Source organism: Rutilus rutilus (assembly GCF_951802725.1).
Source record: "Rutilus rutilus genome assembly, contig: SCAFFOLD_46, whole genome shotgun sequence".
NCBI lineage: Eukaryota > Metazoa > Chordata > Actinopteri > Cypriniformes > Leuciscidae > Rutilus > Rutilus rutilus.
The window spans coordinates 260,527-332,615 of record NW_028175479.1 but is presented as its reverse complement, the minus strand read 5'-3'; the positions used below and the strand labels follow the sequence as shown (position 1 = coordinate 332,615).

Sequence of the window (72,089 nt, the reverse complement as noted above, 5' to 3'; positions counted from 1 at the left end):
ACACACACAGACAGACACACACACACAGCATAGTTAACCATGATTTACCATGATTTACCACATTACTAGCAATTATTTGAAGTGTCAGTGCAAATAAAGTGATTAACACTGACAAAATATGATTGTGTTATAATAGTTATTGCTATATAAGTGATTTTTAGTGTGTATTCAAGTATAAATGCAAGCACATGTGGAAAAATTTAATTAATAAGTAGAATGGCCAGCAGAGGGCAGTAGAAGACCACTTATTGGCTCACTTTCACTTTAAACCTCATGATTTTGACCAGTTTTCTGCACTAAAGCAAACCAGTGTTTCCATGTTAACTCAATAATGCATACTTGCTACATATGCTACACACAATAATGCTACACACACACACACACACACACACACACACACACACACACACACACACACACACAAATGTTTCAGTGATATTGGTGTCACATTCACCTTCATCACATTCACCTTCTGTCTTCATCACATTCACCATCTGTCGTCATCACCTGCACCTGCTCCTCATCACCCTCCTCATCATCACCTGCTCCTCATCATCATAACCGTCACCTGTTGTCCTTGTCTTGATCTGTGTATTTAAGTTCCCCTCTCATCCATTATCATTGTCGGTTATTGTTTGTGCACTAGCACTCTGTTATGTTTGTTTTCATGTTGGAAAATAAAACCTTTGTTATATTTGTACCACACACACACACACACACACACACACACACACACACACACACACACACACACACACACACACACACACACCATCATTTATCATGATTTACCATGGCTGATACCAATACCAATATGAGAAAATGACTATTTTAAACAGCGGGGGGCAGTAAAATACCACTTATTGGCTTAACATGCCATTAATTCATATCATTTTCACCTTTTTAACTGTTATAGAGGCAAATTTTGTCCGATCTGTCTGAAAATTTTCATGCTTGTTCAGGGTGATATTTCACACGTTCTGACTTGTTTTTAAGAAGGTCTGAGCATTGATTAAAGAGATATAGGCTTTCGGGGACACTTGGTAAAGGCCAGATTTTGAAGTGAACCTATTATAGCTATCCAAATGAAGTAGTTCAACTTTTTCTGACAATTATTGATCTAGTGAGTCCAGAGAATTGTATTGCACTAGTTTTGAACATTATGATATGAAAATTATATGATCAGAGATGGAAAAGACCATTTACAGCCAATACAGGCAGTTTACCATAGGAAATATATGATTTTAAAGCTTTTTAACAGTTATAGCGCCACCTATCGTCCGATCTCCATAGAATTTTTCATGCTTGTTAATGATGTTATGTCACATATGCTGACCAATTTTTGTGAAGTTCTGAGTTTTTATTTAGGATTTATAGGCTTTTTAATGTATTTTGACACGCCCATTTTATAAATGACCCTATTAGAGCCATCCAAATGCAAAAGTTCAACTTTTTTTTGATAGTTTTTGATCTAGAGAGTCCAGAGAATTGTCCTAGACTGGTCTGGTTCCGATCGGGCAAAAAACCTAGGACTAGTTCGCAAAAGTAGGTTTTTAACATATTAATGAATAATTAATGAACAGTTTGATTGACAGCAATGGTTCTTGAGGCAAAGTTGTTCAGGATGAGGAGATCTATCAAATGATATGCATATTGTGTGGATATTTGTAACACCACGTAATTACAGATCCGTAAAACTCGTTAGCGCCAACTAGTGGCCGATTTCTTTCAAAATTCTTACAGACCTCTAGGGCCTTGAGTCGAACATGCCCATCGAGTTTCGTTCCGATCGGCCTCCGTTAACCTTGTCTAATAGGTGCTCAAATTTCATTGGCCGATGGCGGCCATGTTTTTTGAGATACGCCAATGTCCTCATACACATACATGGCACCTTGGACCAAGACACTGCATACCAATTTTCAAGTCAATCGGACTAACGGTCAGGTGGTTATAGCCTGTTTTATGTTTTTTTCATGTTATAGCGCCACCATGTGGCCAATCGCCGCGGTTTTTTTACTGTGACCTCAGATTGACCTCTTACACATGTGTACCAAGTTTGGTGAAGATACCTCATTTACTTCTGGAGTTATAGCCATTTTAGTAAAATAGGCCCTGCCCACGACGTACGTTTTGGCGCCCCTTAGCGTCCGTGAATCGAAATTTCAACTTTTTTTCGATAGTTTTTGATATTCAGACTGAAGAGAACATTTCTGCACTGGATTGGTTCCGATCGGGCGAAAAACCTAGGACTAGTTCGCAAAAGTAGGTTTTTGACAAAATTCAAAATGGCGGAAAATCTATCATGGCGGAAATGAAATCGGAGATATACGTTTTGTTCGTCAGGCGTCCAGCTTTCCAATGATATAAGACACTTGAGTCTACGACATACGGTCTAGTAGTTATGAGCAGTTTTGCGCTTTTGGTTGCTATAGCGCCACCTATGGGCCAATCGGGGTCATACTTTGATAGGTTCTCCCCAAATTGAGGACTACCATTTGGCCAAGTTTCAAGGTTCCAGCTCTTACGGTTTGGTCTGCACGATGCGTTTAAGGGGAAAATAATAATAATAATAATAATTAAAGCTGCAAGCAGCATTTATCGGGGTTCAAGCAATTAAGGCCTTTAAGGCCTTTAAGCATAAAAGCATCAAAAGTGATTAAGTTTTATTTAGCAAGCATGTAACTACTGACATAATAGATGGAAAAGACCATTTACAGGAAATACCATAGGAAATATATGGTTTTAAAGCTTTTTAGCAGTTATAGCGCCACCTATCGTCCGATCTCCATAAAAATTGGCATGCTTGTTAATGATGTTATGTCACATATGCTCACCAATTTTTGTGAAGTTCTGAGTTTTCATTTAGGATTTATAGGCTTTTTAGTGTTTTTTTGCCACGCCCATTTTATAAATGACCCTATTACAGCCATTCAAATGCAAAAGTTCAACTTTTTTTCGATAATTATTGATCTAGAGAGTCCAAAGAATTGTCCTAGACTGGTTTGGTTCCGATCGGGCGAAAAACCAGGGACTAGTTCGCAAAAGTAGGTTTTTAACATGTTCGCGAATATTTAATGAACGGTTTGATTGACAGCAATGGTTCTAGAGGCAAAGTTGTTCAGCATAAGCAGATCTATCAAATGATATGCATTTTGTGATGATAAGTGTAACACCACGTGATTACAGAGCCATAAAACTCATTAGCGCCAACTAGTGGCCGATTTCTTTCAAAATTCTCACAGACCTCTAGGGCTATGAGCCGAACATGCCCATTGAGTTTCGTTCCGATCGGCCTCCGTTAACCTTGTCTAATAGGTGCTCAAACTTCATTGGCCGATGGCGGCCATGTTTTTTGAGATACGCCAATGTCCTCATACACATACATGGCACCTTGGACCAAGACACTGCATACCAATTTTCAAGTCAATCGGACTAACGGTCAGGTGGTTATAGCCTGTTTTATGTTTTTTTCATTTTATAGCGCCACCATGAGGCCAATCGTCGCGATTTTTTTACTGTGACCCCAGATTGAATTCATACACATGTGTACCAAGTTTGGTGAAGATACCTCATTTACATCGGGAGTTATAGCCATTTTAGTAAAATAGGCCCCTCCCACAACGTACGTTTTGGCGCCCCTTAGCGACCGTGAATCGAAATTTCCACCTTTTTTCGATAATTATTGATATTCAGACTCCAGAGAACATTTCTGCACTGGTTTGGTTCCAATCGGGCAAAAAACCAGGGACTAGTTCGCAAAAGTAGGTTTTTGACAAAATTCAAAATGGCGGAAAATCTATCATGGCGGAAATGAAATCGGAGATATACGTTTTGTTCGTCAGGCATCCAGCTTTCCAATGATATAAGACACTTGAGTCTACGACATACGGTCTAGGAGTTATGAACAGTTTCGCGCTTTTGGTTGCTATAGCGCCACCTATGGGCCAATCGGGGTCATAATCTCTGAACCTTTCCTCGATTTTTGTACTACCATCTGTCAAAGTTTCAAAGTTCCAGCTCTTACGGTTTGGGCTGCACGATGCGTTTTACGGCGGAATAATAATAATAATAATAATAATAAAAATCAGCACAATTACAATAGGGTTTCAGCACTTCGTGCTTGAACCCCTAATTAAAGCTGCAAGCAGCATTTATCGGGGTTCAAGCAGTTAAGGCCTTTAAGGCATTTAAGCACAAAAGCATCAAAAGTTATTAAGAGTTATTAAGCAAGCATGTAACCACTGACATAGTAGATGGAAAAGACCATTTACTGCCAATACAGGCAATGTACCATAGGAAATATATGATTTTAAAGCTTTTTAACAGTTATAGCGCCACCTTTGGTCCGATCTCCATAAAATTTGGTACGCTTGTTAATGATGTTATGTCACATATGCGCACCAATTTTTGTCAAATTCTGAGTTTTCATTTATGATTTATAGGCTTTTTAGTGTATTTTGCCACGCCCATTTTATAAATTACCCTATTACAGCCACCAAAATTTAAAAAAGTTCAACTTTTTTTCGATAATTATTGATCTAGAGAGTCCAGAGAATTGTTCTAGACTGGTCTGGTTCCGATCGGGCAAAAAACCAGGGACTAGTTTGCAAAAGTAGGTTTTTAACATATTCATGAATATTTAATGAACGGTTTGATTGACAGCAATGGTTCTTGAGGCAAAGTTGTTCAGCATAAGCAGATCTATCAGATGATATGCATTTTGTGATGATAAGTGTAACACCACGTGATTACAGAGCCATAAAACTCGTTAGCGCCAACTAGTGGCCGATTTCTTTCAAAATTCTTACAGACCTCTAGGGGCTTGAGCCGAACATGCCCACCGAGTTTCGCTCCGATCGGACTTCGTCAACGGTACTCAAACCTCATTGGCCAATGGCGGCCATGTTTTTTTAGATACGCCATATTCCTTTTAGACATACATGGCCCCTTGGGCCAAGACACTGCATACCAAATTTCAAGTCAATCGGACTAACGGTCAGGTGTCTATACGTTTTTTTTGTTTTATAGCGCCACCATGTGGCCAATCGACGCAATTTTTTTACTGTGACCTCAGATTGACCTCTTACACACGTTTAGCAAGTTTGGTGAAGTTTACTGAATTACTTCTTGAGTTATAGCCATTTTAGTAAAATAGGCTCCTCCCACAACGTTAATTTTGCACCCCCTAGCGACCGTGAATCGAAATTTCAACTTTTTTTCGATAATTATTGATCTTCAGACTCCACAGAACAATTCTGCACTGGTTTGGTTCCGATCGGGCGAAAAACCAGGGACTAGTTCGCAAAAGTAGGTTTTCGACAAAATTCAAAATGGCGGAAAATCTATCATGGCGGAAATAAAATCGGAGATATACGTTTTGTTCGTCAGGCGTCCAGCTTTCCTCTGATATAAGACACTTGAGTCTATGACTTACGGTCTAGGAGTTATGAGCAGTTTCGCGCTTTTGGTTGCTATAGCGCCACCTATGGGCCAATCGGGGTCATAATTTGATAACCTCTCCTCGATTTTTGTACTACCATCTGGCAAAGTTTCAAGGTTCCAGCTCTTACGGTTTGGGCTGCACGATGCGTTTTACGGCAGAAGAAAAATAATAATAATTAAAGCTGCAAGCAGCATTTATCGGGGTTCAAGCATTTAAGGCCTTTAAGCACATAAGCATTTAAGACATTAAGTTTTATTTAGAAAGCTTTTAAACACTGAAATAATAGATGGAAAAGTCCATTTACAGCCAATACAGGCAATTTACCATAGGAAATATATAGTTTTCAAACCTTTTTAACAGTTATAGCGCCAGCTATGGTCCGATCAACATGAAATTTGGCATGCTTGTTTAGAATATTATGGCACATATGCTCACCAATTTTCGTGAAGTTCTGAGTTTTCGTTTAGAATTTATAAGCTTTTGAGTACATTTTGCCACACCCATTTTCATTATGACCCAATTATAGCCATACGAAAAATTCAAAAGTTCAACTTTTTTTCGATAATTATTGATCAGGAGAGTCCAGAGAATTTTCCTAGACTGGTCTGGTTCCGATCGGGCGAAAAACCAGGGACTAGTTCGCAAAAGTAGGTTTTTAACATATTCATGAATAATTAATGAACAGTTTGATTGACAGCAATGGTTCTTGAGGCAAAGTTGTTCAGGATGAGGAGATCTATCAAATGATATGCATATTGTGTGGATATTTGTAACACCACGTGATTACAGAGCCGTAAAACTCGTTAGCGCCAACTAGTGGCCGATTTCTTTCAAAATTCTTACAGACCTCTAGGGGCTTGAGCCGAACATGCCCACTGAGTTTCGTTCTGATTGGCCTCCGTTAACCTTGTCTAATAGGTGCTCAAACTTCATTGGCCGATGGCGGCCATGTTTTTTGAGATACACCAATGTCCTCATAGACATACATGGGGCCTTGGACCAAGACACTGCATACCAATTTTCAAGTCAATCGGACTAATGGTCAGGTGGTTATAGCCTGTTTTATCTTTTTTTCATGTTATAGCGCCACCATGTGGCCAATCGCCGCGATTTTTTTACTGTTACCTCAGATTGACCTCTTACATATACGTACCGAGTTTGGTGAAGATACCTCATTTACTTCTGGAGTTATAGCTGTTTTAGTACAATAGGCTCCTCCCACAACATACATTTTGGCGCCCCTTAGCGACCGTGAATCGAAATTTCTACTTTTTTTCGATAATTATTGATATTCAGTCTCCAGAGAACATTTCTGCACTGGTTTGGTTCCGATCGGACGAAAAACCTAGGACTAGTTCGCAAAAGTAGGTTTTTAACAAAATTCAAAATGGCGGAAAAATTTGCATACCGGAAATGAAATCGGAGATATACGTTTTGTTCTTCAAGTATCCAGCTTTCCAATGATATAAGACACTTGAGTCTACGATATACGGTCTAGGAGTTATGAACAGTTTCGCGCTTTTGGTTGCTATAGCGCCACCTATGGGCCAATCGGGGTCATACTCTCTGAACCTCTCCTCGATTTTTGTACTACCATCTGGCAAAGTTTCAAGGTTCCAGCTCTTACGGTTTGGGCTGCACGATGCGTTTTAGCGGAGAAGAAAAATAATAATAAAAATCAGTACAATTACAATAGGGTTTCAGCACTTCGTGCTTGAACCCCTAATAATAATAAAAATCAGTACAATTACAATAGGGTTTCAGCACTTCGTGCTTGAACCCCTAATTAAAGCTGCAAGCAGCATTTATCGGGGTTCAAGCATTTAAGGCCTTTAAGCACATAAGCATTTAAGACATTGAGTTTTATTTGGAAAGCTTTTAACCACTGAAATAATAGATGGAAAAGACCATTTACAGCCAAAACAGGCAATTTACCATAGGAAATATATGGTTTTCAAAGCTTTTTAACAGTTATAGCGCCACCTATCGTCCGATCTTCATGAAATTTTACGTGCTTGTTTAGAATGTTATGGCACATATGCTCACCAATTTTTGTGAAGTTCTGAGTTTTCGTTTAGGATTTATAGGCTTTTGAGTGCATTTTACCACGCCCATTTTCTTTATGACCCAATGTACCAATGCGAAAAATGCTAAAGTTCAACTTTTTTTTGATAATTATTTATCTAGAGAGTCCATAGAATTGTCCTAGACTTGTTTGGTTCCGATCGGGCGAAAAACCTAGGACTAGTTCGCAAAAGTAGGTTTTTAACATAATTACGAATATTTAATGAACGGTTTGATTGACAGCAATGGTTCTTGAGGCAAAGTTGTTCAGCATGAGCAGATCTATCAAATGATATGCATATTGTGTGGATGAGTGTAACACCACGTGATTACAGAGCCATTAAACTCGTTAGCGCCAACTAGTGGCCGATTTCTTTCAAAATTCTTACAGACCTCTAGGGGCTTGAGCCGAACATGCCCACTGAGTTTCGTTCTGATTGGCCTCCGTTAACCTTGTCTAATAGGTGCTCAAATTTCATTGGCCGATGGCGGCCATGTTTTTCGAGATACACCAATGTCCTCATAGACATACATGGCACCTTGGACCAAGACACTGCATACCAATTTTCAAGTCAATCGGACAAACGGTCAGGTGGTCATAGCCTGTTTTATGTTTTTTTAATGTTATAGCGCCACCATGTGGCTAATCACCGCGATTTCTTTACTGTGACCTTAGATTGACCTCTTACACATGTGTACCAAGTTTGGTGAAGATAACTCATTTACTTCTGGAGTTATAGCCATTTTAGTAAAACTAGCTCCGCCTCCTTCGAACGTTTTGGCGCCCCTTAGCGACCGTGAATCAAAATTTAAACTTTTTTTTAATAATTATTTATATTCAGACTCCAGAGAACATTTCTGCACTTGTTTGGTTCCGATCGGACAAAAAACCTAGGACTAGTTCGCAAAAGTAGGTTTTGGACAAAATCCAAAATGGCGGAAAATTTGCATACCGGAAAGGAAATCCTTGAGGCCTTTTTTGTTCGGCTTGAGCCAAGGATTCCAATGATATAAGACACTTGAGTCTGTGACAAAGGGTTGGTGAGATTTAAGCAAAAATATGCCATTTTTTTGGTTTTTGCACTGTAGCGCCACCTATTGGCCAATCTGGCTCATATTTTGATAACCTCTCCTCGATTTTTGTACTACCATATGGCAAAGTTTCAAGTCTCTAGCACTTACGGTTTGGGCTGCACGATGCGTTTTACGGCAGAAGAAAAATAATAATAATAAAAATCCTTACAATTACAATAGGGTTTCAGCACTTCGTGCTTGAACCCCTAAAAATCAGCACAATTACAATAGGGTTTCAGCACTTCGTGCTTGAACCCCTAATAAAAATCAGAGCAATTACAATAGGGTTTCAGCACTTCGTGCTTGAACCCCTAATTAAAGCTGCAAGCAGCATTTATCGGGGTTCAAGCAGTTAAGGCCTTTAAGGCATTTAAGCACAAAAGCATCAAAAGTTATTAAGATTTATTTAGCAAGCATGTAACCACTGACATAATAGATGGAAAAGACCATTTACAGCAAATACAGGCAATTTGCCATGGGATATATATGTTTTAAAGCTTTTTAACAGTTATAGCGCCACCTATGGTCCGATCTCCATAAAATTGTTTACTGTGACCTCAAATTGAACCCATACACATGTGTACTGAGTTTGGTGAAGATATCTCATTTACTTGAGATAGTGGGGTGGTGTGGCGCAATGGATAAGACACATGCCTTTGGTGTGAGAGACCCGGGTTCAAATCCACTGTGAGACACCAATGTGTCCCTGAGCAAGACACTTAACCCCTAGTTGCTCCAGAGGCGTGCGACCTCTGACATATATAGCAATTGTAAGTCGCTTTGGATAAAAGCGTCAGCTAAATGAATAAATGTAAATGTAAATGTAAATGTACTTCTTGAGTTATAGCCATTTGAGTAAAATAGGCTCCTCCCACAACGATTTGCCACATTCAAGAATTATTTAATATGATTCTAGCATGATTTACTATCATATACCATGTTCCAGAATGATTTATTAGGATTCTAGCATGATTTACCTTGATACACCTCATTTCAGTATTATTTACTTTGATTTACAATGTTTCTAGCATGATTAACCACATTACTAGCAATTATGTGAAGTGTCAGTGCAAATGAGGTGATGAACACTGACAAAATATTATTGTGTTATAATAGTTAGTTATATACGTGATTTTTAGTGTGTGTCCAAGTATGAATGCAAAAGCACATGTGAAATATTTCATTATTAAGTAGAATGGCCAGCAGAGGGCACTAGAAGACCACTTATTGGCTCACTTTCACTTTAAACCAGTTTTCTGCACTAAAGCAAACCAGTTTTTCCATGTTAACTCAATGCATTCTTACACACACACACACACACACACACACACACACACACACACACACACACACACACACACACACACAGCATAGTTAACCATGATTTACCATGATATACCACGTTCTAGTATTATTTACCAGGAGATAAACGACAATCTAGTATTATTTACTTTGATTTACCATGTTTCTAGCCTGATTTATCACATTACTAGCAATTATTTGAAGTGTCAGTGCAAATAAAGTGATTAACACTGACAAAATATGATTGTGTTATAATAGTTATTGCTATATAAGTGATTTTTTTAGTGTGTATTCAAGTATGAATGCAAGCACATGTTGAAATATTTCATTAATAAGTAGAATGGCCAGCAGAGGGCAGTAGAAGACCACTTATTGGCTCACTTTCACTTTAAACCAGTTTTCTGCACTAAAGCAAACCAGTTTATCCATGTTAACTCAATGCATACACACACACACACACACACACACACACACACACACACACACACACACACACACACAGCATAGTTAACCATGATTTACCATGATTTACCACATTACTAGCAATTATTTGAAGTGTCAGTGCAAATAAAGTGATTAACACTGACAAAATATGATTGTGTTATAATAGTTATTGCTATATAAGTGATTTTTAGTGTGTATTCAAGTATAAATGCAGGCACATGTGGAAAATTTTAATTAATAAGTAGAATGGCCAGCAGAGGGCAGTAGAAGACCACTTATTGGCTCACTTTCACTTTAAACCTCATGATTTTGACCAGTTTTCTGCACTAAAGCAAACCAGTGTTTCCATGTTAACTCAATAATACATACTTGCTACATATGCTACACACAATAATGCTACACACACACACACACACACACACAAATGTTTCAGTGATATTGGTGTCACATTCACCTTCATCACATTCACCATCTGTCTTCATCACATTCACCATCTGTCGTCATCACCTGCACCTGCTCCTCATCACCCTCCTCATCATCACCTGCTCCTCATCATCATAACCGTCACCTGTTGTCCTTGTCTTGATCTGTGTATTTAAGTTCCCCTCTCATCCATTATCATTGTCGGTTATTGTTTGTGCACTAGCACTCTGTTATGTTTGTTTTCATGTTGGAAAATAAAACCTTTGTTATATTTGTACCACACACACACACACACACACACACACACACACACACACACACACACACACACACACACACACACACACACACACACACACACACACACACACACACACACACACACACACCACACCATCATTTATCATGATTTACCATGGCTGATACCAATACCAATATGAGAAAATGACTATTTTAAACAGCAGGGGGCAGTAAAATACCACTTATTGGCTTAACATGCCATTAATTCATATCATTTTCACCTTTTTAACTGTTATAGAGGCAAATTTTGTCCGATCTGTCTGAAAATTTACATGCTTGTTCAGGGTGATATTTCACACGTTCTGACTTGTTTTTAAGAAGGTCTGAGCATTGATTAAAGAGATATAGGCTTTCGGGGACACTTGGTAAAGGCCAGATTTTGAAGTGAACCTATTATAGCTATCCAAATGAAGTAGTTCAACTTTTTCTGACAATTATTGATCTAGTGAGTCCAGAGAATTGTATTGCACTAGTTTTGAACATTATGATATGAAAATTATATGATCAGAGATGGAAAAGACCATTTACAGCCAATACAGGCAGTTTACCATAGGAAATATATGATTTTAAAGCTTTTTAACAGTTATAGCGCCACCTATCGTCCGATCTCCATAAAATTTGGCATGCTTGTTAATGATGTTATGTCACATATGCTCACCGATTTTTGTGAAGTTCTGAGTTTTCATTTAGGATTTATAGGATTTTTAATGTATTTTGCCACGCCCATTTTATAAATTACCCTATTACAGCCATCCAAATGCAAAATTTCAACTTTTTTTTGATAGTTTTTGATCTAGAGAGTCCAGAGAATTGTCCTAGACTGGTCTGGTTCCGATCGGGCGAAAAACCTAGGACTAGTTCGCAAAAGTAGGTTTTTAACATGTTTGCGAATATTTAATGAACGGTTTGATTGACAGCAATGGTTCTTGAGGCAAAGTTGTTCAGGATGAGGAGATCTATCAAATGATATGCATATTGTGTGGATATTTGTAACACCACGTGATTACAGAGCCGTAAAACTCGTTAGCGCCAACTAGTGGCCGATTTCTTTCAAAATTCTTACAGACCTCTAGGGCCTTGAGTCGAACATGCCCATCGAGTTTCGTTCCGATCGGCCTCCGTTAACCTTGTCTAATAGGTGCTCAAATTTCATTGGCCGATGGCGGCCATGTTTTTTGAGATATGCCAATGTCCTCATACACATACATGGCACCTTGGACCAAGACACTGCATACCAATTTTCAAGTCAATCAGACTAACGGTCAGGTGGTTATAGCCTGTTTTATGTTTTTTTCATGTTATAGCGCCACCATGTGGCCAATTGCCGCGGTTTTTTTACTGTGACCTCAGATTGACCTCTTACACATGTGTACCAAGTTTGGTGAAGATACCTCATTTACTTCTGGAGTTATAGCCATTTTAGTAAAATAGGCCCCACCCACAACGTACGTTTTAGCGCCCCTTAGCGTCCGTGAATCGAAATTTCAACTTTTTTTCGATAGTTTTTGATATTCAGACTCTAGAGAACATTTCTGCACTGGTTTGGTTCCGATCGGGCGAAAAACCTAGGACTAGTTCGCAAAAGTATGTTTTTGACAAAATTCAAAATGGCGGAAAATCTATCATGGCGGAAATGAAATCGGAGATATACGTTTTGTTCGTCAGGCGTCCAGCTTTCCAATGATATAAGACACTTGAGTCTACGTCATACGGTCTAGTAGTTATGAGCAGTTTTGCGCTTTTGGTTGCTATAGCGCCACCTATGGGCCAATCGGGGTCATACTTTTATAGGTTCTCCCCAAATTGAGGACTACCATTTGGCCAAGTTTCAAGGTTCCAGCTCTTACGGTTTGGTCTGCACAATGCGTTTTAGGGGAAAATAATAATAATAATAATAATAATAATTAAAGCTGCAAGCAGCATTTATCGGGGTTCAAGCATTTAAGGCCTTTAAGCACATAAGCATTTAAGACATTAAGTTTTATTTAGAAAGCTTTTAACCACTGAAATAATAGATGGAAAAGTCCATTTACAGCCAATACAGGCAATTTACCATAGGAAATATATGGTTTTCAAACCTTTTTAACAGTTATAGCGCCACCTATGGTCCGATCAACATGAAATTTGGCATGCTTGTTTAGAATATTATGGCACATATGCTCACCAATTTTCGTGAAGTTCTGAGTTTTTGTTTAGGATTTATAAGCTTTTGAGTGCATTTTGCCACGCCCATTTTCTTTATGACCCAATTATAGCCATACGAAAAATTCAAAAGTTCAACTTTTTTTCGATAATTATTGATCTAGAGAGTCCAGAGAATTGTCCTAGACTGGTCTGGTTCCGATCGGGCGAAAAACCAGGGACTAGTTCGCAAAAGTAGGTTTTTAACATATTCGCGAATAATTAATGAACGATTTGATTGACAGCTATGGTTCTTGAGGCAATGTTGTTTAGCATGAGCAGATCTATCAAATGATATGCATTTTGTGACAATAAGTGTAACACCACGTGATTACAGAGCCGTAAAACTCGTTAGCGCCAACTAGTGGCCGATTTCTTTCAAAATTCTTACAGACCTCTAGGGCTATGAGTTGAACATGCCCATCGAGTTTCGTTCCGATCGGCCTCCGTTAACCTTGTCTAATAGGTGCTCAAACTTCATTGGCCGATGGCGGCCATGTTTTTTGAGATACACCAATGTCCTCATAGACATACATGACACCTTGGGCCAAGACACTGCATACCAATTTTCAAGTCAATCGGACTAACGGTCAGGTGGTTAAAGCCTGTTTTATGTTTTATTCAAGTTATAGCGCCACCATGTGGCCAATCGCCGCGATTTTTTTACTGTGACCTCAGATTGACCTCTTACACATGTGTACCGAGTTTGGTGAAGATACCTCATTTACTTCTGGAGTTATAGCCATTTTAGTAAAATAGGCCCCTCCCACAACGTACGTTTTGGCGCCCCTTAGCGTCCGTGAATCGAAATTTCAACTTTTTTTCGATAATTATTGATCGTCAGACTCCAGAGAACATTTCTGTACTGGTTTGGTTCCGATCGGGCGAAAAACCTAGGACTAGTTCGCAAAAGTAGGTTTTTGGCAAAATTCAAAATGGCGGAAAATCTATCATGGCGGAAATGAAATCGGAGATATACGTTTTGTTCGTCAGGCATCCCGCTTCCCAATGATATAAGACACTTGAGTCTACGACATACGGTCTAGGAGTTCTGAGCAGTTTCGCGCTTTTGGTTGCTGTAGCGCCACCTATGGGCCGATTTGGCTAAGTCCGTGTATCTGAGTAGCGAGCAATACTACTACCATTTGACCAAGTATCACGTCTCTAGGCCTTACGGTTTTGGCTGCACGATGCGTTTTAGGGAAGAATAATAATAATAATTAAAGCTGCAAGCAGCATTTAGCGGGGTTCAAGCATTTAGGGTCTTTAAGCACATAAGGCAGTTTAGTGAGTTGTCTGAGTTTTTGTTTAGGATTTACAGGCTTTTGAGTGTTTTTTGCCATACCCATTTTCTAAATGATCCTGTTATGGCTACCCAATGGGTAAAGTTAAAGTTTTTTATATAATTAATAATCTAGAGCTTCCAGAGAATTGTACTGCACTGGTATATTTCCGATCGGGCGAAAAACCTAGGACTAGTTCGCAAAAGTAGGTTTTTAACATAATCGCAAGTATTTAATGAACAAATTGATTGACAGCAGTAGTTCTTGAGGCAAAGTTGTTCAGTATGAGGAGATCTATCAAATGATATGCATCACGTGATTACATAGCCGTAAAACCTGTTAGCGTCAACTAGTGGCTGATTTTTCAAAATTCTTACAGACCTCTAGGGCCACGAGTCGAAACATGCCCACCGAGTTTCGTTCTGATCGGCCTCCGTTAAGAGCAAACTAACAGCTTTGAATTAAAATGGTGAGGTATCCTGTTGTAAACATCAACCATGCCTGTTGACAGTTCTCTTTTGTTGGAAGGGAATGAAAAGTTCTCAAATCCGCAGCACAGCCTCAGACATAACATTTATATCCATGATCTGCCATTTTCACTATTGTCCTTGCTTGCTTCTTCACAATACCTGCAGATCTTCTGATGATTCGGCTGTGCAGGTCCACATTAACACTGCCTGGCCTAGAACATGGACTGGAAAATGCAAATTTGGGGGGTATAAATATTAATGATCCTGACTCCAACGTCACAGTCGGTGTTATGGTGGGATTCACTCATTTTTCAGCGGTCTTTTGCAAACAGGAGATTTACACATGAAGGAGGAAACAATGGTGTTTGAGGCTCACGGTATGTCAGTTCCATGTCCAGAACTCTTATCATTCAACTATGCCAAGATAAATACAGTTTTCAATTGTATGGCACCTTTAAAATAGATGATTAGTAATATAATGCTTACTTGGAGTCTGAAATGGCTTTAACAAAAGAAGAAAAATATTCTTAGATTTCTGTTCATTCTAATCATGTACAAATAAAGTAGCACAGTAAGATTACATTTATTTGAATGCATTAGTGAGTGTGTGATTGTGCTGTGTGTGCAGAGTGTCAATACTAAAAGTGAAGGTGTAGTTGATATCTTTGGTGATAATATCTGTAGTAATCATAAAAAAACAATTAAGAAATAAAGAATTAAAATTACAAATAATATTCTATTAAGATATGAGTTACAATAACATGATTTGCAATAGTAATAATATCAATAATATATGCACAATACACAGATTAGACTATCAGGTCTGTGTTTTACAAAAACATTAGTATTGCAGCCAATGTGAGTCTGTGGGATTTATAAACAGACAAAATATGATTTGAAATGTTATTTTAATGATTTTATTAAGTTTAAACAATATTTCAAATGGAAAAAAAATGAAAAATAATATTTTAGTGAGCAGAATGAACCAATGAGTGTTCTTCTTCTGGTGGTTAAAATGTAAATGAAAACAATAATACTTAATACACTAACCATGCTTGAACACACACATGCACACACATTTTGTTGTAGATGTAGATATTTAAAAGTGATAAACTTTGACAAAACATGACTGTGTTATAATAGGTGATTTTCATGCAAGTAATTTTATATAGTCCAAAAACTAATGCAAAAGCACAGATGAAAATATTTTATTAAGTAGAATGTCCTGCAGAGGGCAGGAGAAGACCACTAATTGACTCACTTTCATTTGAAAGACTTTTTTTATCCACCAGTAAAACAAAGCAGTTTCTCCATGTTCTTTCCATTAAGCATGCTTACACACACAGACACACACACAAACACAAACACATCCACACACACACACACACAGACAAATATGTTTTCAATGTTTTTAGGATGTGATATTGTGAAAATATCTTCATCTCCTCATCTTGAACGACTTTGCCTCAAGAATCACTAATGTCAATCAAACCGTTCATAATCATAATAAAAAAAATAAAAATATATACAAATATCATAATAAAAAAAAACATCATAATAAAAAAGATTGCTTCTTAAAGCATTTGTTTATTTCCAATACTGAAGCGAATTAAAAGATCATGCGTAATCCTGCTGCTCCCTCTAGTGGACAACAGTGGTATTATAGCTTACATTTTACAGTTGAAGTGTTTGAATGAATGGGAATTTGTTTTTTTACTTATATCTCAGGAACCAAAAGGCGAAAAATTCTGAAACTCAGAGCATAGATAGTGCTTGAGGAGCCCTGTTGAATGAGACCATCAATGTGTTTTTGGGCGATTGGGGCTGGGAGTTATGACTGTTATAAGGCATATCTGTTCGGGCTATTATCTCTGGAATGCCCAGGGCAAATAACACCACATTTGAATCGAAGCTAGCCAAGGACGCGCCCTTTCCAACGAGCTCTCACACAATGTTCGGGGTGGTCTGGGTCGGGAGCAATGGCCGTTCAAAATCGGGGGTCCCGCGGATTCGCGATGCGCGGGGGGCGCGCTCCCGAGGCCCGCGACGACACGTTTCGATCAAGAGCCCGGAGAGGTCCTCACCATCAAAATTTGAGCGCGCAACGACTTTCCGTTTTCGAGTTATGAATGGATTTGTATTCGGGGGCGTGGCTTAAATGCCGTTATACTTTCGTTTCATTTCATTCATTTACTTTCGTCCATTTCCATATCTCAGTGTAACACAATTGTCAATAGTAATACTCAATAGATGAGTTTTGACAAAATGTGATTGTAAATGTTAAAATAATGATTTTAAAAAGTCTAAATATGAATTTTATAACAATATTAGGGAGTAGTATGATGAAATGACAGCAGGGGGCAGTAAAATACCACTTATTGGCTTAATATGTCATTATATTCATATAAAATCACCTTTTGAAGAAGTTAAACTTTTTTTCTGATAATTATTGATCTAGAGAGTTCAGAGAATTGTGCTGCACTGGTTTTGAACATTATGATATGAACATTATATGATAAAAGATAGAAGACATCATTTACAGCAAATACAGGCAATTTACCATAGGAAATATATGGTTTTAAAGCGTTTTAACAGTTATAGCGCCAACTATCGTCCGATCTCCATAGAATTTTTCATGCTTGTTAATGATGTTATGTCACATATGCTGACCAATTTTTGTGAAGTTCTGAGTTTTTATTTAGGATTTATAGGCTTTTTAATGTATTTTGACACGCCCGTTTTATAAATTACCCTATTACAGCCATCCAAATGCAAAAGTTCAACTTTTTTTTGATAATTATTGATCTAGAGAGTCCAGAGAATTGTCCTACACTGGTCTGGTTCCGATCGGGCAAAAAACCTAGGACTAGTTCGCAAAAGTAGGTTTTTAACATATTAATGAATAATTAATGAACAGTTTGATTGACAGCAATGGTTCTTGAGGCAAAGTTGTTCAGGATGAGGAGATCTATCAAATGATATGCATATTGTGTGGATATTTGTAACACCACGTGATTACAGAGCCGTAAAACTCGTTAGCGCCAACTAGTGGCCGATTTCTTTCAAAATTCTTACAGACCTTTAGGGCCATGAGCCGAACATGCCCATTGAGTTTCGTTCCGATCGGCCTCCGTTAACCTTGTCTAATAGGTGCTCAAACTTTGTTGGCCGATGGCGGCCATGTTTTTTGAGATACGCCAATGTCCTCATACACATACATGGCACCTTGGACCAAGACACTGCATACCAATTTTCAAGTCAATCGGACTAACGGTCAGGTGGTTATAGCCTGTTTTATGTTTTTTTCATTTTATAGCGCCACCATGAGGCCAATCGTCGCGATTTTTTTACTGTGACCCCAGAGTAAGCTCATACACATGTGTACCAAGTTTGGTGAAGATACCTCATTTACATCGGGAGTTATAGCCATTTTAGTAAAATAGGCCCCTCCCACAACGTACGTTTTGGCGCCCCTTAGCGACCGTGAATCGAAATTTCCACTTTTTTTCGATAATTATTGATATTCAGTCTCCAGAGAACATTTCTGCACTAGTTTGGTTCCAATCGGGCAAAAAACCAGGGACTAGTTCGCAAAAGTAGATTTTTGACAAAATTCAAAATGGCGGAAAATCTATCATGGCGGAAATGAAATCGGAGATATACGTTTTGTTCGTCAGGCATCCAGCTTTCCAATGATATAAGACACTTGAGTCTACGACATACGGTCTAGGAGTTATGAGCAGTTTCGCGCTTTTGGTTGTTATAGCGCCACCTATGGGCCAATCGGGGTCATAATCTCTGAACCTTTCCTCGATTTTTGTACTACCATCTGTCAAAGTTTCAAAGTTCCAGCTCTTACGGTTTGGGCTGCACGATGCGTTTTACGGCAGAATAATAATAATAATAATAATAATAAAAATCAGCACAATTACAATAGGGTTTCAGCACTTCGTGCTTGAACCCCTAATAAAAATCAGTACAATTACAATAGGGTTTCAGCACTTCGTGCTTGAACCCCTAATAAGAAGAGACGTTTTGGACAGTTATAGCGCCACCTATTGTCCGATCTTCACGAAACTTGGCATGCTTCTTCACCATGTTCTGACACATATGCTCATCGATTTTTGTGAAGTTTGGGGTTTTCCCTTAGGTTGTATAGGCTTTTGAGTGTTTTTATGTCCCACCCCTTTCCTAAATGACCCTGTTACAGCCAGGCCAATGCAAAAGTTCAACTTTTTTTCAATAATTATTGATCTAGAGAGTCCAGAGAATTGTCCTAGACTGGTCTGGTTCCGATTGGGTCAAAAACCAGGGACTAGTTGGCCAAAGTAGGTTTTGGACAAATTTGCCCATAACAATTTTTTTTTTTGCTCGTAGGGGAATTTGGAGATAGCCATTTTGTCCGTCTGGAGCCAGGGATCACAGTGATGCTAAAATTGAGATTCTAGGACAAACTGTCTAGGAGTTATGAGCAATTTAGTAAATGTGGTCATTATAGCTCCACCTATGGGCCAATCTGGGCCATACTTTGATAGGTTCTCCCCAAATTGAGGACTACCATCTGGCAAAGTTTCAAGGTTCCAGGTCTTACGGTTTGGGCTGCACGATGCGTTTTAGCGGAGAAGAAAAATAATAATAAAAATCAGTACAATTACAATAGGGTTTCAGCACTTCGTGCTTGAACCCCTAATAAGAAGAGACGTTTTGGACAGTTATAGCGCCACCTATTGTCCGATCTTCACGAAACTTGGCATGCTTCTTCACCATGTTCTGACACATATGCTCATCGATTTTTGTGAAGTTTGGGGTTTTCCCTTAGGTTGTATAGGCTTTTGAGTGTTTTTATGTCCCACCCCTTTCCTAAATGACCCTGTTACAGCCAGGCCAATGCAAAAGTTCAACTTTTTTTCAATAATTATTGATCTAGAGAGTCCAGAGAATTGTCCTAGACTGGTCTGGTTCCGATTGGGTCAAAAACCAGGGACTAGTTGGCCAAAGTAGGTTTTGGACAAATTTGCCCATAACAATTTTTTTTTTTGCTCGTAGGGGAATTTGGAGATAGCCATTTTGTCCGTCTGGAGCCAGGGATCACAGTGATGCTAAAATTGAGATTCTAGGACAAACTGTCTAGGAGTTATGAGCAATTTAGTAAATGTGGTCATTATAGCTCCACCTATGGGCCAATCTGGGCCATACTTTGATAGGTTCTCCCCAAATTGAGGACTACCATCTGGCAAAGTTTCAAGGTTCCAGGTCTTACGGTTTGGGCTGCACGGTGCGTTTTAGCGGAGAAGAAAAATAATAATAAAAATCAGTACAATTACAATAGGGTTTCAGCACTTCGTGCTTGAACCCCTAATAAAAATCAGGGCAATTACAATAGGGTTTCAGCACTTCGTGCTTGAACCCCTAATAAAAATCCTTACAATAACAATAGGGTTTCAGCACTTCGTGCTTGAACCCCTAATTAAAGCTGCAAGCAGCATTTATCGGGGTTCAAGCAGTTAAGGCCTTTAAGCACAAAAGCATCAAAAGTGATTAAGTTTTATTTACCAAGAATGTAACTACTGACATAATAGATGAAAAAGACCATTTACAGGAAATACCATAGGAAATATATGGTTTTAAAGCTTTTTAGCAGTTATAGCGCCACCTATCGTCCGATCTCCATGAAAATTGGCATGCTTGTTAATGATGTTATGTCACATATGCTCACCAATTTTTGTGAAGTTCTGAGTTTTCATTTAGGATTTATAGGCTTTTTAATGTTTTTTTTGCCACGCCCATTTTCTAAATGACCCTATTACAGCCATCTGCATGCAAAAGTTCAACTTTTTTTTGATAATTATTCATCTAGAGTGTCCAGAGAATTGTCCTAGACTGGTCTGGTTTCGATCGGGCGAAAAACCTAGGACTAGTTTGCAAAAGTAGGTTTATAACATAATTACGAATATTTAATAACCGGTTTAATTGACAGCATTAGTTCTTGAGGCAAAGTTGTTCAGCATGAGCAGATCTATCAGATGATATGCATTTTGTGACGATAAGTGTAACACCACGTGATTACAGAGCCATAAAACTCGTTAGCGCCAACTAGTGGCCGATTTCTTTCAAAACTCTTACAGACCTCTAGGGCCATGAGTCGAACATGCCCATCGAGTTTCGTTCCGATCGGCCTCCGTTAACCTTGTCTAATAGGTGCTCAAATTTCATTGGTCGATGGCGGCCATGTTTTTCGAGATACGCCAATGTCCTCATAGACATACATGGCACCTTGGACCAAGACACTGCATACCAATTTTCAAGTCAATCGGACTAACGGTCACGTTGTCATAGCCGTTTTCATGTTTTTTTCATGTTATAGCGCCAACTAGTGTTCAATCGTCGCGATTTTTTTTACTGTGACCCCAGATTGAACTCATACACATGTGCACCAAGTTTGGTGAAGATATCTAATTTCCTTCTCGAGTTATAGCCATTTTAGTAAAATAGGCTCCTCCCACAACATTAATTTATCACCCCCTGGCGATCAGAAATCGAAATTTCGACTTTTTTTCGATAATTATTGATATTCAGACTCCAGAGAACATTTCTGCACTGGTTTGGATCCAATTGGACAAAAAACCTAGGACTAGTTCGCAAAAGTAGGTTTTTAACAAAATTCAAAATGGCGGACAATTTGCATACAGGAAATGAAATCGGAGATATACGTTTTGACCATCAGGTTTCCAGCTTTCCAGTGATATAAGACACTTGAGTGTACGTCATACGGTCTAGGAGTTATGAGCAGTTTCGCGCTTTTGGTTGCTATAGCGCCACCTATGGGCCAATTGGGGTCATATTCTCTGAACCTCTCCTCGATTTTTGTACTACCATCTGGCAAAGTTTCAAGGTTCCAGCTCTTACGGTTTGGGCTGCACGATGCGTTTTACGGCAGAATAATAATAATAATTAAAGCTGCAAGCAGCATTTATCGGGGTTCAAGCATTTAAGGCCTTTAAGCACATAAGCATTTAAGACATTAAGATTTATTTAGAAAGCTTTTAACCACTGAAATAATAGATGGAAAAGTCCATTTACAGCCAATACAGGCAAGCTTTTTAACAGTTATAGCGCCACCTATAGTCCGATCTCCATGATATTTTGCATGCTTGTTAATGATGTTGTGGCACATATGCTCACCAATTTTCGTGAAGTTCTGAGTTTTCGTTTAGGATTTATAGGCTTTTGAGTGCATTTTGCCACGCCCATTTTCTTTATGACCCAATATACCCGTGCGAAAAATGCAAAAGTTCAACTTTTTTTTGATAATTATTGATCTAGAGAGTCCATAGAATTGTCCTAGACTCGTTTGGTTCTGATCGGGCGAAAAACCTAGGACTAGTTCGCAAAAGTAGGTTTTTAACATAATTACAAATATTTAATGAACGGTTTAATTGACAGCAATGGTTCTTGAGGCAAAGTTGTTCAACAAGAGGAGATCTATCAAATGGTATGCATTTTGTGACAATAAGTGTAACACCACGTGATTACAGAGCCATAAAACTCGTTAGCGCCAACTAGTGGCCGATTTCTTTTAAAATTCGTACAGACCTCTAGGGCCATGAGTCGAACATGCCCACCGAGTTTCGTTCCGATCGACCTCCGTTAACCTTGTCTAATAGGTGCTCAAACTTCATTGGCCGATGGCGGCCATGTTTTTTGAGATACGCCAATGTCCTCATAGACATACATGACACCTTGGACCAAGACACTGCATACCAATTTTCAAGTCAATCAGACTAACGGTCAGGTGGTTATAGCCTGTTTTATGTTTTTTTCATGTTATAGCGCCACCTAGTGTTCAATCGTCGCGACTTTGTTACCGTGACCCCAAATTGAACTCATACAGATATGTACCAAGTTTGGTGAAGATATCTAATTTACTTCTCGAGTTATAGCCGTTTTAGTAAAATAGGCTCTTTCCACAAAAATCAATTAGCGCCCCCTAGAAACCATGAATCGAAATTTCAATTTTTTTTCGATAATTATTGGTAACCAGACTCCAGAGAACATTTCTGCACTGGTTTGGTTCCAATCGGACAAAAAACCAGGGACTAGTTCGCAAAAGTAGGTTTTTGACAAAATTCAAAATTGTGGAAAAATTTGCATACCGGAAATGAAATCGGAGATATACATTTTGTTTGCCATGAGGTCTTGATTACATGGATATAAGACACTTGAGTCTACGACATACAGTCTAGGAGTTATGAGCAGTTTCGCGCTTTTGGTCGCTGTAGCGCCACCTATGGGCCGATTTGGCTAAGTCCGTGTATCTGAGTAGCGAGCAATACTACTACCATTTGACCAAGTATCACGTCTCTAGGCCTTACGGTTTTGGCTGCACGATGCGTTTTAGGGAAGAATAATAATAATTAAAGCTGCAAGCAGCATTTATCGGGGTTCAAGCAGTTAAGGCCTTTAAGGCCTTTAAGCACACAAGCATTAAAAGACATTAAGTTTTATTTAGCAGGCATTTAACAATTGACATAATAGACGGAAAAGACCATTTACAGCCAATACAGGCAGTTTACCATGGGAAATATATGGTTTTAAAGCTTTTTAACAGTTATAGCGCCACCTTTGGTCCGATCTCCATAAAATTTGGCATGCTTGTTAATGATGTTATGTCACATATGCTCACCAATTTTTGTGAAGTTCTGAGTTTTCATTTATGATTTATAGGCATTTTAGTGTATTTTGCCACGCCCCTTTTGTAAATTACCCTGTTACAGCCAGGCAAATGCAAAAGTTCAACTTTTTTTCGATAATTATTTATCTAGAGAGTCCAGAGAATTGTCCTAGACTGGTCTGGTTCCGATCGGGCGAAAAACCAGGGACTAGTTCGCAAAAGTAGGTTTTTAACATATTCATGAATATTTAATGAACGGTTTGATTGACAGCAATGGTTCTTGAGGCAAAGTTGTTCAGCATGAGGAGATCTATCAAATGATATGCATTTTGTGACAATAAGTGTAACACCACGTGATTACAGAGCCATAAAACTCGTTAGCGCCAACTAGTGTCCGATTTCTTTCAAAATTCTTACAGACCTCTAGGGCCATGAGTCGAACATGCCCATCGAGTTTCGTTCCGATCGGCCTCCGTTAACCTTGTCTAATAGGTGCTCAAATCTCATTGGCCAATGGCGGCCATGTTTTTCGAGATACGCCAATATCCTTTTAGACACACATGGCCCCTTGGGCCAAGACACTGCGTACCAAATTTCAAGTCAATCGGACTAACGGTCAGGCGTCTATATGTTTTTTTTGTTTTATAGCGCCACCATGTGGCCAATCGACGCAATTTTTTTACTGTGACCTCAGATTGATCTCCTACACATGTGTACCAAGTTTGGTGAAGTTTACTAAATTACTTCTTGAGTTATAGCCGTTTTAGTAAAATAGGCTCCTCCCACAACGTTAATTTTGCACCCCCTAGCGACCGTGAATCGAAATTTCAACATTTTTTCGATAATTATTGATCTTCAGACACCAGAGAACAATTCTGCACTGGTTTGGTTCCGATCGGGCGAAAAACCAGGGACTAGTTCGCAAAAGTAGGTTTTCAACAAAATTCAAAATGGCGGAAAATCTATCATGGCGGAAATAAAATCGGAGATATACGTTTTTTTCGTCAGGCGTCCAGCTTTCCAATGATATAAGACACTTGAGTCTATGACTTACGGTCTAGGAGTTATGAGCAGTTTCGCGCTTTTGGTTGCTATAGCGCCACCTATGGGCCAATCGGGGTCATAATTTGATAACCTCTCCTCGATTTTTGTACTACCATCTGGCAAAGTTTCAAAGCTCCAGCTCTTACGGTTTGGGCTGCACGATGCGTTTTACGGCAGAAGAAAAATAATAATAATTAAAGCTGCAAGCAGCATTTATCGGGGTTCAAGCAATTAAGGCCTTTAAGGCCTTTAAGCATAAAAGCATCAAAAGTTATTAAGATTTATTTAGCAAGCATGTAACTACTGACATAATAGATGAAAAAGACCATTTACCATAGGAAATATATGGTTTTAAAGCTTTTTAACAGTTATAGTGCCACCTTTGGTCCAATCTCCATAAAATTTTGCATGCTTGTTAAGGATGGTATGTCACATATGCTCACCAATTTTTGTGAAGTTCTGAGTTTTTGTTTAGGATTTATAGGCTTTTGATTGTATTTTGCCACGCCCATTTTATAAATGACCCTATTACAGCAATCCAAATGCAAAAGTTCAACTTTTTTTTGATAATTATTGATCTAGAGAGTCCAGAGAATTGTCCTAGACTGGTCTGGTTCCGATCGGGCGAAAAACCTAGGACTAGTTCGCAAAAGTAGGTTTTTAACATATTCATGAATATTTAATGAACTGTTTGATTGACAGCAATGGTTCTAGAGGCAAAGTTGTTCAGCATGAGCAGATCTATCATATGATATGCATTTTGTGACGATAAGTGTAACACCACGTGATTACAGAGCCATAAAACTCGTTAGCGCCAACTAGTGGCCGATTTCTTTCAAAGTTCTTACAGACCTCTAGGGGCTTGAGCCGAACATGCCCACTGAGTTTCATTCTGATCGGCCTCCGTTAACCTTGTCTAATAGGTGCTCAAACTTCATTGGCCGATAGCGGCCATGTTTTTTGAGATACACCAATGTCCTCATAGACATACATGGCACCTTGGACCAAGACACTGCATACCAATTTTCAAGTCAATCGGACTAACGGTCAGGTGGTTATAGCCTGTTTTATGTTTTTTTCATATTATAGCGCCACCATGAGGCCAATCACCGCGATTTTTTTACTGTGACCTCAACTTGAGCTCTTACATATGTGTACCGAGTTTGGTGAAAATATCTCATTTCGTTCACGAGTTATAGCCATTTTTGTATAATTAGCTCCGCCTCCTGCAAACGTTTTGATACTCCTTAGCAACCGTGGATCGAAATTTTACATTTTTTTCGATAATTATTGATCTTCAGACTCCTGTGAATATTTCTGCACTGGTTTGGTTCCGATCGGGCGAAAAACCAGGGACTAGTTCGCAAAAGTAGGTTTTGGACAAAATCCAAAATGGCGGGAAAATTTGCATACCGGAAATGAAATCCTTGAGGCCTTTTTTGTTCAGCTTGACCCAAGGATTCCAAAGATATAAGACACTTGAGTCTGTGACAAAGGGTTGATGAGATTTAAGCAAAAATATGCCATTTTTTTGTTTTTTGCACTGTAGCGCCACCTATTGGCCAATCTAGCTCATATTCTCTGAACCTCTCCTCGATTTTTGTACTACCTTCTGGCCAAGTTTCAAGTCTCTAGCACTTACGGTTTAGGCTGCACGATGCGTTTTACGGCAGAATAATAATAATAATAATAAAAATCAGCACAATTACAATAGGGTTTCAGCATTTCATGCTTGAACCCCTAATAATAATTAAAGCTGCAAGCAGCATTTATCGGGGTTCAAGCAATTAAGGCCTTTAAGGCCTTTAAGCATAAAAGCATCAAAAGTTATTAAGATTTATTTAGCAAGCATGTAACTACTGACATAATAGATGAAAAAGACCACTTACCATAGGAAATATATGGTTTTAAAGCTTTTTAACAGTTATAGCGCCACCTTTGGTCCAATCTCCATAAAATTTTGAATGCTTGTTAATGATGGTATGTCACATATGCTCACCAATTTTTGTGAAGTTCTGAGTTTTTGTTTAGGATTTATAGGCTTTTGATTGCATTTTGCCACGCCCATTTTATAAATGACCCTATTACAGCAATCCAAATGCAAAAGTTCAACTTTTTTTTGATAATTATTGATCTAGAGAGTCCAGAGAATTGTCCTAGACTGGTCTGGTTCCGATCGGGCGAAAAACCTAGGACTAGTTCGCAAAAGTAGGTTTTTAACATATTCATGAATATTTAATGAACTGTTTGATTGACAGCAATGGTTCTAGAGGCAAAGTTGTTCAGCATGAGCAGATCTATCATATGATATGCATTTTGTGACGATAAGTGTAACACCACGTGATTACAGAGCCACAAAACTCGTTAGCGCCAACTAGTGGCCGATTTCTTTCAAAATTCTTACAGACCTCTAGGGGCTTGAGCCGAACATGCCCACTGAGTTTTGTTCCAATCGGCCTCTGTTAACCTTGTCTAATAGGTGCTCAAAGTTCATTGGCCGATAGCGGCCATGTTTTTCGAGATACACCAATGTCCTCATAGACATACATGGCACCTTGGACCAAGACACTGCATACCAATTTTCAAGTCAATCGGACTAACGGTCAGGTGGTTATAGCCTGTTTTATGTTTTTTTCATATTATAGCGCCACCATGAGGCCAATCACCGCGATTTTTTTACTGTGACCTCAACTTGAGCTCATACATATGTGTACCGAGTTTGGTGAAAATATCTCATTTCGTTCACGAGTTATAGCCATTTTCGCATAATTAGCTCCGCCTCCTGCGAACATTTTGATGCCCCTTAGCAACCGTGGATCGAAATTTTAACTTTTTTTCGATAATTATTGATATTCAGACTCCTGTGAATATTTCTGCACTGGTTTGGTTCCGATCGGGCGAAAAACCAGGGACTAGTTCGTAAAAGTAGCTTTTGGACAAAATCCAAAATGGCGGAAAAATTTGCATACCGGAAATGAAATCCTTGAGGCCTTTTTTGTTCGGCTTGACCCAAGGATTCCAAAGATATAAGACACTTGAGTCTGTGACAAAGGGTTGATGAGATTTAAGCAAAAATATGCAATTTTTTTGTTTTTTGCACTGTAGCGCCACCTATTGGCCAATCTAGCTCATATTCTCTGAACCTCTCCTCGATTTTTGTACTACCTTCTGGCCAAGTTTCAAGTCTCTAGCACTTACGGTTTAGGCTGCACGATGCGTTTTACGGCAGAATAATAATAATAATTAAAGCTGCAAGCAGCATTTATCGGGGTTCAAGCATTTAAGGCCTTTAAGCACATAAGCATTTAAGACATTAAGTTTTATTTAGAAAGCTTTTAACCACTGAAATAATAGATGGAAAAGTCCATTTACAGCCAATACAGGCAATTTACCATAGGAAATATATGGTTTTCAAACCTTTTTAACAGTTATAGCGCCACCTATGGTCCGATCAACATGAAATTTGGCATGCTTGTTTAGAATATTATGGCACATATGCTCACCAATTTTCGTGAAGTTCTGAGTTTTCGTTTAGGATTTATAAGCTTTTGAGTGCATTTTGCCACGCCCATTTTCTTTATGACCCAATTATAGCCATACGAAAAATTCAAAAGTTCAACTTTTTTTCGATAATTATTGATCTAGAGAGTCCAGAGAATTGTCCTAGACTGGTCTGGTTCCGATCGGGCGAAAAACCAGGGACTAGTTCGCAAAAGTAGGTTTTTAACATATTCGCGAATAATTAATGAACGATTTGATTGACAGCTATGGTTCTTGAGGCAATGTTGTTCAGCATGAGCAGATCTATCAGATGATATGCATTTTGTGACGATAAGTGTAACACCACGTGATTACAGAGCCATAAAACTCGTTAGCACCAACTAGTGGCCGATTTCTTTCAAAACTCTTACAGACCTCTAGGGCTATGAGTTGAACATGCCCATCGAGTTTCGTTCCGATCGGCCTCCGTTAACCTTGTCTAATAGGTGCTCAAATTTCATTGGTCGATGGCGGCCATGTTTTTCGAGATACGCCAATGTCCTCATAGACATACATGGCACCTTGGACCAAGACACTGCATACCAATTTTCAAGTCAATCGGACTAACGGTCACGTGGTCATAGCCTGTTTTATGTTTTTTTCAAGTTATAGCGCCACCTAGTGATCAATCGTCGCGATTTTTTTACTGTGACCCCAGATTGAACTCATACACATGTGCACCAATTTTGGTGAAGATATCTAATTTCATTCTCGAGTTATAGCCATTTTAGTAAAATAGGCTCCTCCCACAACATTAATTTATCACCCCCTGGCGATCAGGAATCGAAATTTCGACTTTTTTTCAATAATTATTGATACTCAGACTCCAGAGAACATTTCTGCACTGTTTTGGATCCAATTGGACAAAAAACCTAGGACTAGTTCGCAAAAGTAGGTTTTTAACTAAATTCAAAATGGCGGACAATTTGCATACAGGAAATGAAATCGGAGATATACGTTTTGACCTTCAGGTTTCCAGCTTTCCAGTGATATAAGACACTTGAGTCTACGTCATACGGTCTAGGAGTTATGAGCAGTTTCGCGCTTTTGGTTGCTATAGCGCCACCTATGGGCCAATTGGGGTCATATTCTCTGAACCTCTCCTCGATTTTTGTACTACCATCTGGCAAAGTTTCAAAGCTCCAGCTCTTACGGTTTGGGCTGTACGATGAGTTTTACGGCAGAAGAAAAATAATAATAATAATAATAATAATAATTAAAGCTGCAAGCAGCATTTATCGGGGTTCAAGCATTTAAGGCCTTTAAGCACATAAGCATTTAAGACATTAAGATTTAGCTCCATTGTTGGCAACGCTGTAAATTGCTTCAGAAAGCAGAATAAGTGTACGGGCAGTGGACGAGTTGCGTTTTTGCAAGACAATAACGAAATGGACTTAAACGTGACAAATTCAGTCATTAGCCGTTACCTGGAGAAAGAAGGCATGAGACATTTGCTCATCGAAGGGCAAAATGTGGAAGAGCATCTGTTGACTGTTGATACTTGGAAAGTCCAAATCCAACGTGATGTCGTTGTGAAGATTGAAAAAGTGGCGGAAACAGCTCAAAGTGAGAAGCCAGAAGACAAAGAGATCGCAGGAGCAATGGCTGCTCTGGAGAGTGAAGAGATGTAGGTGTGTTGGACAACTCAAATAACTTGTACCAGAAGGAAAGCGGAATGTGAGATTTTATGCGTGTGTTTAGATTTTATTTATGTAGAGCAACAAATGCACAAATGTTAGTTTTAGATTACTTGATGGTTATTAAAATGAGAGTTGTTATTTTATTGTAAAAAAAAATTTTTTCTGCAAGTGTAAAATATGCTAAACGTGGTAAAAGAGCTCTAAGAACAGAGATTTATTTTATTTTTTTGTATTTATTTATTTTTGGTGCAATTGTTTAAGTTTGAATTTGCATAAAGTGCAAAATAAGGTTTCATTTTGTAATTTAGTTTATTATATGTTTATTGCATTTATCAGGTGTTGTGAAAATAAAGTTTCTTAAAGTAGTTTGGGACAGTTGTTTTTTATTCATTTGAAAATGTTTGATGGCATAATACTGCTATTTTAAAAAAAGTTTATGTAGTATAAGTTTATTTAAAGAAAGTTATTGAAGTCATTTATTATTAGGTACTTAGGGTTTTGTTATGCTTGAGTTGAAATGGTCATTTTAATAGTCTTATAGTTTGTCGACATAAAAGACTAATTGTGTATTAACAGTTTAATTATGTTTGTACGCAAGATAATCTATTTTATTCATTTTGATTTTGGCAGAGCATGCGTAGTTGTGTATATTGTAAGAGTTAGCGCCGTGCCGAAAGTGTTTATGGGATTTGTAGCGTAATCGGCGAAGACGAGGAACCAAGAAGCAATATGTCAAGTCCAGCAAAAAAGCTGAAAACGGACGTTTTCGAAGATGAAAGTTGCATCTCAGGTTTCATTCATAATGTGAGTGCCGCAAGAGTCGGTGTTCGTAATGGCGCAAAGTATTTCAATGCGTTGTTACAAGTTAGTAGAGAGGAATTTAGACACGTCGTAGTTTTCGCTATGGAGAAAAGGACAGCTTTCATCCAGGCCGAAAAAAATAAGAGTCCTGTGAAGCTGACGAGGATTAAGAGACGCGTTAGTAAGTATCTGTTTTATGTTTACGTAAAGCAGTAAATAGTTATCGAGATTGTGTAAATATTAACTAAGTTTATGTTGTTAAGGTAATGACGGAGGCAAGTTTGACGTTCAATGCGGCAAGTCAACAGAGCTGCTTGTGGTGACCGAGGTTGGTTTCAGCTTTAGAGAGTGTCCACAGAGTGCCAAAAAAACGATGTCCGAGGTTAAAGCTATGGCAGCACGGCAGCAGGTAACTATAAATGGGATGTAATTGCATTTTGTCAGTGTAAAGGTAATAATATGTGAAATTTCTTTAATTGACGAATGTGGGTGGGGGGAGAGCGATATAGAGTGGACATATTGGGCTACTTGTAAAATTATCTTTGGTTAGTATGTTGTCTTGACATGAAAGAAAAGTTTTGTAAATTGTGTGTCTGTAGGACTGTTATATCGCGCTTTCTTTTGTTATGCCGTGTTTCAATGGTTTAATAGTATTTGTATGTATGAGCGCGTGTTGTTATACATGATGTAGGCTACCAGTACCATAGTGATGGTAACGTTAACGTATGCGATTCATTTTTGTGCCGTATAATACATTGAAATATCAGTGCAATTAGGTTGAATGTAGAATTAATTTTTCCGTAATCCTTTATGCACATTTACCTATATGATCTCTCAATCGTGTAAACCCTTATAACGTATTGAAGTGCGACAAGATTTAAGAGAAGGCGCTGTTTGTGAATGTCGTGTTATGTTACACACACACACACACACACACACACACACACACACAAGATGCAGAGAAATATTAGTCAATTTTTATGCGCAGAAAGATAGCACGCTGGAGTCTGTTCTGTTGTCTTTTGAACTTGAACTAACTTAGACACATAATTATGTTGATATGCCCGCGTTTTATAGTATTATCATTTACAGAGTTTTTAATGAGTTAAACAATGTGTTAAATTATCTAGAGAGTTGGTCGAAAATGAGATGTCAGTGGCAGCGCGTTAGATTCATGGCATGTGTTGGAGCGACAGATTTTAAAGGGACAGTACGTGAATAAAATAGTTGCGGTGATGCTTGTTATTCATGGTAATAAATGAACGAAGGTAATGGGGAAAATTGTTGGTTTAATAAGAATTAACTTATGTTAAGTTCATTATATATGCAGTTAAGACTGCAAAGTGTCTGATAACTTTATTCAATTTGTCTGTCTATATGTATGTGTGTATGATAAGGCAACTGATTAATATTTGACATCATAATAGGTTTATCTAAAGATTGTGTTAAGGTCACTTAAATTAAAAGTTATTTTTTTAAAGTTTAATAAATGTTGAAAGCAATATACTTTCCAATTAGGCTATATATTAACAGAGGTTATTTGCATAAATAGATAGCTCTGGTTTTGTAAATTGTCATAAATTATATATATATATATATTGGAAGATTTGTTTTTTTTGTTCAGTAAAGGCAGATAACACTCAACAGTTGTGTTTGGCAAAAGCACATAAGTGAACATTTCATGTTTCAGAATTAAATACAATCTAGTAATTGCTTTGTAACTGTATTTATAACAAAATCAAATACATGTGCACATACACACACAGCAACAGATGAGTGCACACAGTAGGCTTATGTGACTTTATGCAGTGTTGCACAATTTAATTGGTGGCTGACATCAAGCAATGCGTGCTACTTAGAAATATCGTCTGTTTTGTGACAGTGCTGTTGTTACGTGTTTGAGGTGTCTGCTTTTAAAGCACTAAGAGAGCAATTAGGAGCAGTTTGTGGAGTCATTTTGTGCAGATTTTTCAGAGTGGTTGCTTGAGTTTATATGATGACACTATTGTTTTATGATTGGTTAGGTTGACCGCACAACATCGATCACAGGTGTGTGGTTTTCATTCTAGATACAGGACTGGTTTAGTTAAAAGCTCTAGGTTCAGTAATGAACATAAATGTGTATTTTTATAACAATAAAGGCTGTTTCATGTAGGTGCGATTATTATAGTATTATGTGTATCAAAATAAAAATGATGGAAAAAAAATAGATCCCAGTTGAAGGGTATTGATGTTGAGCTTAGATATACGTTTAGAAATTATGGTTTTGTTAATGTTGTGTTGTTGTTTTCGTGTGATATGATGTTTTGTTACATAACTGTTTATGTGTTTTTCTGTTAGGTTGGCATAATAGAGGTCAAAATATGCCATGTTGAAGTAGCTTCGGAGATGGTGGAGATCATGGGTGTGAAGGTGGAAACTCAGACGTGCTACGTGCAAGATGGAACTGGACAGGTCAAACTGCAGTTGTGGGCGGGACAGATAGGGCAGGTGTTGTGCGGTCACTCATATAGGATGCGCAATTTGAGCACAAGAGAATACCTGGGATCTGTATTCCTGACCACAACTCGCAACACAGAAATTGTGGAAACCAAGGAAGTAGCTGGGGCAAGTTCTTTTGTACAGTTTGAAGCTGACGAAGAGCAGGTGACCACGTACATTGGAAGCATTGTACGTGCCGAAATTGCAGTGTCAAAGAAGTGCACCAAATGCCAGGCGTGGCAGCTTGAATTCAACAGTGCTGTAAAGTTCCATCGATGCCAACGCTGTAAATTGCTTCAGAAAGCAGAATACTATCAGTGCACGGCCAGTGGACGAGTTGCGTTTTTGCAAGACAATAACGAAATGGACTTAAACGTGACAAATTCAGTCATTAGCCGTTACCTTGAGAAAGAAGGCATGAGACATTTGCTCATTGAAGGGCAAAATGTGGAAGAGCATCTGTTGACTGTTGATACTTGGAAAGTCCAAATCCAACGTGATGTCGTTGTGAAGATTGAAAAAGTGGCGGAAACAGCTCAAAGTGAGAAGCCAGAAGACAAAGAGATCGCAGGAGCAATGGCTGCTCTGGAGAGTGAAGAGATGTAGGTGTGTTGGACAACACAAATAACTTGTACCAGAAGGAAAGCGGAATGTGAGATTTTATGCGTGTGTTTAGGTTTTATTTATGTAGAGTAACAAATGCACAAATGTTAGTCTTAGATAACTTGATGGTTATTAAAATGAGAGTTGTTATTTTATTGTAAAAAAAAAAAATTGTGCAAGTGTAAAATATGCTAAACGTGGTAAAAGAGCTCTAAGAACAGAGATTTATTTTATTTTTTTGTATTTATTTATTTTTGGTGCAATTGTTTAAGTTTGAATTTGCATAAAGTGCAAAATAAGGTTTCATTTTGTAATTTAGTTTATTATATGTTTATTGCATTTATCAGGTGTTGTGAAAATAAAGTTTCTTAAAGTAGTTTGGGACAGTTGTTTTTTATTCATTTGAAAATGTTTGATGGCATAATACTGCTATTTTAAAAAAAGTTTATGTAGTATAAGTTTATTTAAAGAAAGTTATTGAAGTCATTTATTATTAGGTACTTAGGGTTTTGTTATGCTTGAGTTGAAATGGTCATTTTAATAGTCTTATAGTTTGTCGACATAAAGACTAATTATGTATTAACAGTTTAATTATGTTTGTACGCAAGATAATTAATTTTATTCATTTTGATTTTGGTCGAGCATGCGTAGTTGTGTATATTGTAAGAGTTAGCGCCGTGCCGAAAGTGTTTATGGGATTTGTAGCGTAATCGGCGAAGACGAGGAACCAAGAAGCAATATGTCAAGTCCAGCAAAAAAGCTGAAAACGGACGTTTTCGAAGATGAAAGTTGCATCTCAGGTTTCATTCATAATGTGAGTGCCGTAAGAGTCGGTGTTCGTAATGGCGCAAAGTATTTCAATGCGTTGTTACAAGTTAGTAGAGAGGAATTTAGACACGTCGTAGTTTTCGCTATGGAGAAGAGGACAGCTTTCATCCAGGCCGAAAAAAATAAGAGTCCTGTGAAGCTGACGAGGATTAAGAGACGCGTTAGTAAGTATCTGTTTTATGTTTACGTAAAGCAGTAAATAGTTATCGAGATTGTGTAAATATTAACTAAGTTTATGTTGTTAAGGTAATGATGGAGGCAAGTTTGACGTTCAATGCGGCAAGTCAACAGAGCTGCTTGTGGTGACCGAGGTTGGTTTCAGCTTTAGAGAGTGTCCACAGAGTGCCAAAAAAACGATGTCCGAGGTTAAAGCTATGGCAGCACGGCAGCAGGTAACTATAAATGGGATGTAATTGCATTTTGTCAGTGTAAAGGTAATAATATGTGAAGTTTCTTCAATTGACGAATGTGGGTGGGGGGAGGGGATATAAAGTGGACATATTGGGCTACTTGTAAAATTATCTTTGGTTAGTATGTTGTCTTGACATGCATAGGAAAGAAAAGTTTTGTAAATTGTGTCTGCAGGATTGTTATATCGCGCTTTCTTTTGTTATGCCGTGTTTCAATGGTTTAATAGTATGAGCGCGTGTTGTTATACATGATGTACCATGGTACCATAGTGATGGTAATGTTAACGTATGCGATTCATTTTTGTGCCGTATAATACATTGAAATATCAGTGCAATTAGGTTGAATGTAGAATTAATTTTTCCGTAATCCTTTATGCACATTTACCTATATTATCTCTCAATCGTGTAAACCCTTATAACGTATTGAAGTGCGACAAGATTTAAGAGAAGGCGCTGTTTGTGAATGTCGTGTAATGTTACACACACACACACACACACATACACACACACACAAGATGCAGAGAAATATTAGTCAATTTTTATGCGCAGAAAGATAGCACGCTGGAGTCTGTTTTGTTGTCTTTTGAACTTGAACTAACTTAGACACATAATTATGTTGATATGCCCGCGTTTTATAGTATTATCATTTACAGAGTTTTTAATGAGTTAAACAATGTGTTAAATTATCTAGAGAGTTGGTCGAAAATGAGATGTCAGTGGCAGCGCGTTAGTTTCATGGCATGTGTTGGAGCGACAGATTTTAAAGGGACAGTACGTGAATAAAATAGTTGCGGTGATGCTTGTTATTCATGGTAATAAATGAACGAAGGTAATGGGGAAAATTGTTGGTTTAATAAGAATTAACTTATGTTAAGTTCATTATATATGCAATTAAGACTGCAAAGTGTCTGATAACTTTATTCAATTTGTCTGTCTATATGTATGTGTGTATGATAAGGCAACTGATTAATAGTTGACATCATAATAGGTTTATCTAAAGATTGTGTTAAGGTCACTTAAATTAAAAGTTATTTTTTAAAGTTTAATAAAAATTGAAAGCAATATTCATTCCAATTATACTGTAATGCTGTATGTGTATATATATATATATATATATATATATATATATATATATATATATATATATATATATTAACTGAGGTTATTTGCATAAATAGATAGCTCTGGTTTTTGTAAATTGTCATAAATTATATATATATATATTAGAAGATTTGTTTTTTTCTTCAGCAAAGGCAGATAACACCAAGAGTTGTGTTTGGCAAAAGCACATAAGTGAACATTTAACGTTTTAGAATTAAATACAATCTAGTAATTGCTTTGTAACTGCATTTATAACAAAATCATATACATGTGCATATACACACACAGCAACAGATGAGTGCACACACTAGGCTTGTGTGAGTTTATGTTGTGTTGCACAATTTAATTGGTGGCTGATATCAAGCAATGCATGCCACTTAGAAATATCGTCTGTTTTGTGACAGTGCTGCCATTACATGTTTGAGGTGTCTGCTTTCAAAGCATTAAGAGAGCAATTAGAAAGCAGTTTGCTGAGTTATTTTGTGCACATTCTCCAGAGCGGTTGCATGAGTTTATATGATGACACAGTTGTTCCATGATTGGTTAGGTTGACCGCACGACAACGATCAGACGTGTGTGTTTTTTTTTCCAGATACAGGACTGGTTTAGTTAAAACCTCCAGGTTCAGTAATGTACAAAAATGTGTATTTTTATAACAATAAAGGCTGTTTCATGTAGGTGCGATTATTATAGTATCATGTGTATAAAAATAAAAATGATGGAAAAAAATATAGTTCCGTGATGAAGGGTATTGATGTTGAGCGTAGATATACGTTTAGAAATTATGGTTTTGTTAATGTTGTGTTGTTGTTTTTGTGTGATATGATGTTTTGTTACATAACTGTTTATGTGTTTTTCTGTTAGGTTGGCACAATAGAGGTCAAAATATGCCATGTTGAAGTAGCTTCGGAGATGGTGGAGATCATGGGTGCGAAGGTAGAAACTCAGACGTGCTACGTGCAAGATGGAACTGGACAGGTCAAACTGCAGTTGTGGGCGGGACAGATAGGGCAGGTGTTGTGCGGTCACTCATATAGGATGCGCAATTTGAGCACAAGAGAGTATCTGGGATCTGTATTCCTGACCACAACTCGCAACACAGAAATTGTGGAAACCAAGGAAGTAGCTGGGGCAAGTTCCTTTGTACAGTTTGAAGTTGAAGAGGAGCAGGTGACAACATACATTGGAAGCATTGTACGTGCCGAAATTGCAGTGTCAAAGAAGTGCACCAAATGCCAGGCGTGGCAGCTTGAATTCAACAGTGCTGTAAAGTTCCATCGATGCCAACGCTGTAAATTGCTTCAGAAAGCGGAATACTATCAGTGCACGGCCAGTGGACGAGTTGCGTTCTTGCAAGACAATAATGAAATGGACTTAACCGTGACAAATTCAGTCATTAGCTGTTACCTGGAGAAAGAAGGCATGAGACATTTGCTCATTGAAGGGCAAAATGTGGAAGAGCATCTGTTGACTGTTGATACTTGGAAAGTCCAAATCCAACGTGATGTCGTTGTGAAGATTGAAAAAGTGGCGGAAACAGCTCAAAGTGAGAAGCCAGAAGACAAAGAGATCGCAGGAGCAATGGCTGCTCTGGAGAGTGAAGAGATGTAGGTGTGTTGGACAACACAAATTACTTGTACCAGAAGGAAAGCGGAATGTGAGATTTTATGCGTGTGTTAATGTAAACGTGGTTGAACAGTTTAAGTTTTATGTAGAGTAACAAACGCACAAATGTTAGTCTTAGATTACTTGATAGTTATTAAAATGAGACTTGTTATTTTATTGTAAAAAATTTTTTTGTGCAAGTGTAAAATATGCTAAACGTGGTAAAAGAGCTCTAAGAACAGAGATTTATTTTATGTTATTGTATTTTATTTATTTATTTTTGGTGCAATTGTTTAACTTTGAAATTGCATAAAGTGCAAAACAATGTTTAAGTTTGATTTAATTTTATTTTTTTATTTTTTTTTGTGGTTTTTTTTATATATAATAGGTAATCTGGCAAAATGATAGTTATTTAAGGCATTTTTGTTGTACATTTATATTGTGTTCATACATTTTTTGTCCAAATGTTTATATGCAAATATTTTCCGTATGTTTATTGTATTGATCAGGTGTTGTGTAAATAAAGTTTGTTATAGTAATTTGAAACACTTGTTTTTTTTTTAATTAATTTGAAAATTTTTGATGGAATTATACTATTATTAAGTTTTAATATTCAGATAAGTATATAATTAGTATTAAAAGAAATTTGTGGTACTTTAAGATTTGATCATTTAGTTTGGTGGTCATTTTATTTGCACATATTTTATGTTGATATGTTATTGGGGGCATCTTCAAATGAGGAGGTATGTATATTTATTTAATTAATGTGTGTGTAATTTTATGTGATAGTATTCAAATTATACTTTTTATTGGTTAAAATGAATGTTAATTATCTAGTGCAGTGGTTCTCAAACTTTTTACACCAAGTACCACCTCAGAAAATATTTGGCTCTCCAAGTACCACCATAATGATCAATATGAAAATACAGTAGCGTAGTAGGCCTAACTATTCAGCTACAGTTATGCACAGCTCAAAAATGAGGCAGCTTAATTTCTAATAAGAATATTTATCATTGTTAGCCACTTTAAACATTGTAAAAACACAGTTTGAACATTAACAGTGCATTCTGCTGCTTACATACAGATAAAGGTAAACAAATTTTTTTATAATGATTCAATTCAAATGTATTGCACCTAAAAGTGAGATAAAAACCTTATTGTGCAGTATGTGTCAGTGTAACAATTAACAATTTCTTAATCTTTTTGTTTTAAGTGATCAAAAATTTGGGAGGCCTATATGTTAATGAGGGGACTTCAGCTTCTCTTGATTCCTCATGGTTATGTCATTGACACAGACTCGTAGTCATCACATCACATTACCTTATGATTGAAATAATGTAGGTCAAAGTAAATAATAGACAGATATAGCTACCAAGTGACATACACAGTCAAACAGACATTTTCTTGTACATACATGTTTGTAATAAAAGATAAAATGTAGATTTCATTTATTGTTTTTATAATTATTTTGAGGTTTCTTTGTAATTATTATGTTTTTGTATAATTCCATCCAGTAGGGGGTGTGTGTTATATTGTCAGATGAAAGGCATTTCCGCTTTGTAGCCATTTTATCTGCTGCATTTGAGGTAAGCTGTATAATATCATTACTCTGTTTGTAATCTTAATTATCTGTTAATAATATTACTCAAAATATATATTTTAGCAACTGCAAGATGTTTTTTGTTTGTTTAAATGTTTTGTGGTTGTATTTTGTAAATGTATAAACGCATTTCGTTTTCAATACTACATTCGTAGGCTACAATTCATCCGGACATCATTATGACATGAAATAAGCTAAAAATATGTTTTGTGTTGTGACAATACAGTGCTTGATGTTAAAAGAAGTTATTATCGTCGGAAGAAGTCAATATAGCTACTACGTGTTCGCAATGATCATCATTAGCGTTTGATTCTAAACCTATTGGCAACTTGTTAAACTTGAAGGTCAAATTCAAAAACATTTCTGTCAATATATATATATATATATATATATATATATAAAGTGTTTTGTCGTAATTAAGTGATCTAGGCTAATGGTTGAGAATGCATAGCCTGTAGCTACATTGGCCTAGCCACATGTAGCTTACATGGACACGTTATTCTTTTAATTATTACATTCAGACTGATGAACTTTACGGTATATAAAATGATTAGTTTGATGCGTGTTTATGTCACAATTGGCTTTTGGTTTAAAATTTAAATAGCTACTTGAATTAAATGTAGCCTATGTATTTCGGGTCTTTAATCGACGACTTGAACAATTGTCATGCTGTCTGTCAAGCAATAAAAACTTCCCTTCCAGACCAGTGCTTATAACTGTTGTCTGTGGAATGCAAGTAAAAAACAATGATTGGTGGGATGTTGTCCTGGTTCAGCTCACAAGTGATGAGTAGAAAGTTAGTTTAGAATTAGAGGACTTTAGCCTACTCGACTGACAGAACAGCTCGTTTTGCTGGTCACGCTATGTCAGTGTGCGTCGCAAATGTCGGTTTTCAAGTCGATCAAGTGTTAAATATGTTCTGTCGATCGAACTAAAAGGTACAAATTATCATTCACAAACTGAATGAAATTTGAATCAGATCTGGCTAATTCATTTAGACTGATATGCGATTTTTTTATTTTTTTATTAGGAGTGTAGGCTACTACTATCTCGATTACAATGGGATTATCAGGGTCCATAAATAAACGCAGTTATAGTCTAGTGGGTGGACCTTGGTCTCTTCCGTGGTAATTTTAATTGCGAGTTGTAATTTTAGTAGGCTACTAATAACATAATATTATTGCTATAGTAAATGCATTGTAAAATAAGTGAATTGAGAATAAATTAAATGTAGACAAACGAAAGCAAAAGAAAAACCCGTAAACTTTTATTTTGACCAAATGCAGTCGAGCTTTTAATTTGGCAGAAAACAAATTTACAAACGTGTTTCTTTACAAATTTAAAGAAAAGCTGGAATCCTCTATTCAAATGTAGAAATAATGTGTATACACGTCACGCTAAATTACGCAGATGTAGTTCATTGTATGCTGTGAACTGAGACGCTGAGGTGATTGCTGAACGCCTGAGTGAAGTGCGCACTTGTTGTCGCTCGCAATGCAACAAACAGTCTATTGATAATGGAAGGACCCAAAGTATGATCGCGTTTTTGATCATAGTTTGTTTGATACTATTGTTATAAAAGACGTCATTGCCAACTTTTTATGATTTTCTGGGAATTTTAAATATATTTTTTGGCCACTATTGTGTAAAAGTAACTTAATATTTTGTTATATTGGTTTTACTTAACTTTTATTGTTTTTAATTTCGTGTTTTTATAGGCTATATATATATATATATATATATACACTGACTGATATTATTTCTTATTATTTCTTTTGGTCTTATTGTGAAATAAGATTTATTTTAGGTTTTATGTAAAATGTTATCGTTAAGTTTTCTTTTTTAATTGTACAGATGCATACCGCATAGTAGGCTAAATAGTAAAAGTCTGCTGGTCGCGACCAGCGCATAACTTATTTTATTACTTCTAATTTCAATGAATGAAATGTGTGAACCAAGCAGGGTAGAGTGACTGTTTTCAATTTATTATATTATGGACGTAGAGTTTGAACATGTTTGTGTATGAGCGTAAAGTTTGTCTTTCAGAATTGTAAATAGTTGCTTTGTTTTATGTTACTGGACATGTATGACATAGTCAGTCGTCATGTGTTTGGTGTGAACGTTGTCATTCATTCACAGTGATTAAACAAAAGTTGTTCATACTGCACTGACATTTGAGATGTTAAAGTGTATTAAAATAAAGACTTTCGTTAAGCTTTGAAAGTACAATCATTATATTGTAACGTAAACTGCATTTATGTTGCTAGGGATCTAGATAGAGCAGTTTTCATGTACATGTAGGCTATAGTATAAAGCAGCTTTACAAACTCTCTTTGCAGGGACACATTATTGTTATTTATGTATTACAAACATTTAAATATTAAACACAATGTATTGCAACAAAACTTTATAGTTTGGGTATAAACATGGTATTGTTTAAATAAAGAGTTGTTATTTCATCTTTTCACACTATTTTAACTCTTTTATGTATTGTAATTCTTATTGTTACATCTGAAGGTGGTGACAAGTCTTTAAAAAGAACTTTGCCATTGAATCATTTATTTTTTAAAGATGTATTCACAAATTTTTTTATCAAAGTGTGTATCCTATAATGAAAAAAGTGCTGATGAATGAGACATTGACTTTTTTCAAGTTATTTAATATTTTGGTCAAATTGATATACGTTTTAAATAGACTAAAGAAATTACTTTTTTTTTTGTCAGAACCTCCAGTTCCCCCAGAGTCTTGCGGATATAAATAATACATTTGTATCGAACTACTGCAAGTGCTGAATTACTACTCAAACTGGTAAGTTTATTAGACGAATGAAACTTGTGAGGTAACTCAGCGCTGTTTCACTTGGTCTACATTATCACACTAAACTGCAATTGAATGTGTTATAATGTTATGTGTTAGTTTGTTGGCGGTATGAGAATAGCAGTGAGCTAGATCAACATTAGAATAACTGATCATATTCTGACATTTCATCATGTTGAGGTATATAACATTAATTAGTTTTATGTACATTTGCTCGCCTGTCTAATAAAGCACATGTAGGAGTGGACTGTCTGTCAAGTCAAAGTTAGATTTATTTTGTGTCTTGCCTAGAATGGGCAGTTTGTAACTTTGTGAGATAAACAACAGAGTAGCACTGGTATTACAAGACATTCAGTGCCAATCAAGTAGATGTGACACAAATAACATGTTTGAAAAAATATAATTGACTTAAATGCATATAATTTATATTTAAAATATCAGAAAATTAGACTATTTATTTAGGATTTTGTGTTAGAATTATGTCAATATAGCTGCTCAATTCATCTGTCAGTCACTATTGACGGTGTTACAACATACAGTGACATGTTCCATGATAAAGTCAGTGACGTATGTCATTATCCAAATGGCTCAACTTATTGTTTTACATGTCTTGCCATGTCAGATGTTTTGCATGTGTTCTTTAATTAGTGATATTGGTTTAATTGGTGGGCGTCCTTTTACAGTTAGATCTTTGATGAAAATATTACAAATTCCTTCAAGTTTTTGCATTTTGCATTAATGTTTGTCTGCATTAATCTTCAAATAATCTTCACTGAACCGTCATCAGCTAAACTAGTTAAATTTATGTTTAAAAGTCAACATGTAGGCTAATTCAAGTGTTTTATGAGAGTATAAACTGTAAAGATATAATAGACGATATATTTCTTATATATTTTTTTTCTTAGCTTTCAATTGATATGTTTGTTTGAAAGACTATATAGGGCAGGATGTCGCATATTGGTTTTTGTGTTTATAAAATGAAAATCGGGAAAATGTATTTCAAATTTAAATAAGGGAAGAGAAATCAGTCTTCATTGTTATAAATATAAAATAAAACACCATATTTTTACCACTAGATGTCAGTATAACCAAGTAAAGCAGGGTTGAGCCATCTGTAGTTGGTTTGAGAAGTGTTTTCAGATGTACAGTTTTTTGGGGGGATTCAGAGCATGATGCATTGCTGACTGTCTTAGGTTTTTAGTGCACTTCCATTGTTATTTATAATACAGTGTTTATTTTAAAGCATTCATGTGTGTATTAATTACATTTTTGTATATAATATAATCATTTTATGTATAAAAAAAATACAGAATATAATGTAAATGATCATTTAATTAGTTTGTTTTAATGTGATTTTAAGTTTTTGTTATATTGTTTATTTAGTAGTATGCAGTAATATGTAAGCTAATTTGTGTTTTTGTGTGTACAGATGCCACGCACAAAGCAAGCCCGGCGCTCTGAGGCAGCCAAAAAGAGGATGGCGGACCGGATGGCTGCTGATCCTGAAGAGGCTCTGCCACCTCTTAAAAAATTGGCAGAATTAACTGAACGTTGTGTACATCACAACGGGCCTAAACAAAAGTCTGAACAAAAGTCTGAACAAAAGTCTGAACAAAAGTCTGAACAAAAGTCTGAACAAAAGTCTGAACAAAAGTCTGAACAAAAGTCTGAACAAAAGTCTGAACAAAAGTCTGATAAGTCCTCTCAAAACAAAACTTCAAAAATTCAACCTGAATCTCCCTCTATATCTATAACTGCCACAAAAAATACTAACATGACTATGAAAGCTGTTTCTGATTTGTGTCCACAGAAATCTTACATCAGAGGGTCTTTCCATCAGGGTGCTAATTGTTTTGGCTACAATAGCGGAAGGCAATGTGCTTCAAACAGTTTAACTGCAATTTTGATGTGTAAGGTGAAAAATGTGTTGCGATGGACCTCGAGTGACCTGAATAATGTTCTCATGCTTGGAAATGACCTGTACAGTACCATGAGAGATGCTGGGAAAATCAACGATCCTGTGAATGGCTACATAGAAGTTGCTGAGCTGCCTGACACACACACATTGAATAATTGTTGTTTTTCAATAAACTATTCTTTGACATATACTGGGTTGTTTGGAATTAATCGATACGATGAAGGTCTGCAAGGTGTTGTTATGTCCCTCGATCAAGCATTAAATCAAGCGTTCCAGAGGTTTGATGCGTGTTTGGTAAACATCAGGCAAACCATATGTGCAGCTGTCAGACAAGGTTCGTGGTATGCAGTGATTGATCCACATGCACGACTGAGTGATGGAACAGTTTCAGCTCATGGTAAGAGTGTAGTGGTTTTCCATCCCAGCATAGACTCTTTGGTCATTCATTTCAGGAGACTGGGTGCATCCTTGAAAGCATATAATCATCCATTTGAGGTAACGGGGGTCCAGGCAAATGTCATTGATACAGACAGTCTACATGATCAATTGGTGAGCCATCCAGTAGTGGAGGAAAATACTGATGCAGAAAGAGTGAGTAAAGGTGTAAACTCAGAAATGGCAACTTGCAGTCACTCTTTGACTGATTTAATAACCACAACTCAAATACTTGTGAATGAAACATGTACACAAGAGAACACAGGAATCTCGTCTGAATGTCCAAGCAATGAAAATCCAGCTGAGGTTGAATTTATTACTCAAACTGATAGTGTTTCTTTGACTGATTTCACAAGCTCATATCAAATGAAAAGAAAAGGACTGTTTTCTACCTGCCCTAATGAAAATGCAGCTGATGTTGAATTTATTTCTCAAACTAACAGTGTTAGTTTTCAGTTTAGTCCATTAACAGTACAGCAACAAAAAAGTATTTGCTTGAAGCTGAACATAGTACATGTTGTGAAAGAACAGAATAACCCTGATGAGATTGTTGAAATGGTTGAACCGTGTGAAACCAAAGATATTGTGGGTGATGGTAACTGCTTTTTTAGAGCGGTAGCTTATGCTGTAAGTGGAAGTGAACGAGAACACAGAAAACTGAGGCGTTCTGTTGTAACACACATAATCCAGAATGAAGAAAGATACACTCAATATCTGAGACAAGGACACAGTTCAATTGTAAACTACATTTACAGTTCAAGAATGAAATATGTTGGAACCTGGGCAACAGAGTTAGAAATACAAGCAACCAGTGATTTAATTGGTGTGGACATATTTACATTCAGTGCAGAGAAGTGGCTTAAATATTCAACCTTAACTGTCTCATCAAATAGACAAAGTTGTCAATTCAATGGGATTTACTTGAAACATGTAAATAGTTGTCACTATGAAGTTGTTGTATGTGTAAAAAGAACAGATGGTAGCTGTACTTCCATTTGCAAATCATCATTTGAAGATTCAATGTTTCATGGATCATTAAATGCTAAAACAGATCCAAGTACACTCTATAGAAAGAAAGTGCTATACCACAGTAATCAAGACTTAAAAGAGTGGAAAAAAATGGATGCAAAGAAAAGATATCATGAAGATAAAATGTACAAAGAGAAAAAAATTAAATCCAGCATTGAAAAGTACAAACAGAATGAAGAGTTTCAAGAAAAAATAAAAAAATATAGCACAGATAAATACAATTCAGATGATTTGCATTGTACTGCTGTGAAAAATTATAGCATGAGTAAGTATAACACAGATAAAAAACACAAAGACTCTGTGAAAAAATATAGTATTCTTAAATACAAACAAAATGAAATACATAAACTGTCAGTCAAAAAATCCAGTGTTGAAAAATATAAAAAAGACATATCTCACAGACAATGTGTCAAAAATTACAGTTTTCAAAAATATAATGAAAACGAAAAGCACAAGTCTAAGGTGATTGATTACAACACACAAAAATATAAAAATGATAATAGTTTTGCCAGTAGTATTAAAATTAGAAATGCTGAAACTCGAAGAAATGCACAAATCAAAAGGAAAGAGATTGACACTGTAATTGACCAATTTAAAGAAAAAATATCTACAGGTCCTCAGTATGTCTGTTCAGTTTGTCATCGTTGCTGTTTTGAAATGCAGGTCAAACACTGTAAAATAAGTAAATATTTACAAAAATCAGTCCATGCAGGATATATTGCAAAGAAATGTATAACGCTGAATTATTTGCATAAGTGTAATGAACACTGCAGTAAACTCTGTGTTTATAAAAATACTCCGGCTGAATCTCTGTGGATTTGTCACACATGTGATAGAAAGATTAATGAAGGTAAAATGCCTGCTGAAAGTGTAGCAAACAATCTTGCTCTGGATCCAATTCCTGATGAATTGAGCTGTTTAAACTCTCTTGAAGCACATCTAATAGCAATGCATATTCCATTCATGAAGATGCTGGCATTACCAAGAGGTGGACAGAATGGTGTTCATGGACCAGTGACTTGTGTTCCATCTAATGTCTCAGATGTGGTGAATGTTTTACCAAGATTAGAAAATGATGATTTAATGATACGAGTAAAACTTAAGAGGAAATTAACATACAAAGGACATTATGAATATAAATTTGTGCACACTGATCATGTTAAAACTGCTTTGGCATACCTAAAAGACAATAACAAATGGTACACAGATGTAGAGTTTAATGAAACTTGGATTAATCCTCTGAGTAAAACAGAAGAACAGATCACTGATCAAAGTGATGACAATGACCAAGATTTGGATAGATGTCAGGATATGTGTGTTGATAAAGAGCACAATATTGACAATGAGGATGAAGAAATCACTGATGAAACACTTCATGATCGACAACAACATGGTTTGTTTATGGATTCATGTTTACAACCAGTGGACATTGCACAAGAGGTTTTAGATCAGCATTTTGATGGAATTATGTCACTTGCACCAGCAGAGGGAAATAATCCAGTGAGGATGTTAATGGATGAAACTAACGAAGCCAAATGTTTTCCAGTTCTCTTTCCAAAAGGAACAGGAACATTTCATGATCCACGACCTGAAAAATTAACGCTGTGTAGATACTTAAATAATAGAATCCTAAATGCAGATGGACGTTTTGCTCAAAACCTAGATTACATCTTTTATGGACAATATTTGTCTGAGCTTAATCAAGTTATTTCAAATGTATCTATTGCTTTGAGGAAAGGCCATGACACAAGTAACAAAACAAAAATTACTGCAGAAATGCTGACAAATAAAGAGTCATTGCAAAAGATTTTACATTTTGATCAGGGTTACAAGTTCTTGAAGCCAGTAAGAGGGAGTCCTGTTTTTTGGCAAAGTGTTCAAAAAGATTTGTTTGCAATGGTGAGACAATTAGGTATCCCAACATGGTTTTGCTCATTTTCTTCAGCAGACTTGCGATGGCCAGAGCTAATGCAATCTATTGTGAAACAAGAGGGTTGTGAAACTCCTATTGATGAACTGGACTGGTCTGATAGATGTGGGATGCTTAAACGCAATCCTGTAACTGCTGCTAGAATGTTTGACCATCGATTTCATTGCTTTCTAAGAGATGTGATCATGTCGCCAGCCCAGCCAATCGGAAAAATAATAGATTATTTCTATCGAATTGAATTTCAGCAACGTGGATCCCCTCACACACATTGTCTTTTTTGGGTTGAAAATGCACCTCAAGTGGACAGAGATGATGATGATGAAGTTGTAGCATTTATTGATCAATATGTCACTTGTGAAATGCCGCCTGAACAGGAGGAAGAAATGCATGAAATTGTGAGCACTGTTCAACAACACAGTAAAAGACATTCAAAAACATGTAAAAAGAAAGGAACTGTATGTAGATTTAACTTTCCACGTCCACCAAGCAACAATACTTTCATTACAAGAAGCAGCAAGAGTGATAAGGATGAAAAAGAAGCAGATAATGAAAAAAATGAAAGTAAATGCAAAAAGACTAATAACTGTAAACAAATATCAAAAGAGCTAGCTGAAGCTATAATGAAAAGAGTAAGGGAATGTTTGTTGAATAGTGATGCTGTCTTTGACTCAGTTGACTCTATGTTTGCATCTATTGGTATAAATCAAGAGATATTTGAAATGGCTTACAATAAAATGACCAAAAAAACAAGTGTTGTCTTGAAGAGAAAGCCAAATGATGTGTGGGTGAATCAATATAATTTAGATCTTTTACGATGCTGGAATGCAAACATGGACATACAGTTTGTTGTTGACGCTTACTCGTGTATAGTATATATAATATCGTATATTTCCAAAGCTGAAAGAGAAATGGGATTGTTGTTGTCTAATGCTCAAAAAGAAGGACACAATCAAGGTAATATGGATGCTAAACAGGCTTTAAGAAAACTAGGAAGTGTGTTTTTACATAATCGAGAGGTCTCAGCTCAAGAGAGTGTGTATCGACTGACTAACATGAAACTAAAAGAAGGATCAAGGAAAGTGGTGTTTATTCCAACTGGTACTAATCAAATAAGAATGAGTTTACCCTTAAACACCATACATAAAAAAGCTGAATGTGGAGAAGACGATGGTGATGGCATTTGGATGAAAAGCATCTCAGACAGATACAGAGCCCGTCCACATACAGATGAATTCAGTGGAATGTGTTTAGCAACCTTTGCATCAGAATACAGAGTTTTAACTGCTTCTGAAAAATGTTCAGACAGAGTAAGACTGGAAAATGACATGGGGTTTGTTAGAAAAAGAACTCGTACAGACTCTGCCATTGTGCGATATGCTCGTTTTTCACCTACTAAAAATCCAGAAAATTATCATCAAAGTATTTTAGAATTATTTTTGCCTCATTTTGTGCGAGATCAATTGAAACCAACAAATTTCACTACATATAAGGATTTTTATGAGACTGGATTTGTAACAATTTCAGCTTTTCATCAGCTTGAGTCTGTTAAAATGATAGTGGACAGTAACATAGAAAAGTTTGAAAAAGAAGCAGACACAATACAAAGAGCTCAAGATGATCTAGAGCAACATGGACCAATGGAAGATGCTTGGGCCCAAATCTGTCCAGAAGTAGAACTTGAACGTCTCGAATGTCTGGAGAGTAAGAAAGACCAAATAGAAACAGAAGAAGGTGATGATATCATTCCTGATCTATTACCAAATGTAGGCACTTCCAAAATTGAAAACAATCCATCAGCTATGTCAAAGCAAGATGCCATGGATTTACTGCGTTCTTTGAATGAGAAACAGTCACAAATCTTTTACAAAGTGCGGCAATGGTGTTTAGCAAAAGTGCAAGGTGAAAACCCAGATCCATTTCATGTGTTCATATCTGGTCCAGGAGGTGTTGGAAAGTCAGTACTTATAAAAGCCATCTATTATGAAGCCTCTCGCATACTTTCAAAGTTAACAGACAACCCAGATGAGACACATGTGCTATTAAGTGCTCCTACTGGTGTATCTGCCTATCAGATAAACGGATCTACTGTACATTCCAGTCTCTGCATTGGAATAAATGCTTCACTGCCATATCAACCACTTGGAGATGAAAAAATTAATTCCTTGAGAGCCAAACTTGGAAAATTGCAAATATTAATAATTGATGAAATTTCAATGGTTGATCATAAACTTCTAGCATACATTCATGGAAGATTGAGACAAATCAAACAAACAGGTGATTACTCTGCATTTGGAAAGGTGTCTGTCATAGCAGTTGGAGATTTTTATCAGCTGTCTCCTGTCAAAGGAAAACCACTTTACACTGAACCAGTGAACAGTGTGAATCTTTGGGAAAGTAACTTCAGTTTGGTTGAACTTACAGAGATTATGCGCCAGAAGGACAAACAGTTTGCAGAATTATTAAATCGTTTAAGGCAACGTAAAAAAGATGAAGTAATGCTTGAAGAAGATATTACTATGCTTAAAACATGTGAAACAGGTGATGGTGATGAGAGTACAGATATCCATATTTATGCAACTAATAGGGAAGTTGATGAACATAACCTAAAAATGGTGCACAAAATATGCTCTGACACAGTTACTGTGAATGCCCAGGATTTTGAGAGAAATGCTAAAACTGGCCGAATGGAAAAAAAGGATGGGTTTCATTTCAGAGTTCACAACAGTTCTTTGGAAAAATCCCTTGAATTAGCGATCGATGCTCGAGTAATGCTACTAAAAAATATCAATGTATCAGATGGTCTTGTCAATGGAATTTTTGGAACAATTAAAGAATTCTGTTATGAAAATGATGATATATTTCCATCAAAAATATACATTGAATTTGATGATGAACGAGCTGGTAAAGAAGCAAGAAGTAAAAATCCATGTTTAAAACCTGGACTGGAGAAAAGCACAGTAATCGAACCTGAAGAAGAGAAAGTGACAAGCAGTGGTGGTGTCAGAAGACAGTTTCCTTTGAAATTGGCATGGGCTTCCACAGTTCACAAAGTGCAAGGTCTGACCGTGAATAAAGCTGTTGTTTCATTGAAAAAGATATTTGCTCCAGGACAAGCATATGTAGCATTAAGTCGAGTGACCTCTCTTGATGGACTCATAATAGAAGATTTCAAAGAAAAAGCTATTTTTGCAAAAGACAACATTGAGGAAGCTCTACAGAGAATGCCTCCGTTCATTGATGGTTTCTGTGAAACCACAGAAAACGTACAATTTCAAATGATGTTACACAATGTCCAAGGGCTCATTCCACATATTTTAGATATTCGGCAAGATAACAGATATTGTCAAGCAGATATGATTTGTGTAACAGAGACGTGGCTAAAACCAAAGTATTCAGAGAATGATATCAGTCTTTCTGGATACCATTTCCATGACAAACTACGAAGTGTTGCGTATAACACAAGTGAAGATGTTTTTGCTAAACTAAAAGATGAAAATCATGGTGGTGTTGGCATATATCACAGAGAGAATGTAAAAGCTACTATAGTTGATTTACCATGCATTAACATTGAATGTCTAATATGCAGTGTACAACACATAAACACAACTATGGCAGTCATATACAGACCATCATCATATAACATAGCGTTATTTAGAGAGAACTTGATTACATTAGTTAATCAAATAAACTGCTTATCAGGTGGCAAAATAATTCTAGGAGATTTCAATGAAAACATTTTCAATAAATCAACTATTCATGATGTTATGCAACGTTTTGGCTTCACACAAATAGTTGAAAATGCAACAACTGAAAGTGGCACATTAATTGACCATATATATATTAAAGACATTGACTTAAATAAAATAAAGATTGATATAATGCCCACATACTTCAGCTACCATGATTGTGTTGTGCTGAAGTGGCTTTTATAATGCATCATCCATCTAGAAGGTGTGGCAGATGTGGTGTGTGTGGTGGGTATGGCGGGGTGGCAGGAATCGGGGGGCGGGGGGGCGGTGGGGTGTTATGGAGGTGAATGACTAACACTGGACGTCATGTGTGGGAATTTATGCTGCCTTCACATGCTATCACAATTAGTGTAAATAATTAATTTTTAGTTGGAAATTTAACATACTATTTGCAAATAATCTTCAACAACAAAATGTTGATCAATAAGATTTATGAAAGAAATAGGCAAGAATCACTATAGATGTTATCAAAAACAATTTTTCTGTACAACAAAGCACATGAACATGTCATACTCATAATGATGGCTTCAGAAGACAAAAATAGGACATTTCCAATAGCATGTGAAGGCAGCATTAGTCATTGGGATTGTTAGTGGATGTATAAGTGAACTGTTAATATTTTATTATTTAAATATCCATGTGAAAATATCAATGAAAATAATTCAATGGCCTTAACACCCACACAAACATTTTATTATTTATATTTATTTATTTATTCATGCATTCATTCATTCATTCATTTTATTTATTTATTTATTTATTTATTTATCTATTTATTTATTTATTTTATTTTTTGTTCAAAATGTAATGTCATTTTTCTGTGAATTTGCATTGAGACCTGCTTCATACAGTTGGCTAATTTATAGTAAAGTACTTCAAAAGTTGGTGAGAGAATAAATTATTTGCAGCAAAACAGTATATGGGAAGATGTATAAAAAAGAAAGGAAAAACAAAGATGGACTTTAAGAAATATTACACTATCTTCGCTGCTTCATTCTCATCATATTCCAACACTTCAAGTATTGATAAACAGGTAAGACTATTTTTATCTTTTAAATTGGTTATAACTTTCATAACTCTGTAATATATGTTTGTGGTATAAGGATATTCTATTAAATAAATGGTTGCTTTAACCAAAATTACCAAAATTATATAATAAGTAGGCTACATCATTCACTTGTATAAGTTGTAAAGGGTAAAAACAAAATCCTAATTACATTCTCATTGTCTATAGGTACATCAAATGTCTTACGCTGCTTTGATGACCAGATCATCTTCATTATCAGGACATTATTCAACTCTAGAATCAGCTGAAGATTGCATTCTATGCAAATCAAGGAAACAGTTTGACTACAGACAGCAATGTCCAGATCATCACAGTACATCACCATTGTGGACTGTTAACTCAAGGAAAGTCATGGATTCCTACTCCCGGTATCAGATACATCTGTGTGGCTCAGTTCAACAACAATTCAGATTCATTACAGTACAAGGTAAATGTTTTACTGTTCACTGTTTATTTTTTCTGACTTTGAGCTCATTGAAACTTTAGCTTTCTGTTCTTGACTCTCAAAAGAGGAAATAAACATAATCTAGTCATTCTACATTGCCATGTATTGAACATTCTGAAATGCTCATCTCCAGTTTTTGTGTTTCACAGAGGTCAATCTTGTCTGTCATTTATGGAATTTTGGTGGTGTTGTTCTGCATAGACTGAAGCCCCAACCACACTGTCATTACGAAGATTGCCCTATGAGCTCAGCGTCCAATGAATTATTGTCATGGGATGAACTGGATTATGTCACGTTAAAAGATCTTCAGTTTCCATCATTTCATCTCTGCTGGTTCTGCCCAGTCATTAGATGTCTTTGTTGGCACTACTTCACTCCAATTCCATATCATCTTCATCACCACTGGTGCTGCCCAGGTCCAAGTGTGTTTTGCTGCAGCTGCTCACAGCTCTAAGTCTCCTTCGTCACCATCTTTACCTGAATCAAACTATTCATAACTACATTTATGTCAGTCTGGCTCCTGGTTCCACCCTGCCCCTTACCTCCATCATCTCCTCTAAGTTATCCTTTGCCACCTCCCTCCATCATCTCCAGTGCCTTGTTTCATTTAGCCAGATCTTGGGTCTCATTGGTCTTTGACTGCTCATTGCCAACCTCTGTTGCCTTTGTTGAAAATTTTGCAGCACAAGCATAACATTTTTGTTGGTGTGTGATTGGGGAGTTAAGTCACAATATATTCTGTTTACTTTCATCATCATATTCAGTTTCATTTTCCCTGTCACTACTTGCTCAAGTTCTTGTTTACACTACTTAACAACTATACTTTTTTATTGAATGTTATTTTTGCTTTCAAAATGTTTTCAATTAATTTAAAAGGAATGAATGAATGAATGCATGCTTTATTTGTATTGTTGATATTTTAAGTTTAATTTTTATATTCTGTCATACTTAAAAACTATTCTCATTTAATACGCAATATAGTTTTGAACATATTAACACAAATACTTTTCTACTTTCAAATGTGCAAACAATTAAAATGAATAAATGAATACTTATTTACAACATTGGATATTTTTAGTTTTTTATTTATTTTGATATGTAGTATTTTACATTTTATTTCTAGATTCTGGCATTTCAAACCTTTATACTATGTACAATTATGTTTTCATTTAATGTGATTATAAAAAAAAAAAAAAACCTTAACCATAGAGACATACTTCAATATGTAAAAAATTGAAATTGAATTAATTAATTGTTTAATTTTCTCTTACTATTTCATATTACTTATTTTCATATGCATTGTTTTAAAAGAAACATTGTATTATTCTGTCAATAAAATACTTTTTTTTCTCCATGACTTGGTTTGATTCCATGTATTTTTAATGGCACATTTTCCATATTAACTCTAATAAAAATGATTAAACACATTTTGCTATAGATACAAATGATTGAAATAAATGGTAGTTAAAAGGAATGCTTATTATACACGTTACCTGTTTAAAACACAATTTTCAGTTTTAATTGTAATCATATAATTTTATTGAAAAAATATACCTCAAATTAACAGTAATCTGGTAAACCTTGAAAAATGTGATTTGTAATGATATTATAATGATTTTATAAACATTAAATATGATTTCAAATGAAATTACTTACAATATTACTCAGCAGAATGTACTAATAAGTGCTCCTCTACTGGCATCTAGTGAGAATTAAAAATAAAAAAATCTATAAAAAAATTGGAAATGTATCATTCTTAACCTTTTAAACTTTTATAGAGGCACGTATTGCCCAATCTCCATGAAATTTTGCATGCTTGTTTAAACTTATATGATTTACCCTGTTCTAGCATAGTTTACCATGATTTTATTTTATTTTACCTTGATTTACCATGTTGTAGCATGATTTTCCATGATATACCACATTCTAACATGATTTACCATAGTTTGTCATGATTTATTATAATTTACCATGATTTAACATGTTCTAGCATGATTTACCATAATTTACCACATTAATTGACCGTCAGCGTCAGTTCTGGCAGGCCAGGTAGTCAAGACGCTGCTAATGCTATTTGCTAACAACCCTGTCCCGTAAGCTGTTCTGCTCCAGCTGCATTAGCTGGTTAACTCCCCTCGCTGCTCAATGGCCAAAGCTCAAACAAGACGCCCTATTTAAAGCACATTCAGCTTGCTCATACATGCTTGCTGTTTGCTTTTGCTGCCCGCCACCTCCCCAGCTCCTCTTTATGCATAACGTGTCATTTGCTTTATGTCATATTGCCTGCTCTGATCACAAGGGGGATATTTTAGCTCTCACAGTCCTAAACTGTGTGAGCGTTCCCTAATGCTGCTGTTGCTGTCCTCTGACTCTCTGCTATTTCATGGTACTCATGAAAGGTCAGAGGACTCCCTGAACAGAGTCATACCGTCAAATTTCAATTCAGGAACATCAACTTGTTTGCAATCTATTCAATACAAATTCTTAAATTATTTTTATTGTCTGTGTGTTCTTGACTTAATGGACCTGACAGAACTAGCAACTATGTGAAGTGTCAGTGCAAATGCAGTGATAAACACTGACAAAATCTGATTGTGTTATATTAGTTATTGTTATATAAGTGATTTTTGGAGTCTAAACATGAACGAAAGCACATGTGTAAAGCAAATGTGAAAAGACTTCATTAATAAGTAGAATGGCAAGCAGTGGGCAGTAAAAGACCCCTTTTTGGCTCACTTTCACTTTAACCTTCATGATTTTCACCAGTTTTCTGCACTAAAGCAAACCAGTTTTTCCATGTTAACTCCATAATGCATGCTTACACACACACACACACACACACACACACACACACACACACACACACACACACACACACATACATATGTTTTCAAACTTTTTGGGATATGTAATTGAGAAAATATATTTAAATTGTCTATAGGCATTTTTTTGTTTAGATTAGATTAGATTGCTTTTTAAAGCATTTGTTTGTTTCCCAATACTGAAAGCTAATGAAAAGATCATATGCAATCTTGCTGCTCCCTCTAGTGAACAACAGTGATATTACAGCTTACATTTTACAATTGAAGTGTTTGAATGAATGAGTGAATGAATGGAAATTTGGTTTTTCACTTATATCTCGGTAACCAGAAGGCGAAATAACACCACATTCGAATCGAAGCTAGCCAACGACTGGCCCTTTCCAACGAGCTCTCACACAAGGTTCGGGGTGGTCTGGTTCAGGAGTTACGGCCGTTCAAAATCGGGGGTCCCGCCGACTAGCGATCTCCGGGGGGGGGGCGCGCTCCCTTGGCCCGCGACATCACGTTTCGATCAAGAGCCTGGAGAGGACCTTACCATCAAAATTTGAGCGCACAGCGACTTTCCGTTTTCGAGTTATGAGTGAATTTGTACTGGGGGGGGGGGGGGGGGGGGGGGGGGCCTAAATGGCGGCCTCCGTTTTTACTTTCGTTTTCAATTCCATTCCTTATTTTGACACAATTGTTAATAGTAATACTTCAATAGATGAGTTTTGACAAAAATGTGACTGTAAATGTTAAAATAATGATTTTATAAAGTCTAAATATGAATTATATAACAATATTAGGGAGTAGTATGATGAAATGACAACAGAGGGCAGTACAATACCACTTATTGGCTTAACATGCCATGTTGTATATTTTTTACCTTTTTAACTGTTATAGAGGCAAATTTTGTCCGATCTGCCTGACATTTTTCATGCTTATTAAGAGCAATTTCATGTTCTGACTGTTTTTAAGAAGATCTGAAGGCTTTCAAGGACATTGGTCAAGGCTATATTTTGATGTGACCCTATTATAGCCATCAAAATTAAGAAGTTCAACTTTTTCTAATAATTATTAATCTAGATAGTCCAGAGAATTGAACTGCACTGGTTTTGAACATTATTATATGAAAATGATACGATCATAGATGGAAAAGACCATTCACAGCCAATACAGGCAATTACCATAGGAAAAGTGCGTTTTAACAGTTATAGCACCACCTTTGGTCCAATCTCCATAAAATTTTGCATGCTTGTTAATGATGTCATGTCACATATGCTCACCAACTTTTGTGAAGTTCTGAGTTTTCATTTAGGATTTATAGGCTTTTTAGTGTATTTTGCCACGCCCATTTTATAAATGACCCTATTACAGCCATACAAATGCAAAAGTTCAACTTTTTTTTGATAATTATTGATCTAGAGAGTCCAGAGAATTGTCCTAGACTGGTCTGGTTCCGATCGGGCGAAAAACCAGGGACTAGTTCGCAAAAGTAGGTTTTTAACATATTCATGAATATTTAATGAACGGTTTGATTGACAGCAATGGTTCTAGAGGCAAAGTTGTTCAGGATGAGCAGATCTATCAAATGATATGCATTTTGTGACGATAAGTGTAACACCACGTGATTACAGAGCCATAAAACTCGTTAGCGCCAACTAGTGGCCGATTTCTTTCAAAATTCTTACAGACCTTTAGGGCCATGAGTCGAACATGCCCATCGAGTTTCGTTCCGATCGGCCTCCGTTAACCTTGTCAAATAGGTGCTCAAACTTCATTGGCTGATGGCGGCCATGTTTTTTGAGATACACTAATGTCCTCATAGATATACATGGCACCTTGGACCAAGACACTGCATACCAATTTTCAAGTCAATCGGACTAACGGTCAGGTGGTTATAGCCCATTTTATGTTTTTTTCATGGTATAGCGCCACCATGTGGCCAATCGCCGCGATTTTTTTACTGTGACCTCAGATTGACCTCTTACACATGTGTACCGAGTTTGGTGAAGATACCTCATTTACTTCTGGAGTTATAGCCATTTTAGTAAAATAGGCTCCGCCTTCTTCAAACGTTTTGGCGCCCCTTAGCGACCGTGAATCGAAATTTCAACTTTTTTTCGATAATTATTGATATTCAGACTATTGTGAACATTTCTGCACTGGTTTGATTCCGATCGGGCGAAAAACCAGGGACTAGTTTGCAAAAGTACGTTTTGGACAAAATCCAAAATGGCGGAAAAATTTGCATACCGGAAATAAAATACCTCCTATATTTCTTGTTCGGCTTGAGCCAAGGATTCCAATGATGTATGACACTTAAAGCTGAGACAAATGGTTATTGAGATATGAGCAAAATAGTGATTTTTTTTTGTTTTTTGCGCTATAGCGCCACCTATTGGCCAATCGGGCTCATACTTTGATAACCTCTCCTCGATTTTTGTACTACCTTGTGGCCAAGTTTCAAGTCTCTAGCTCTTACGGTTTGGGCTGCACGATGCGTTTTAGCGGAGAAGAATAATAATAATAATAATAAAAATCCTTACAATTACAATAGGGTTTCAGCACTTCGTGCTTGAACCCCTAATTAAAGCTGCAAGCAGCATTTATCGGGGTTCAAGCAGTTAAGGCCTTTAAGCACAAAAGCATCAAAAGTGATTAAGTTTTATTTAGCAAGCATGTAACTACTGACATAATAGATGGAAAAGACCATTTACAGGAAATACCATAGGAAATATATGGTTTTAAAGCTTTTTAGCAGTTATAGCGCCACCTATTTTCCGATCTCCATAAAAATTGGCATGCTTGTTAATGATGTTATGTCACATATGCTCACCAATTTTTGTGAAGTTCTGAGTTTTCATTTAGGATTTATAGGCTTTTCAGTGTTTTTTTGCCACGCCCCTTTTCTAAATGACCCTATTACAGCCATCTACATGCAAAAGTTCAACTTTTTTTTGATAATTATTGATCTAGAGTGTCCAGAGAATTGTCCTAGACTGGTCTGGTTTCGATCGGGCGAAAAACCTAGGACTAGTTTGCAAAAGTAGGTTTTTAACATAATTACGAATATTTAATAAACGGTTTAATTGACAGCATTAGTTCTTGAGGCAAAGTTGTTCAGCATGAGCAGATCTATCAGATGATATGCATTTTGTGACGATAAGTGTAACACCACGTGATTACAGAGCCATAAAACTCGTTAGCGCCAACTAGTGGCCGATTTCTTTCAAAACTCTTAGAGACCTCTAGGGCCATGAGTCGAACATGCCCATCGAGTTTCGTTCCGATCGGCCTCCGTTAACCTTGTCTAATAGGTGCTCAAATTTCATTGGTCGATGGCGGCCATGTTTTTCGAGATACGCCAATGTCCTCATAGACATACATGGCACCTTGGACCAAGACACTGCATACCAATTTTCAAGTCAATCGGACTAACGGTCACGTGGTCATAGCCGTTTTCATGTTTTTTTCATGTTATAGCGCCACCTAGTGATCAATCGTCGCGATTTTTTTTCTGTGACCCCAGATTGAACTCATACACATGTGCACCAAGTTTGGTGAAGATATCTAATTTCATTCTCGAGTTATAGCCATTTTAGTAAAATAGGCTCCTCCCACAACATTAATTTATCACCCCCTGGCGATCAGGAATCGAAATTTCGACTTTTTTTCAATAATTATTGATACTCAGACTCCAGAGAACATTTCTGCACTGTTTTGGATCCAATTGGACAAAAAACCTAGGACTAGTTCGCAAAAGTAGGTTTTTAACTAAATTCAAAATGGCGGACAATTTGCATACAGGAAATGAAATCGGAGATATACGTTTTGACCTTCAGGTTTCCAGCTTTCCAGTGATATAAGACACTTGAGTCTACGTCATACGGTCTAGGAGTTATGAGCAGTTTCGCGCTTTTGGTTGCTATAGCGCCACCTATGGGCCAATTGGGGTCATATTCTCTGAACCTCTCCTCGATTTTTGTACTACCATCTGGCAAAGTTTCAAAGCTCCAGCTCTTACGGTTTGGGCTGTACGATGAGTTTTACGGCAGAAGAAAAATAATAATAATAATAATAATAATAATAAAAATCAGTACAATTACAATAGGGTTTCAGCACTTCGTGCTTGAACCCCTAATAAAAATCAGTACAATTACAATAGGGTTTCAGCACTTCGTGCTTGAACCCCTAATAATAATAATAATTAAAGCTGCAAGCAGCATTTATCGGGGTTCAAGCAGTTAAGGCCTTTAAGGCATTTAAGCACAAAAGCATCAAAAGTTATTAAGATTTATTTAGCAAGCATGTAACCACTGACATAATAGATGGAAAAGACCATTTACAGCCAATACAGGCAATTTGCCATGGGATATATATGGTTTTAAAGCTTTTTAACAGTTATAGCGCCACCTATGGTCCGATCTCCATAAAATTGTTTACTGTGACCTCAAATTGAACCCATACACATGTGTACTGAGTTTGGTGAAGATATCTCATTTACTTCTTGAGTTATAGCCATTTGAGTAAAATAGGCTCCTCCCACAACGATTTGCCACATTCTAGAATTATTTAATATGATTCTAGCATGATTTACTATCATATACCATGTTCCAGAATGATTTATTAGGATTCTAGCATGATTTACCTTGATACACCTCATTTCAGTATTATTTACTATGATTTACAATGTTTCTAGCATGATTAACCACATTACTAGCAATTATGTGAAGTGTCAGTGCAAATGAGGTGATGAACAATGACAAAATATTATTGTGTTATAATAGTTAGTTATATACGTGATTTTTTGTGTGTGTCCAAGTATGAATGCAAAAGCACATGTAAAATATTTCATTATTAAGTAGAATGGCCAGCAGAGGGCACTAGAAGACCACTTATTGGCTCACTTTCACTTTAAACCAGTTTTCTGCACTAAAGCAAACCAGTTTTTCCATGTTAACTCAATGCATGCTTACACACACACACACACACACACACACATACACACACAGCATAGTTAACCATGATTTACCATGATATACCACGTTCTAGTATTATTTACCAGGAGATAAACGACAATCTAGTATTATTTACTTTGATTTACCATGTTTCTAGCCTGATTTATCACATTACTAGCAATTATTTGAAGTGTCAGTGCAAATAAAGTGATTAACACTGACAAAATATGATTGTGTTATAATAGTTATTGCTATATAAGTGATTTTTTTAGTGTGTATTCAAGTATGAATGCAAGCACATGTTGAAATATTTCATTAATAAGTAGAATGGCCAGCAGAGGGCAGTAGAAGACCACTTATTGGCTCACTTTCACTTTAAACCAGTTTTCTGCACTAAAGCAAACCAGTTTATCCATGTTAACTCAATGCATGCTTACACACACACACACACACACACGCACACACACACACACACACACACACACACACACACACACACACACACACACACACACAGCATAGTTAACCATGATTTACCATGATTTACCACATTACTAGCAATTATTTGAAGTGTCAGTGCAAATAAAGTGATTAACACTGACAAAATATGATTGTGTTATAATAGTTATTGCTATATAAGTGATTTTTAGTGTGTATTCAAGTATAAATGCAAGCACATGTGGAAAAATTTAATTAATAAGTAGAATGGCCAGCAGAGGGCAGTAGAAGACCACTTATTGGCTCACTTTCACTTTAAACCTCATGATTTTGACCAGTTTTCTGCACTAAAGCAAACCAGTGTTTCCATGTTAACTCAATAATGCATACTTGCTACATATGCTACACACAATAATGCTACACACACACACACACACACACACACACACACACACACACACACACACACACACACAAATGTTTCAGTGATATTGGTGTCACATTCACCTTCATCACATTCACCTTCTGTCTTCATCACATTCACCATCTGTCGTCATCACCTGCACCTGCTCCTCATCACCCTCCTCATCATCACCTGCTCCTCATCATCATAACCGTCACCTGTTGTCCTTGTCTTGATCTGTGTATTTAAGTTCCCCTCTCATCCATTATCATTGTCGGTTATTGTTTGTGCACTAGCACTCTGTTATGTTTGTTTTCATGTTGGAAAATAAAACCTTTGTTATATTTGTACCACACACACACACACACACACCATCATTTATCATGATTTACCATGGCTGATACCAATACCAATATGAGAAAATGACTATTTTAAACAGCAGGGGGCAGTAAAATACCACTTATTGGCTTAACATGCCATTAATTCATATCATTTTCACCTTTTTAACTGTTATAGAGGCAAATTTTGTCCGATCTGTCTGAAAATTTTCATGCTTGTTCAGGGTGATATTTCACACGTTCTGACTTGTTTTTAAGAAGGTCTGAGCATTGATTAAAATCGATATAGACTTGGTAAAGGCCAGATTTTGAAGTGAACCTATTATAGCTATCCAAATGAAGTAGTTCAACTTTTTTCTGACAATTATTGATCTAGTGAGTCCAGAGAATTGTATTGCACTAGTTTTGAACATTATGATATGAAAATTATATGATCAGAGATGGAAAAGACCATTTACAGCCAATACAGGCAGTTTACCATAGGAAATATATGATTTTAAAGCTTTTTAACAGTTATAGTGCCACCTATCGTCCGATCTCCATAGAATTTTTCATGCTTGTTAATGATGTTATGTCACATATGCTGACCAATTTTTGTGAAGTTCTGAGTTTTTATTTAGGATTTATAGGCTTTTTAATGTATTTTGACACGCCCATTTTATAAATGACCCTATTACAGCCATCCAAATGCAAAAGTTCAACTTTTTTTTGATAATTATTGATCTAGAGAGTCCAGAGAATTGTCCTAGACTCGTTTGGTTCCGATCGGGCAAAAAACCAGGGACTAGTTCGCAAAAGTAGGTTTTTAACATATTCGTGAATAATTAATAAACTGTTTGATTGACAGCAATGGTTCTAGAGGCAAAGTTGTTCAGCATAAGCAGATCTATCAAATGATATGCATTTTGTGATGATAAGTGTAACACCACGTGATTACAGAGCCATAAAACTCATTAGCGCCAACTAGTGGCCGATTTCTTTCAAAATTCTTACAGACCTCTAGGGCCATGAGCCGAACATGCCCATTGAGTTTCGTTCCGATCGGCCTCCGTTAACCTTGTCTAATAGGTGCTCAAACTTCATTGGCCGATGGCGGCCATGTTTTTTGAGATACGCCAATGTCCTCATACACATACATGGCACCTTGGACCAAGACACTGCATACCAATTTTCAAGTCAATCGGACTAACGGTCAGGTGGTTATAGCCTGTTTTATGTTTTTTTCATATTATAGCGCCACCATGAGGCCAATCACCGCGATTTTTTTACTGTGACCTCAACTTGAGCTCTTACATATGTGTACCGAGTTTGGTGAAAATATCTCATTTCGTTCACGAGTTATAGCCATTTTCGTATAATTAGCTCCGCCTCCTGCGAACGTTTTGATACCCCTTAGCAACCGTGGATCGAAATTTTACATTTTTTTCGATAATTATTGATCTTCAGACTCCTGTGAATATTTCTGCACTGGTTTGGTTCCGATCGGGCGAAAAACCAGGGACTAGTTCGCAAAAGTAGGTTTTGGACATAATCCAAAATGGCGGGAAAATTTGCATACCGGAAATGAAATCCTTGAGGCCTTTTTTGTTCGGCTTGACCCAAGGATTCCAAAGATATAAGACACTTGAGTCTGTGACAAAGGGTTGATGAGATTTAAGCAAAAATATGCCATTTTTTTGTTTTTTGCACTGTAGCGCCACCTATTGGCCAATCTAGCTCATATTCTCTGAACCTCTCCTCGATTTTTGTACTACCTTCTGGCCAAGTTTCAAGTCTCTAGCACTTACGGTTTAGGCTGCACGATGCGTTTTACGGCAGAATAATAATAATAATAATAAAAATCAGCACAATTACAATAGGGTTTCAGCATTTCATGCTTGAACCCCTAATAATAAAAATCAGCACAATTACAATAGGGTTTCAGCATTTCATGCTTGAACCCCTAATTAAAGCTGCAAGCAGCATTTATCGGGGTTCAAGCAGTTAAGGCCTTTAAGACCTTTAAGCACAAAAGCATCAAAAGTTATTAAGTTTTATTTAGCAAGCATTTAACCACTGACATATATGACTCCAACGTCACAGTCAGTGTTATGCTGGGATTCACTCATTTTTCAGCGGTCTTTTGCAAACAGGAGATTTACACATGAAGGAGAAAACAATGGTGTTTGAGGCTCACGGTATGTCAGTTCCATGTCCAGAACTCTTATCATTCAACTATGCCAAGATAAATACAGTTTTCAATTGTATGGCACCTTTAAAATAGATGATTAGTAATGTAATGCTTACTTGCAGTCTGAAATGGCTTTAACAAAAGAAGAAAAATATTCTTAGATTTCTGTTCATTCTAATCATGTACAAATAAAGTAGCACAGTAAGATTACATTTATTTGAATGCATTAGTGAGTGTGTGATTGTGCTGTGTGTGCAGCTTATCAATACTAAAAGTGAAGGTGTAGTTGATATCTTTGGTGATAATATCTGTAATCATAAAAAACAAAAACAATTAAGAAATAAAGAATTAAAATTACAAATAATATTCTATTAAGATATGAGTTACAATAACATGATTTGTAATAGTAATAATATCAATAATATATGCACAATACACACAGTTTAGACTATCAGGTCTGTGTTTTACAAAAACATTAGTATTGCAGCCAATGTGAGTCTGCGGGATTTATAAACAGACAAAATATGATTTGAAATGTTATTTTAATGATTTTATTAAGTTTAAACAATATTTCAAATGGGAAAAAAAATGAAAAATAATATTTTAGTGGGTAGAATGAACCAATGAGTGTTCTTCTTCTGGTGGTTAAAATGTAAATGAAAACAATAATACTTAAACAATAATACTTAATACACTAACCATGCTTGAACACACACATGCACACATTTTGTTGTAGATGTAGATATTTAAAATAAAAGATAGGTAACAAAATGATAATTGCAAATCTCCTCTGTATAACACCATTTTCAGATTTCAAATTAATCACTGAGAGGCAGAATTGTTCAAACTGAGAGCTCAGTACAAATGAAGTGATAAACTTTGACAAAACATGACTGTGTTATAATAGGTGATTTTCATGCAAGTAATTTTATATAGTCCAAAACTTAATGCAAAAGCACAGATGAAAATATTTTATTAAGTAGAATGTCCTGCAGAGGGCAGTAGAAGACCACTAATTGACTCACTTTCATTTGAAAGACTTTTTTATCCACCAGTAAAACAAAGCAGTTTCTCCATGTTCTTTCCATTAAGCATGCTTACACACACAGACACACACACAGACACAAACACATCCACACACACAAAGACAAATGTTTTCAATGTTTTTAGGATGTGATATTGTGAAAATATCTTCATCTCCTCATCCTGAACAACTTTGACTCAAGAATTACTAATGTCAATCAAACCGTTCATAATCATAATAAAAAAAAAATATATATATATATACAAATATCATAATAAAATAAAAAAACATCATAAAAAAAGATTGCTTCTTAAAGCATTTGTTTATTTACCAATACTGAAAGCGAATTAAAAGATCATGCGTAATCCTGCTGCTCCCTCTAGTGGACAACAGTGGAATTACAGTCTCCATCTTACAGTTGAAGTGTTTGAATGAATGAATGGGAATTTGGTTTTTCACTTATATCTCGGGAACCAGAAGGCGAAAAATTCTGAAACTCAGAGCATAGATAGTGCTTGAGGAGTCCTGTTGAATGAGACCATCGCAGTGTTTTTGGGCGATTGGGCCCGGGAGTTATGAGGCATATTATTTTGGGGCTTTTATCTCTGGAATGCCCAGGGCAAATTACACCACATTTGAATCGATGCTAGCCAAGGACGCGCCCTTTCCAACGAGCTCTCACACAAGGTTCGGGGTGGTCTGGGTCGGGAGTTACGGGCGTTCAAAGTCGGGGTCCCGCGGACTAACGATCCGCGGGGGGGGGGGCGCTCCCGAGGCCCGCGACCATACGTTTCGATCAAGAGCCCGGAGACGTCCTTACCATCAAAATTTGAGCGCGCAGCGACTTTCCGTTTTCGAGTTATGAGTGAATTTGTACTGGGGGGGCGTGGCCTAAATGGCGGCCTCCGTTTTTACTTTCGTTTCTGGATTCCATTCATTAATGTGACACAATTGTCAATAGTAATACTTCAATAGATGAGTTTTGACAAAATGTGATTGTAAATGTTAAAATAATGATTTTATAACGTCTAAATATGAATTATATAGCAATATTAGGGAGTAGTATGATGAAATGACAGCAGGGGGCAGTACAATACCACTTATTGGCTTAATATGCCATGTTATATATTTTTTTACATTTTTAACTGTTATAGAGGCAAATTTTGTCCGATCTGTCTGAAATTTTTCATACTTCTTAAGAGTCACATGTTCTGACTTGTTTTTATTAAAGAGATATAGGCTTTTGGAGACACTTGGTCAAGGCTACATATTGAAGTGACACTATTATAGCCATCCAAATGAAGAAGTTATACTTTTTCTGATAATTATTGATCTAGAGAGTCCAGAGAATTGCACTGCACTGGTTTTGAACATTATTATATGAACATTATATGATTATATGAAAATACCATTTACAGCCAATACGGGCAATTTACCATATAATATATGATTTTAAAGCGTTTTAACAGTTATAGCGCCACCTATTGTCCGATCTCCATGAAATGTTGCATGCTTGTTAAGGATGTTATGTCACATATGCTCACCAATTTTTGTGAAGTTCTGAGTTTTTATTTAGGATTTATAGACTTTTTAGTGTATTTTGCCACGCCCATTTTATAAATGACCCTATTACAGCCATTCAAATGCAAAAGTTCAACTTTTTTTCGATAATTATTGATCTAGAGAGTCCAAAGAATTGTCCTAGACTGGTTTGGTTCCGATCGGGCGAAAAACCAGGGACTAGTTCGCAAAAGTAGGTTTTTAACATGTTCGCGAATATTTAATGAACGGTTTGATTGACAGCAATGGTTCTAGAGGCAAAGTTGTTCAGCATAAGCAGATCTATCAAATGATATGCATTTTGTGATGATAAGTGTAACACCACGTGATTACAGAGCCATAAAACTCATTAGCGCCAACTAGTGGCCGATTTCTTTCAAAATTCTTACAGACCTCTAGGGCCATGAGCCGAACATGCCCATTGAGTTTCGTTCCGATCGGCCTCCGTTAACCTTGTCTAATAGGTGCTCAAACTTCATTGGCCGATGGCGGCCATGTTTTTTGAGATACGCCAATGTCCTCATACACATACATGGCACCTTGGACCAAGACACTGCATACCAATTTTCAAGTCAATCGGACTAACGGTCAGGTGGTTATAGCCTGTTTTATGTTTTTTTCATTTTATAGCGCCACCATGAGGCCAATCGTCGCGATTTTTTTACTGTGACCCCAGATTGAACTCATACACATGTGTACCAAGTTTGGTGAAGATACCTCATTTACATCGGGAGTTATAGCCATTTTAGTAAAATAGGCCCCTCCCACAACGTACGTTTTGGCGCCCCTTAGCGACCGTGAATCGAAATTTCCACTTTTTTTCGATAATTATTGATATTCAGACTCCAGAGAACATTTCTGCACTGGTTTGGTTCCAATCGGGCAAAAAACCAGGGACTAGTTCGCAAAAGTAGATTTTTGACAAAATTCAAAATGGCGGAAAATCTATCATGGCGGAAATGAAATCGGAGATATACGTTTTGTTCGTCAGGCATCCAGCTTTCCAATGATATAAGACACTTGAGTCTACGACATACGGTCTAGGAGTTATGAGCAGTTTCGCGCTTTTGGTTGCTATAGCGCCACCTATGGGCCAATCGGGGTCATAATCTCTGAACCTTTCCTCGATTTTTGTACTACCATCTGTCAAAGTTTCAAAGTTCCAGCTCTTACGGTTTGGGCTGCACGATGCGTTTTACGGCGGAATAATAATAATAATTAAAGCTGCAAGCAGCATTTATCGGGGTTCAAGCATTTAAGGCCTTTAAGCACATAAGCATTTAAGACATTACGTTTTATTTAACAAGCTTTTAACCACTGAAATTATAGATGGAAAAATCCATTTACAGCCAATATAGGCAATTTACCATAGGAAATATGTAGTTTTCAAACCTTTTTGCCAGTTATAGCGCCACCTATGGTCCGATCTACATGAAATTGTGCATGCTTGTTTAGAATGTTATGGCACATATGCTCACCCATTTTCGTGAAGTTCTGAGTTTTCGTTTAGGATTTATAGGCTTCTGAGTGCATTTTGCCACGCCCATTTTCTTTATGACCCAATTATACCCATGCGAAAAATGCAAAAGTTCAACTTTTTTTCGATAATTATTGATCTAGAGAGTCCAGAGAATTGTCCTAGACTGGTCTGGTTCTGATCGGGCGAAAAACCAGGGACTAGTTCGCAAAAGTAGGTTTTTAACATATTCATGAATATTTAATGAACAGTTTGATTGACAGTGATGGTTCTTGAGGCAAAGTTGTTCAGCATGAGCAGATCTATCAGATGATATGCATTTTGTGATGATAAGTGTAACACCACGTGATTACAGAGCCTTAAAACTCGTTAGCGCCAACTAGTGGCCGATTTCTTTCAAAATTCTTACAGACCTCTAGGGGCTTGAGCCGAACATGCCCATCGAGTTTCGCTCCGATCGGACTTCGTTAACGGTGCTCAAACCTCATTGGCCAATGGCGGCCATGTTTTTCGAGATACGCCAATATCCTTTTAGACACACATGGCCCCTTGGGCCAAGACACTGCGTACCAAATTTCAAGTCAATCGGACTAACGGTCAGGCGTCTATATGTTTTTTTTGTTTTATAGCGCCACCATGTGGCCAATCGACGCAATTTTTTTACTGTGACCTCAGATTGACCTCCTACACATGTGCACCAAGTTTGGTGAAGTTTACTAAATTAGTTCTTGAGTTAAAGCCATTTTAGTAAAATAGGCTCCTCCCACAACGTTAATTTTGCACCCCCTAGCGACCGTGAATCGAAATTTCAACATTTTTTCAATAATTATTGATCTTCAGACACCAGAGAACAATTCTGCACTGGTTTGGTTGCGATCGGGTGAAAAACCAGGGACTAGTTCGCAAAAGTAGGTTTTCGACAAAATTCAAAATGGCGGAAAATCTATCATGGCGGAAATAAAATCGGAGATAAACGTTTTGTTCGTCAGGCGTCCAGCTTTCCAATGATATAAGACACTTGAGTCTATGACTTACGGTCTAGGAGTTATGAGCAGTTTCGCGCTTTTGGTTGCTATAGCGCCACCTATGGGCCAATCGGGGTCATAATTTGATAACCTCTCCTCGATTTTTGTACTACCATCTGGCAAAGTTTCAAAGCTCCAGCTCTTACGGTTTGGGCTGCACGATGCGTTTTACGGCAGAAGAAAAATAATAATAATAATAATAATTAAAGCTGCAAGCAGCATTTATCGGGGTTCAAGCTATTAAGGCCTTTAAGGGTTTTTAAGCACAAAAGCATCAAAAGTTATCAGGTTTTATTTAGCAAGCATGTAACCACTGACATAATAGATGGAAAAGACCATTTACAGCCAATACAGGCAATGTACCATAGGAAATATATGGTTTTAAAGCTTTTTAGCAGTTATAGCGCCACCTATCGTCCGATCTCCGTGAAAATTGGCATGCTTGTTAATGATGTTATGTCACATATGCTCACCAATTTTTGTGAAGTTCTGAGTTTTCATTTAGGATTTATAGGCTTTTTAATGTTTTTTTGCCACGCCCATTTTCTAAATGACCCTATTACAACCATCTACATGCAAAAGTTCAACTTTTTTTTTGATAATTATTGATCTAGAGTGTCCAGAGAATTGTCCTAGACTGGTCTGGTTTCGATCGGGCGAAAAACCTAGGACTAGTTTGCAAAAGTAGGTTTATAACATAATTACGAATATTTAATAACCGGTTTAATTGACAGCATTAGTTCTTGAGGCAAAGTTGTTCAGCATGAGCAGATCTATCAGATGATATGCATTTTGTGACGATAAGTGTAACACCACGTGATTACAGAGCCATAAAACTCGTTAGCGCCAACTAGTGGCCGATTTCTTTTAAAATTCGTAGAGACCTCTAGGGCCATGAGTCGAACATGCCCACCGAGTTTCGTTCCGATCGACCTCCGTTAACCTTGTCTAATAGGTGCTCAAACTTCATTGGCCGATGGCGGCCATGTTTTTTGAGATACGCCAATGTCCTCATAGACATACATGACACCTTGGACCAAGACACTGCATACCAATTTTCAAGTCAATCAGACTAACGGTCAGGTGGTTATAGCCTGTTTTATGTTTTTTTCATGTTATAGCGCCACCTAGTGTTCAATCGTCGCGACTTTGTTACCGTGACCCCAAATTGAACTCATACAGATATGTACCAAGTTTGGTGAAGATATCTAATTTACTTCTCGAGTTATAGCCGTTTTAGTAAAATAGGCTCTTTCCACAAAAATCAATTAGCGCCCCCTAGAAACCATGAATCGAAATTTCAATTTTTTTTCGATAATTATTGGTAACCAGACTCCAGAGAACATTTCTGCACTGGTTTGGTTCCAATCGGACAAAAAACCAGGGACTAGTTCGCAAAAGTAGGTTTTTGACAAAATTCAAAATTGCGGAAAAATTTGCATACCGAAAATGAAATCGGAGATATACATTTTGTTTGTCATGAGGTCTTGATTACATGGATATAAGACACTTGAGTCTACGACATACAGTCTAGGAGTTATGAGCAGTTTCGCGCTTTTGGTCGCTGTAGCGCCACCTATGGGCCGATTTGGCTAAGTCCGTGTATCTGAGTAGCGAGCAATACTACTACCATTTGACCAAGTATCACGTCTCTAGGCCTTACGGTTTTGGCTGCACGATGCGTTTTAGGGAAGAATAATAATAATAAAAATCCTTACAATTACAATAGGGTTTCAGCATTTCATGCTTGAACCCCTAATTAAAGCTGCAAGCAGCATTTATCGGGGTTCAAGCTATTAAGGCCTTTAAGGGTTTTTAAGCACAAAAGCATCAAAAGTTATCAGGTTTTATTTAGCAAGCATGTAACCACTGACATAATAGATGGAAAAGACCATTTACAGCCAATACAGGCAATGTACCATAGGAAATATATGGTTTTAAAGCTTTTTAACAGTTATAGCGCCACCTATGGTCCGATCTCCATAAAATTTGGCATGCTTGTTAATGATGTTATGTCACATATGCTCACCAATTTTTGTGAAGTTCTGAGTTTTCATTTAGGATTTATAGGATTTTTAATGTATTTTGCCACGCCCATTTTATAAATGACCCTATTACAGCCATCCAAATGCAAAATTTCAACTTTTTTTCGATAATTATTGATCTAGAGAGTCCAGAGAATTGTCCTAGACTGGTCTGGTTCCGATCGGGCGAAAAACCTAGGACTAGTTCGCAAAAGTAGGTTTTTAACATGTTCGCGAATATTTAATGAACGGTTTGATTGACAGCAATGGTTCTTGAGGCAAAGTTGTTCAACATGAGCAGATCTATCAAATGATATGCATATTGTGTGGATGAGTGTAACACCACGTGATTACAGAGCCATAAAACTCGTTAGCGCCAACTAGTGGCCGATTTCTTTCAAAATTCTTACAGACCTCTAGGGCCATGAGATGAACATGCCCATCGAGTTTCGTTCCGATCGGCCTCCGTTAACCTTGTCTAATAGGTGCTCAACTTCATTGGCCAATGGCGGCCATGTTTTTTGAGATACGCCAATTTCCTCATAGACATATATGGCACCTTGGGCCAAGACACTGCATACCAATTTTCAAGTCAATCGGACTAACGGTCAGGTGGTTATAGCCCTTTTCATGTTTTTTCCATGTTATAGCGCCACCTATTGTTCAATCGTCGCGATTTTTTTACTGTGACCCCAGACTGAACCCATACACATGTGTACCGAGTTTGGTTAAGCTATCTCATTTACTTTTTGAGTTATAGACATTTTAGTAAAATAGGCTCCTCCCACAATGTTTATTTTATGCCCCCTAGCGACCATGAATCGAAATTTCGAATTTTTTTTGATAATTATTAATCGTCAGACTCCATAGAACATTTCTGCACTGGTTTGGTTCCGATCGGACAAAAATCCTAGGACGAATTAGCAAAAGTAGTTTTTTGACAAAATTCAAAATGGCCGAAAAATTTCCATACCGGAAATGAAATCGGAGATATACGTTTTGTTCATCACGTTTCCAGCTTTCCAATGATATAAGACACTTGAGTCTACGACATACGGTCTAGGAGTTATGAGCAGTTTCGCGCTTTTGGTTGTTATAGCGCCACCTATGGGCCAATCGGGGTCATAATCTCTGAACCTCTCCTCGATTTTTGTACTACCATCTGGCAAAG

At 36.9% G+C, this 72,089-nt stretch overlaps 1 protein-coding gene and 1 long non-coding RNA gene across 2 annotated transcripts; both read left to right on the top strand.

The window, feature by feature from the left end:
* Positions 1-30,671: 30,671 nt before the first annotated feature.
* LOC311285711 (uncharacterized protein) lies at positions 30,672-38,786 on the top strand. Its single transcript, XM_084435749.1, has 4 exons — positions 30,672-31,089; positions 33,021-34,756; positions 34,839-34,984; positions 36,968-38,786. The coding sequence occupies exons 2-4, from the start codon at positions 34,504-34,506 to the stop codon at positions 37,712-37,714; spliced, it is 1,146 nt and encodes a 381-aa protein (XP_084291875.1). The 5' UTR covers positions 30,672-31,089; positions 33,021-34,503; the 3' UTR covers positions 37,715-38,786.
* Positions 38,787-38,988: 202 nt separating this feature from the next.
* LOC311285712 lies at positions 38,989-44,233 on the top strand. The gene is made up of 3 exons (XR_014626399.1): positions 38,989-39,294; positions 42,032-42,116; positions 43,555-44,233. It is a non-coding gene; the product is annotated as an uncharacterized lncRNA (long non-coding RNA).
* The last annotated feature ends 27,856 nt before the right edge of the window (positions 44,234-72,089 follow it).

Excerpts from the sequence above, each read along its gene's own strand:
- LOC311285711 (XM_084435749.1), top strand. The coding sequence starts at position 34,504 with ATGTCAAGTCCAGCAAAAAAGCTGAAAACGGACGTTTTCGAAGATGAA. Across the intron at positions 34,757-34,838 it reads GAGGATTAAGAGACGCGTTA|GTAATGATGGAGGCAAGTTT; the intron begins GTAAGTATCTGT and ends TATGTTGTTAAG. Across the intron at positions 34,985-36,967 it reads CTATGGCAGCACGGCAGCAG|GTTGGCACAATAGAGGTCAA; the intron begins GTAACTATAAAT and ends TTTTTCTGTTAG.